Source organism: Aristolochia californica, unplaced genomic scaffold (assembly GCF_029961685.1).
Source record: "Aristolochia californica isolate CCGP_79_NKW_82.1479 unplaced genomic scaffold, dmAriCali1.0.hap1 SCAF_6, whole genome shotgun sequence".
Classification (NCBI taxonomy): domain Eukaryota; kingdom Viridiplantae; phylum Streptophyta; class Magnoliopsida; order Piperales; family Aristolochiaceae; genus Aristolochia; species Aristolochia californica.
The window spans coordinates 11,117,816-11,189,904 of NW_027182257.1; the positions used below are offsets into that span (position 1 = coordinate 11,117,816).

Here is a 72,089-nt window from a genome sequence, read left to right on the forward strand (position 1 = left end):
GAAGCGAGAAGCCAACGCCATGATCTAAAGTTATGTTTTCCTACTGTTTAACAAGGACTCAAAGAGAGAGAACCAATTCTCTGAAAACAGCACCAAAATCCTATTGGTGCTACATGAAGAGAGATGATGTGGTGCTTGTCTTAACAAAGCAGGTGACTGAGGATGGACTCGTCAAAAATTTGGCCGTCACGTAAGATGTCGGAGTCTCGCCCTTCTCTCTCCATTGCTTGCTGGTATCTTCATATTGGCATTCTGGTTTGTGACCCCTTTGGATTCTTCGTCAAGCTGAGGACTGGAATGTTGCTGTTGTTGGAGAAGAAGGCACAGAAAAATCTACTTCAGTGTTGGATTTTACCTGCTCCCTCGTTATATGCTACCAAAAATCTCATTTGGAAAATAATTCAAGATTGCATTGCAGTCTTCACTGGAACCATTCCTATTCTTGGAAATGTTCTTGATCTCACTCACTTCAGCAAGTCAGCCAGCATGATTGCCAAAATTCATGTTCCAGTAGTGAGACGAGTTGTTTCTCTTTTTGGAGGTCAGAGACAACAAAATCTTGCCAAAGACATTGGCTGATTGATCCCACCAGCTTGGTTGCTATTTCTGGTTGAAGATATTGCGATCCCACTCTATTCGGAAGTGCGGGGAAGAAGATGGTGAAATATTTCTTCCTAGTTGGGAAGTGGTCGATTAAATCTGGGCTGCGCCTATTCTGCCTAACCCAAATTGGGTCGAGTTAACTTAGCAAACTTGACGACCCGAGCGTGGCTTCTATTATGCTGAGTTAACTCGGGCCAACTTGGGCTGAGTCAACTCGACTCTGGGTCAACCTGACTCAGCCCACTTGTTTCTGCCTCGGTTCTACGAGTCCGGGTCCCGAGTTCTATGTCGATTCCTCATGCGACTAGGCAATATTCGTCAGATATTTGAGTCAGCTCGACTCGGTCCTCTATTTCTGATTGGATCATTATTTTGAGGAATTGATAGTTTATTACTTGGTCAACATGTTATTTGGTGTACGACATTCTGATGGACCACAACGGATTATTTTATGGGTCATTCAACTTTCATTATTTGGTATGTGTTATTGGGCCTAGGCCCATTTCAACTACTACTATTGTGTCTCTTTGGCTGAAACATATTATTGATAAAGGACTTCTCAGTTACTGATTGTTATCAACATTTGTTATTTTGATGAAAAAGAAATCACATGGTGGCCCCATAATGTTATCATCTGGATAATTACTCGTTACCCCCCTTGATTGGCATTTATTACTACTACCATTTGAGAGTTGGTGTCCTGTAGAGGGACACAGTGATGGAGGAATTTTATTACACTTGTGAGCATTGCATAATTTGACTGGAGTATGGAGCGATATCTTACGACTAGGAGTGATTTTACTCTCACTTATATTATGCCTACTGGGCCTTTTGCAAGAGACCACCAACTTGAGGGGGGGGGGGGGGGGGGGGGGAGGAGCTGGGGTGTTGGAAGATATGGCGAACTACCATTTTATACAGGAAAATCCTATACATTTGTTGTGGTCTCTGACCATGGATCGAGTCACTAGTCTGTGGGAGAAGTCGACTTGCGTTTCTGGTGCAAAACCTGGTCGCCGAGACCTCTCTGGTCTCCCTATGATGTCGATTCGGTGATAATGATGGGTGAAAAAGGATTATGGAAGGGAAAAGATGAGAAAGGGTTGTTGGAAAGGGGGATTTAGACTTGTCGACAGGAGTCTACACCGTGGGTTCCAGGGGAACTCTGACCCTGGTTCCTTAGGGAGAACATAGATCCCAAATTCCTTTCCTGCCTTTCCATTTCATTCGATAGCCCTCAAGCTAAATCCGAAAATAGAATTATTACAAGAATGCCATTAAAGCTTCCTACTTACATGAATCAAAAAATTAAAAGACCTGTACGCATAAGCCCTTTTTAACTCATAATTCCACTCTATCACTACGCCTGAGTCAACTCACCGCGTCGCCTCTGTATGACTCGTCCTGCTATTTAGTCCACAACATCACTCCCCCCCTTAAAAACGAGGATGTCTGCAATCTCGAACGTGGGGTAGGCTTGCTGGAAAACGTCAATGTCTTCCCAAGTAGCATTGCTGGTGTCTAAGTGTGCCCATTGAACTAAAACCTCTCTGCGGTGTGGATTCTGTTGGGCATCTAAAATCTGGGTGGGCATGAAAGATAACCTACCTTCTTCCATGGGTGGTAGAGATGACGGGATGGGAGGGTAGCTGCCTTTGAATTGCTTGAGGAAGGACACATGGAAGACATCGTGGATCCTGGCGTCGGAAGGCAGGTGGAGTTTGTAGGCTACTTCACCCACCCGCTGAGAGATGACGAATGGCCCAAAGTATTTGGGCGATAACTTATGCCTGCTGCCTGCCATGGAAGATTGCCGGTAATGTTGGAGGCACAACCAAACCAAGTCACCAATGTTGTATTGAACTTCTCTGTGTCCTTGATCATAATACTCCTTCATTTTGGCTTGGGCCTACCACAGACGGAGGTGTGTAACTGCTAGCAATTTATCCCTCTCAATAAGAGTAGTGTCAACTGCGTCCACCTGGTGGACTCTGGCACATATGAATGGTGTTAGGGGGGGATTTTTGCCATATACAATTTGGAACGGTGTCTCTTATAAGGCTGTGTGGAAGGAGGTCTTGTAAGCGTACTTTGCCCAAGGAATACAGTCCACCCACTGCTTTGGATGATCTCCAACCAAACACCGTAGATACATTTCAATGGTGCGGTTGAGTACTTCTGTCTGGCCATCTGATTGAGGGTGATAGGCTGATGAATAGTTTAATTTGGTGCCGCATAGGTGGAACAGATCACGCCAAAACTGGCTAGTGAATACAACGTCCCTATCACTGACAATGGACTCTGAAATGCCGTGGAGTCGAACAATGTGAGTAAAAAATATTTTTTTCTAATGAGGCAGTTGTGTATGGATGTTCCAAGGGAATGAAATGTCCATACTTAGAGAATCTGTCCACTACCACTAGAAGAACATATTTGCCGGAGGATTTCGGTAGACCTTCAATAAAATCCATTGAGATATCAGACCAAACCTGAGTGGGAAGTTGGAGTGGCTGGAGTACCCTTGCTGGGCTTAAATGCTTGGCCTTGTTGTGCAGACATACAGTGCATGCAGAGACATATGAAGTAATCGAGGATTTCATACCTTCCCAATAAAAATCCTTTTTGAGCCGAAAGATAGTTTTCTGGATGCCTTCATGATAACTGTTATGATACGCTGAGAGCACTGCATCAATGAGATGAGACGCTGGAGGCAAATAAATGTGACGCTTGTAAAGAATAATGCCGTCATGAATTCTCCAAGAAGAGGCCATATGTCCCGCTGTAATTTTCTGGTGTAAGTCTTGCAACTCGGGAATAGAACTGTGCTCTGTCTTTATAGATTCCAGCAATGTAGGCGTGGGGTGACTGATGGCATTCAATTGGCCCAAAGACTCAGACCAGCGGGAGAGAGCATCAACAACTGTATTCAATTGGCCCGCTCTATGTTCCACGGTGAAGTCAAACCCCAGTAATTTATTGATCCACAGCTGTTGCGGGGATGTAGAAATGCGTTGATCCAAAAGATATTTCAAATTATAATGGTCAGTGCGGATGATCAAATATCTACCCCATAAATACGGATGCCAGTTGCGTACGGCTTTCGCTAGACCAATAAGTTCTCGTTCATATGTTGGCAGTTTATGTTGGTGTAGTGGAAGTTGTCGGCTGAAATAGGTGATAGGATGGTTGGCTTGTAGCAGAACCGCCCCTATACCACTGTCGGAGGCATCACATTCAACCACGAAGCTTTTCCCAAAATCTGGTAATCATAAGACCGGGGCAGTTGATGTGAAATTTAATTACATCGGCTTTTATACCTTGCAAGCGTATGAATCGTTCATGTAACCTAGCCGGAAGCGAGGGTCATATCCATAGGGAGGACTGAATTTTGTATATTCTTCAGTCAACTAGCCTGACCAAATATGATGAATTAATCTGAACTAAACACTGAATATATCCTAAATTATCAAACAATGATCTAATTAACTACTTGCACAATAGGAAACGTCAACTCTGGATTTTATTGTGATTCGTTCCTCTCTCGAGTGCCCGTAACCACTAATCCGGATTCTCAATCCTTGTGTCTAGCCCCTCTCGGGTTCCTACAGTTAAGGATAAAGATCGGATTATAATACCAGAATCCAACCTAAATTATAATCCTGCCCTAACTAGCTAATTACTCAAAAAATTCAGAGAACAAATATTCAATAAACATCAATTCTCGAATCAAATTTAATAAGCATTCAAACCTAAGTTCAAACTATAGAAAACTAATTAAATTAAAAAATTACGGATTAATCCCCTTCTTCCTCCTCTCACTCAGACATCAATTCTGTTCTCACGGTTGCTGTGATTTCAAGAAATTAGGGTTTCAGGTTGCAGGAGCTAGTGGCCGGAATTGGAGGCGACACCGGCGAAGAGGAATAGAAATCGGCACCGAAAGAGGTGGTGCGGCGAAAGACGAGATGGAACCGAAATCCTTTGACCGGCTCTCTCGAGTCTCGGTTGGAGTCGGACTAGGCTCGGGAAGTGGTCGAAAATGTGTAATCGACACCGGAGGATGGTCAAAATGTGGAATTGGTGCCGAAGGAGCCCTCTCGGTTTACCTCTCAACTTGGCGAGTAGAAAATGGCTTACCGCGATGCAGACTCTCTTGAGCTCTCCTCGGGTTTGTTCTCAGTTGCCGGACGGCGGTGGATGACGGTGGCGCGTGGCAAACGACGGCTGGAAGAGAAATCCTCTCAGGTCTCCCTTCTTTTGGTCGGTGGCTGCTTCTTTTATCTCAACCCCCCCACCCCCCGCTGAACTCTCTCCTCTCAAAACAATTTTGCCCTAAAAATATCTCTCCCTTTCACTAATGGCATTTTTGAAAATTTCTCCTTCTCCACCAAAATTATCTTGAAATTCCATAATTGAATCCATAAAAATCATTTCATGAAGAAATAAACCCTAAAAGCAATGAAATATAATTTAGGAGAGAAAAATATGCAATATAAGCAGTGATTAATGTCAAATTCAATAAATGCAAGTTTCATTTGAAAACCGATAAATCACCACCTATAACACAATTATAAGGGCTATTCTATTATAATTAACCTAGTTCTCATGTCAGAATCAGGCATCTATCACACCCCCAAACCTAAATCTTTGCTAGTCCCTAGCAAAACAACAACAAAACCAAAATTAAGCCTAGGAAAACAAAATGCCACTTTTATAGGGAACACGATTGCATATAGCGTATGCAACAAGCCGTTAAACCCCAACTTTATGGTAGTGGACGAGTTGTGTCTCGTGAGGGTTTGTATGGAATTTACCCACAAAATTCATCTAAATCAACAATATAAAAAGAAAACTTAAGAAAATCTACTCCTCATTAGCATATGACTAACACTTAGTATCATAAAATGTCTAAAAATCATTTGAAACCCTGCTCAATTTGAAAACCTATGTAAAATATAACACATTATCAATCCAAATACACTCACTAGTACTCCACCTGAACCAATTTGTCCCACAAACAATTACTTCAACAGAACAAAGAGGCAACAAATAAAAATAAAATCCTGGTCACATCACAATTAAGAGAAAATAGTAGAGTAAGCCTGTTGTCTAACAATCTCACAAAAGAAGTATACATATTTCAATCTTGACCTGCAACTTCTTTCAAGTTACAATTCATCATCAAAGTTAAGGAAACTCATTGTTTCCAGATTTAAACCCATTTTTTGCTATTACCAGCATAATAATTTTTTTTTCACTGAATACTTTTGGTATTACCACCATTTTGTATTCGTCCTCATTGCACATGCACTTATTTTTTAAGTAACCGACTATTCTAGTGCATGTCCCTAGGTTTGCCCAGGCTATTTCTGAGGTTATCTGTCTTTTGCAAGCAAGAGCATTTTTGTTTGCATTCATACATTACAACAAAGAATTTCACTGAGATATAAAAAAGAATAAGATCAAATTGGCATACAAGACTATTCAGACTAACATAGATCAACACTAGATTTACATGTTCTCTTTTGCAATTATGTTCCAAGTCTAATGCAATAGTAAGTTATCCCACTGAATTCTCATGGATCACAACCAATGATATCAGATTTCTAATATGCATATTCTACACATTTTTCCACATACTAAGAAACACATTTGAACAACTTATTTTAACTCTACTAAAGTTAACCACATACTAAGAGGATTAATTTGAAAACCACAAACAAGAAAATCATTGCTACAACTCGAAAGAGTTGTTTCCCCCCCTCCCCGAACTTAAATCTGACATTGTCCTCAATGAGGAAAAGTTAAAACAAACCAACCAACTAACAATCACTAAAATATCTGATTATACTCCATTTGACTCACAGCTTAGCAGGTTATACTCCAACAGAGTAAGGGTTAAGCTCCCTCAGGGCTCCTAAATCCATAGGTGGGACCATATGTGTTTGGTCATCAACAATAATACCAAAGAGTCAATAAAGACCCCCAGGAATGATACATAGTCTCCCTCAGAAGGTTTACTTGTATCAGTCGTACCCGTTGGTAATCATCCGTAGATGAAACCTCTATCCCATATCACACTTTGAAGAAATCTCCGTGTGACTGGCCACTGAAGGCAGCAGGAATCACGCGCTAAACACAAGTCCTTGAGTTACTCACCATATGGTTTTCATTCAATACTTCAAGTTCGAACTGGTCAATCCTAGAACGGGTGTTTAAGTATAGACCTCTCAAACAAGGGACCAAAAGTCTGGTCATCGACTACCGGAACCATTTACACTCTCAGCCGGTAAGAGAGTACCCCGAGTCCATGACAAGGACGGTATCGCCGGGGGACCTCCAATCAATCAAGACCAGTGTACACCAAAGGTTATCCCAATAAGAATGAATAAACCAAAAATAAAAACTATAATGTACAAAGGGATAGACACGTGGGGATTGCCCACAATGTACTAAGTTTATAGTTGTAAGTAAGACTTTGATGCAGTCAAGACAAATGGACAGGTTCCTCCAAGAAAATCACCATCACCTCCTTCGGTGTCGGGACACTCTCAAGATACGGTTTGAGCCTCTGACCGTTAACTTTGAAGACCGACCCGTCTCTGTAATTGCGGATATCAACAACACCATGAGGAAACACCTGTGTAACCTCAAATGGACCTGACCACCTGGATCTCAGCTTCCCTGGAAACAAATGCAATCATGAGTTATAAACTAAAACATTCTGCCCAATAGTAAAAGACTTGAGAAAAATAGATTTATCATGTAAAAGCTTTGTTCGCTCCTTATACAGTTTGGCATTCTCATAAGCATCATGACGTATCTCCTCCAACTCATTCAATTGCAATTTCCTCTCCTCACCCGCTTGAGCCAAATCAAAATTCAAAGCCTTAATTGCCAAATAAGCTCTATGCTCAAGCTCAAAAGGTAGATGACATACTTTGCCGAACACTAGGCGAAATGGAGACATCCCAATAGGAGTCTTATAAGCAGTTCGATAGGCCCATAAAACATCGTCCAATCGAGTGGACCAATCTTTCCTATCAAAGCGAACCGACTTCTCCAAAATCCGTTTGATCTCCCTATTAGAGACTTCCACTTGACCACAAGTTTGCGGGTGGTATGGAGTGGACAACAGATGAGTGATGGTGTATTTCTTCAACAAGGTCTCAAATGCTCTGCTACAAAAATGAGATCCCCCTTCACTGATGATTGCTCTCGGGGTACCAAACCGATTAAAGATGTTTTCTTTTAAAAACTTTACCACCACTTTGTGATCATTTGTCTTACATGCAATAGCTTCAATCCATCTAGAGACATATTCAATAGTAACAAGGATGTATTGATAGCCGAATGAGATAGGAAAAGGACCCATGAAGTTAATACCCCACACATCAAACAATTCAACAATAAGAATGGGGTTAAGAGGCATCATGTTCTTCCTAGACAAACAACTAGTCCATTGGCATCTATCACACACATGAAAAAACTCATGGGCATCTCTAAATAATGAAGGCCAATAGAAACCATATTGCAAGACTTTAGCCACGGTCTTTCTAGCACCAAAATGTCCACCACGTGCATGAGAATGACAAAATTCAAGGATGTTGGCAAAGTCTTGCTCAGGTACACAACGCCTAATGACTTGGTCTGGACACACCTTGAACAAATAAGGGTCATCCCAAAAAAAATGTTTGACTTGGGAGAAGAATTTCAACCGATCTTGTTTACTCCAATAATCAGGAATCTTACGAGTTACAAGATAGTTGACTATGTCAGCAAACGAAGGCAATTGGGATACTTGGAGTAGTTGTTCATTAGGGAAGGAATCATTTAAAGGAAGGGATCCTTCCTGAGGTGCTACATAGATCCTAGATAGATGATCAACAACAAAATTCTCACAACCCTTCTTATCTCGAATCTCAAGGTCAAATTCTTGCAATTGCAAGATCCATCTAATCAAGCGAGGTTTAGTTTCCTTGATGGATAATAAGTACTTTAAAGCAGAATGATCAGTGAACACTATAACCTTTGATTCTAACAGATATGATCTGATTTTCTTCAAGGCAAACACAATAGCTAGCAACTCCTTCTCAGTTGTAGTGTAATTCAATTGATCATCATGAAGAGTGCGGCTAGCATACTGAATGACACATGGAATTTTATCCGCCTTTTGCCCCAAAACAACCCCCAATGCATAATCAGAGGCATCACACATCAAATCAAAAGGCAAAGACCAAGTAGGGGGTTGGACAATGGGTGAAGCGGACAAACATTTCTTTAAAGTCTCAAAAGCATGAATACAGGCATCATCAAAGGAAAAAGCAACATCTTGAGCAAGCAATTCGTCAAAGGATGAGAAATTTTTCTAAAGTCCTTAATGAAGCGCTTATAGAACCCAACATGGCCAAGGAAAGAATGCACCCCCTTCACAGAAGTAGGTGGTGGCAGATTGGCAATTAGGTCAACCTTGGATTTGTCCACTTTTATACCCTGCTCAGACACTACATGTCCTAAAACAATTCCTTCTTTTACCATGAAGTGGCCTTTCTCCTAATTCAAGACTAAATTGGACTTAATGCAATGGGACAGTATGAGTGAAAGATTGTGAAGATATGTCTCAAAGCTAGAGCCAAACAGAGAAAAGTCATCCATAAAGACCTCTAAAAAGTCATCAATCATGTGAGAAACGATACTCATCATGCACCGTCGGAAAGTGGCGGGGACATTGCATAAACCAAAAGGCATGCGTCTATAAGCAAAGGTGCCAAACGGACACGTGAATGTGGTCTTTTCTTGGTCTTCTGGAGCAATGGGAATTTGATTGTAGCCGGAGTATTCATCTAAGAAGCAATAAAAATTGTGGCCGGCCAATCGCTCTAGCATCTGATCAATGAAAGGTAGTAGGAAGTGATCCTTCCTAGTGGCGGAATTAAGTTTTCTATAGTCAATGTAGACACGCCACTTGGTGGTAGTTTTTGTGGGAATCAATTCACCACTCTCATTTTTCATTATCGTTATCCCCCCTTTCTTAGGGACAACTTGAATTGGATTCACCCAGGTGCTATCAGAAATAGGGTAAATGATGTCTGACGCAAGCAACTTGATGACTTCTTCCTCACAACCTCCTGCATATAGGGATTTAACCTACGTTGCATCTCACGTAAGGCTTTAGTCCCCTCCTCCAAATGAATACGATGCATGGATATGGAGGGGCTAATCCCTTTTAATGCATCAAGAGTCCACCCCAATGCATCTTTGTGTGCTTGTAAAACTTCAGTCAATTGTTCCTCCTACTCAGTACTCAAATCAGAGGCAATAATGATTGGCAATGAGTTCGTGGGCCCCAAGAACGCATATTTCAACGTGGGAGGAAGTAGCTTAAGATCTAGCTTGAAATTTTCAAGAGGTTTGTCCAAGTCAAGATGAAGATTCTGTGGATGATTGGTTGTGACAACCTCATAAGCTTCCTCCAACAGAGGTACAAAACTGAGTAAAGAGTCAACCTCTCGGAAATATGTTTCCTCATAAAAATAGTCCATGTCTAAAGATATTATGTAAGACTCAAAAGATTCAAGAGTGGATTCGTCATCAAGCATAATAGTCTCTATCTTAAATGCAGGACTCAGATCATCAGACTCAAGGGAATGGTGCCCGACATTAAAATCATTCAATGAGACCTTAAAATTTCCAAAAGACAACTCCAACTCACCACTTTTACAATGAATGATAGCATTAGACGTGGCTAAGAAGGGACATCCTAGGATGACAGGAATTTGGTTGGTCACATTGACTACTGCTTCAGTATCAAGAATAATGAAATCAACCGAGAACAGAAATTTGTCCACTTTGAGCAAAACATCTTCAACTATTCCTCATGGTATCTTGACAGAACGGTCAGATAGTTGAAGTGAGATGGGGGTAGGCTTCAATTCCCCCAAACCTAATTGTTTGTACACAAAGAAAGGAAGCAAATTCACACTTGCCCCTAAGTAAAGAAGATTTCTCTTGATGAACCTTACTAAATAGTTCCAACGTTTCATGCATGCTATTTCCTTTCCTAGGTGGGCGGCCCGATAACCTTTGCGGATAAGGAGCTGGTGGGACTTGGTTAGGGATCTGCCTGGTTGTTGGTGGAGAACTTGGAGGTTCTTCACTCAATGATGTGTCCACATTGTCATCCTTTGACTCCTTAGAATTAGTGGTCCCTACCCCATTGTTCAACTCACGACCACTCCTAAGGGTGGTTATGGCTTTGGCTTGCTTGTGGTGGGGATTGGAACTCGACCCACTCTCATGTGTGATTTTGTTTTGCACCTAGCCAATACTACCCAAAAGACCGGTCTGTTAGGAGCGGAAGACATAGGTACATAGCCCAAGACCATAACATCACGCCCACGCTTGTGAGATCCGACGTCCATGGCGGCCCACTTGCGATGGCCTACTCTAGCGACGGCCCATGGTGCGGGAACACACTCAAATCGCCCCTTCTGCATATTGCGGTGGCCCATTGGTGCAGGAAGCACACTCTGGTCACCCCTTCTGCTAGGTTGCCCCCTCCGCAGTCACCCCCTCCGGGATTCGAACTCACGACGTAGTGCTAGCTGTAATACCAAATTTTGTTACGGTCCCGGGTCATGGATCGAGTAACACGGCGTGGGATTTGTGAATCCAACACTGGTACTGAGTTATTGGACTCGGTAAGGAGGGTTAAAGATCCCTCTTTGGCTAATCTTCCACCACTGATCAGTCTCCCTTTTTATGAACCCACTCTAGTGCTAAATTTATCGCTAGAATGGAAATAATTCAGGTGGAGAGATAATGGAAGAAATACCTTTTCTTGCTCACGTAAATCATGGTTTCAACCCTGATTTGGTTGCTGCTCGTGCTAGGATTGAAGCCCTAGCTTATGTGTAGCCCTTGGCTCACCTTGGTAGACATTGAGGCTAGGTTTCAGTGATGCTTCCAAGCTAAGTTGTTACGGTCCCGGGTCATGGATCGAGTTACACGGCGTGGGATTTGTGAATCCAGCATTGGTACTGAGTTGCTAGACTCGGTAAGGAGGGTTAAAGATCCCTTGTTTGGTTAATCTTCCACTAGTGATCAGTCTCCATTTTTATGAACCCACTCTAGTACTAAAGTTATGGCTAGAATGGAAATAATTCAGGTGGAGAGATAATGGAAGAAATACCTTTTCTTGCTCACGTAAATCAGGGTTTCAACCCTGATTTGGTTGCTGCTCGTGCTAGGATTGAAGCCCTAGCTTATGTGTAGCCCTTGGCTCACCTTGGTAGATGTTGAGGCTAGTTTTCAGTGATGCTTCCAAGCTAGGAAGGGATGCACCAGCTCTTCACTTGGAGAACCAGAAAATCCTTCCTTTTTCAGCTCGTCAAGAAGGTTAGAACCCTTGCTGATTGATGACACTGAGAAGGAGGGAGGGCCCTCTTTTTGGGCTCGAAAAGGGGCAGGAAGCTCCTCTTCTTAGTATGGATGATGAAGGATGAAGATGGATGAATTTGGATGAGGATGGAGGGTGAAGGATAGGTTGGATTTTTGGAGTAAACCCTAAACTCGAGATCAAGAGGTGATCTCAACCTGTTTACACTAGGTTATTCTTAAATCTCAAAGCTTACCTATTTCATTCATTCTTTCCTTTAAATAGATCACGTCATGGAGTTTTAGGGTTAGGGTTACAATAATTCTCCATAATGCCCCTACATATAAAATTAATTAGAAATAACTCCTACTTAAAACAATATAAGAAATAAATCCTACTCAAAGTAATGTAAGAAATAAATCCTATTGAGTGAGTTGTTGTTGCCTCCTTTGTTATGTGACTCGGCGTGCTATTGAGTCCACAACATCTGCCTCCCCTTTGAGAAAGAGCTTGTCCTCAAGCTCAAAAGCAGGGTAGACTCGTTTGAAAATGTCCACACGTTCCCATGTTGCAGAGTCGGTGTCAGTGTCTGTCCACTGAACGGGAATCTCCTAATGGTCATTGGTCAGCCGAGTGCGTAACATCGCAGCTGGGTTAAGAATAACCTTGCCATTATCAACCCATGGTAGGAATGGAGTGGATGTAGGCTGCGCCCCGGAATGTGGCTTCAGAAGAGAGACATGAAAGACATCCTGAATTTTGGCCGTGTCCGGTAATTTGAGCTGATAGGCGATTGGTCCCACGGGTCGAAGAATGGGCAACGGCCTGAAAAATCTGGGAGAAAGCTTATGACGTGGAGGTCCCGCAAGAGACTGCTGATAGTAGGGCTGGAGCCGTAGCCACACATACTTCCCAACCTCAAAAGACACCTCACGATGGCCTTTGTCGTAGCAGTCTTCATCTGAGCTTGGGCGCGTCGTAGCCGTTCTATGATATTCTGTAGTAGTTGATCCTGGTCCATGAGTGCCTGATCAATTGCGTCCACGTGGGTGGACCCTAGGTTGTATGAGAGAAGGCAAGGTGGATCCCGATGTTAAGCACCTAGCCAATACTACCCAAAAGACCGGCCTGTTAGGAGCGGAAGACATAGGTACTTAACCCCAGGACCATAACAGTACCTTGCCCTTCCCTGAGCCGACAACCGCAGAGGCTACCACAACAGAGCAAATGGAGCCGGGTCAAACCCGGGTCAGTCCAGGCGCGTGACCACCCGCATCCATTTTGGGTGCGCCAGGATTCGAAGTCGGGACGCAGCGCTAGCTCTGATACCAAATGTTAAGTACCTAGCCAATACTACCTAAAAGACCGGTCATAGCATGAAGGGAAATTTCTGGACCTTCTTGGTCAGCTTCCACAATGTCCTCCTCTGGTGGTATTTCTTCTCCATCCTCCCATAGACATATACTGAATAATCGTTTGCAGTGGTGTCCAATGACATACTGTTCATCACAGTTAAAACAGAGGCCCTTGGCCTTTCTCTGGTCCATTTCCTGTCTAGTAAGTTTTTTGAAGTAAGGAGCAGGTGGAGCCGAATTAGAGATGTCTGGGCGTGGGGCTGCACTGTCTCTAAATCTTGGAGGTCCAGAGGATGGGTTTGGCATTGAGGCATTGTGCCTCCCTGACCAAGCTGGTTTTCTGACCAGTGACTCCTTTAGAACACGCTGCTTGTGGTCAATTGCCCTGGCTAAATTCATAGCGTGATCTAAATCTGTAGGAGCATGTAATTCAACTTCTAAAAGCAGAGCTTCTGTCAAACCAGCAGTAAAAATATGAACATACTGTGTGTGGCTAACAAACTGGTTTGCTCGGGCTAACCATTCCTGGAAGGTCTTTTGGTACACCTCTAGTGTTCCAGTTTGTTTGTAATTGATTAATTCTCCCAATGGATTGCTACTAGCTGGGGGACCAAATCTCATCATGCAAGACTGTCTAAAATTTGCCCAATCCTGAACCACTTGGTCATTTCGAAATTGGTGGTACCATAGAAGCTCTTCATCGAGCATGTGGTAGGAGGCCAAATACACTTTCTCATCTGCATATGTTTTTTGATGATAAAAGAATTGATCACACTTGGCTAACCAAATCAAAGGGTCCCTAGACCCATCATACATAGGAAAGTCAAGTTTTAAATACCTGGGCACAGTGTTTGGTCCTTGAACGGCAGGCCCCAGATGGGGATGGTGTTGACGCATTGGTGGTTGTGGGGGAGGTGGTGGGTGGAATTGATGGTGGTCGGCCGGTGGAGAGTAGGCAGCTGGTGGTTGGGCGCGTGTATCATGGTCCTCTTGTCGCTGGAGGAGAGCTTGGATGGCAGCATCCATTGATTTTATTGCCTCACGCAAATCAGAGGTTGTTTGACACACCTCTTCCAGGGCATGAGCTTGGTTATCTGTCCTCTGCCTAGTATCTTCCACTAACTGTCTCAAATCATCAGGGGAAGAGGAATCCCCAAGGGTGGACCTGTCTGATACCAAGATGTTAGGTTCTTCCCTTGCCATGGATCGAGTCACCCTTCTTTCCTCTCTTCCCTCCATGGATGATCTTGACGTTGGAAGAGAATTCTTGTTTCTTGAATGAGTAATGGTGGAACTCAATTAAAACGAAGGAGCTTTGGAGGAAGCTCAACCTTGGACCTCAAAGGGAGAAATCCGACCTAGACCTTTGAGGGAGAATCTGACCTATAAAATATAATTTTCTCAATACTTGCCTCTCTTTTCCTTCACGTCCCCCTAAATAGGGTTGAGGACGAAAATACAAAGATGACCCATAGGTCAAGTGGTTCACGCCACATTACACTAAACCAACCCAAAGTAAACCAAACCAAATAAAGTAAACCAAACTGAATTAAAATTACATGAAAATTAAATTGACATAATTTAATTCCTATGCCTATGGATAACTCGTGATGCTATGGAGTTCATAACATCACCCCCCCCCGGAGAAAGAACTTGTCTTCAAGCTCAAAGTATGGGTAGAGGGTGTGAAACGCCGCTAATGGCTCCCATGTCGTGTCACTGGGGTCAGCATCTGCCCATTGCACTAAGATCTCCCAATCACCCTGAATACGGCGAGTTTGTAATACCTGTGCCGGGGTAGAAAGTACACGTCCCTCATGGAGTGGGGGCAAGGAGGTGTGCAGCAAAGGCGAATCACCTTGGAAGGCCTTTAATTGTGAGACATGAAAGACGTTGTGAATTCTGGCCTCTGGCAGATGCTGCATTCTGTAGGCCACTGTCCCAATGCGGTCCATCACCTAAAAGGGACCATAGTATTTTGGAGAGAGCTTGTGATGTTTGGAGGTTGTCAACGACAGCTGCGTGTAGTGTTGGAGATGCAACCAAACATAATCGCCAGGAGAAAAGAAGACTTCCCGGTGCTTCTTGTCATAATATTTTTTCATAGAATTTTGTGCCTCCTATAGATGAGTGTGCACCTCAGTGATGAATGCGTCTCTTTCAGCTAATGCTTGGTCCAAAGTGGCGACTTTAGAGGCCTCTGGTTCATAGGCTAAAAGACGGGGAGGTTCTCTACCATATACCACCTTGAATGGGGTTGTGCCGAGTGCGTTGTGGTAGGAGGTGTTGTAATAGAACTCAGCCCAGGCGAGCCACTTAACCCACCTCTTAGGTGAGTCCCCCACGAAATAGCGGAGATACATTTCAATAGTTCTGTTGACGACCTCTGTCTGACATCAGTTTGCGGATGGTAGGCTGCAGAAAAGGCTAACATTGTGCCCTGTAACTTGAAGAGTTCTTTCCAGAAGGTACTTGTAAAGATTGCATCCCTATCACTGGTAATCGAATTAGGCATCCCATGTAAGGGGACAATGTTATCCATAAAAAGTTGAGCAACCTGAGTTGCAGTGTAAGGATGCGCTAGAGGAATGAAATGCCCATATTTAGAGAAACGATCCACCACTACAAAGATAACAGATTTACCCGACAAAGAGGGAAGTCCATCTATGAAGTCCATAGAAATATTAGACCAGACCTGTGACGGAAGCTGAAGTTGTTGTAGCAACCCCGCTGGACTTAATGTTTCAGCTTTATTCCGTTGACAAGTCTGACAAGCCGCCACATAATCAGCTATACTGCGCTTCATGCCCCTCCAATAAAATTCCCTACTGATCCGGAAATATGTTTTTTGTCTGCCCTCATGTGTACTTTCATGGAAGGAGGCTAAAATACTGTTAATCAGAGGGGTTGTGTGGTGTAGAAAAATTCTATTTTTGTAGAGGACGAGATTGTCCTGAACCCTTCAATGTGGTGCCGCTGTCCTCTGCTGGATGTCCTAGCATAAGGAGATAATATTTGGGTACTGTTGGGCCTCTTCCTGTATAGAATCCAACAAGAGAGATCTGGGCTGACTGATAGCATTTAATTGCGGCTCTGGAACGTTCCAACGAGATAAGGCATCAGTCCCTACATTCAAACTTCCCAGTTTATACTCGACAGAAAAGTCAAACCCCATAAGCTTACTTAACCAATGCTGTTGTGGTGAAGTAGTGAGACGCTGCTCAAGAAGATACTTGAGGCTGCAATGATCAGTGCGAATAAAAAAAAAACTTCCCCATAGATAAGGGCGCCAATGCTGTATAGGTTTCACCAATCCGATCAATTCCCTCTCATAAGCTGCCAACTTGTGGTGGTGTTGGCCCAGTGACGGCTAAAATAATCAATCGGGTAGCCCTGTTGGTGCAACACTAAGCCAATACCACCCCCGAAGCATCACATTCCACTACAAAGGACTCCTCAAAGTCGGGGAGCTGCAAAACTGGGGCAGATGATAAGGTGTCTTTCAATTGCTGAAAGGAATGAGCTACTGCCTCTGACTGGGTAAAAGCATTTTTCTTGAAGAGATTGTTGAGCAGAGCTGCAAGCTGGCCATAACTACGAATAAATTTTCTATAATATCCAGCTAGGCCCAAAAATCCTCTTAAGGCTGTAATAGATATAGGAATAGGCCAATCTGTGACCGCCTGTATCTTACTCTGGTCTACCTTCACCCCCGATGCTGAAATAACGTGGCCCAAATATGCCACTTCTGATGTGCCCATAGAACATTTTGACCGATTTAAAACCAAATGATGTGAACGTATAAGAGAAAATACCTGGTGAAGGTGCTGAAGATGTTCTTCCCAGCTGTTGCTATAGACCAAAATATTGTCGAAAAATACCAATACATATTTTCTCAAGAGAGAGGAAAATACCTCATTCATGAGGGCCTGGAAGGTGGAAGGCGCATTCGACAGACAAAATGGCATTACAAGGAATTCAAAATGGTCGTGATGAGTGTGGAACGCTGTTTTCTCCACATCTGATGGATGAACTCAGATTTGATGATAGCCAGATTTCAAATTGAGTTTAGTAAAAATAGTAGCTCCATGTAGCTCGTCTAACAGCTCGTCCACCACTGGAATAGGAAATTTATCTTTAATCGTGTGGGCATTGAGTTGTCGGTAATCCACACAGAACCTTCATGACTTATCATGCTTGCGGACCAGTAATACCGGTGAAGAAAAAGGAGACCTGCTGGGCTAAATAATACCCTGTGCTAACATCTGCTGGCACTGCCTTTCAATCTCATCCTTCTGTAAGTGAGGGTAATGATACAGACGCACCACTACCGGCTCGGTACCCGTTTTCAAACGGATACGGTGATCACAGTGCCTAAGTGGCGGTAAGGCAGTAGGGTCCTGAAAGATATCTTCAAATTCTATAAGTGAGATAACTTACATGTGTTTGTGGACTGGACCTGGGCAACCTGTAGTGCGCAGGTGAGTGGTGCTTGTGTGCCATGCAATATAATCTGATGTTGGTCCTCTATAAAAGACATGGTTAGAGCTTGGAAATCCCATAGTATTGGTCCCAATAATTGTAGCCATTTAATTCCTAGCACCAAATCGAATCCTGATAGTGGAATCACCAGAAAATCTGCAACAAATGCATATCCCTCAATATCAAAGTGTGAGGCTGGTGATATGCCTACACTTGTAATTTTAGCCCCATTGGCTATGGATACAGAAAGACCAGTCGTTGCTGTACTACTAACTCAAGTTGTTCTGCCGCCTGCTGACTGATAAAATTATGTGTACAACCCGAGTCAACTAAAGCCAGTAACTGTAAATGATGTAATTGGGCTTTAACCTGCATTGTGCGTCATAGCTGTTCTATGATATTCTGTAGCAGCTGATCCCGGCCCATGAGTGCCTGATCAATTGCGTCCACACGGGTGGACCCTGGGTTGTATGAGAGAAGGCAAGGTGGATCCCGACTATATATAACCCGAAAAGAAGTGGATTGCAAGGCAGAGTGGAACGAAGTGTTATAACAGTATTCGGCCCACGGAAGCCATTGAACCCATTGCCGCGGACGATCACCTACCAAGCACCGTAGATACATCTCGATGGTGCAGTTCACCAACTTTGTCTGCCCATCTGTTTGTGGATGATAGGCGGAGGAGAACTTCAATTTAGTCCCGCTCAAGCGAAAAAGTTTCCGCCAAAAGGTGCTCGTGAAAACTGCATCTCTATCACTCACAATGGATTCTGGAATGCAATGTAAGCGGACTATATGCTCCAGGAAAGTTTGAGCAACCCGTGTTGCTGTATAAGGATGAGCCAGCTGTATAAAATGTCCGTACTTGGAGAATCTATCAACCACCATGAAAAGTATGAATTTAACGGAGGATAGGGGTAGACCTTTCACAAAATCCATTGAAATGTTGGCCCAAATCTGCGTAGGAAGGGCCAGAGGCTGGAGAAGACCGGCTGGACTCAAGTGCTCTGCTTTGTTGCACTGGAAGACCTGGCAGTTGCCCACATAAGTCACAAAAGAGGGTTTCATGGCTGGCCAGTAAAACTTAGCTCGAATTCTGTGCAAGGTCTTCTGTATCCCCTTGTGTGTACTGTCATGGTAGGCCGAGAGAATATCTGGAATCAACTCGGAATCAGGTGGAAGGAAAAGCTACTGCTTGTAATAAATAAGTGAATCCTGGATGGACCACTTCGAATTCATTGTCCCTTCTGAAATCTTCTGATGCAGTTCCTGCAGTGTAGGGTTAGTGGCATGTGCATTTCTTAGCAAGTCCAGGATGAGAAATCTCGGCTGGCTGATCGAATAGACACATTACTGATCCTCAAAACACCGTGACAAGGCGTCTACCACCTTATTTAATCTCCCCACACGATATTCCACCGAGAAGTCAAAACCCAACAACTTACTGATCCAGTGTTGCTTTGGCGATGTCGTCAAATGCTGTTCTAGTAGGAATTTAAGGTTGTAATGATCCGTGCGTATGAGAAAAGCCCGATCCTAGAGATAAGGCCTCCAATGTTGGACCGCCTTGGCCAACCCAATCAGAACTATGGGCCAGTCTACTCAAGAAAAAATCCTTTATTTGGAATGAGGGGTCCACCACGTCGTTTGTGGCACTCAAAGCTGCCCTCGCATCCACGCCAGTATTACAACTTCCCAAATTTGACAAATTGTTCGTGGTAGAATGCGATGCTTCGGGCGTGGGAATTGGGGCTATTTTACAATAGACGGGCCATCCTATTGTGTAGTTTAGCAGACAGTTGGTAGTCCTCATCACAAGCTGGCAGCCTATGAGCGCGAATTGATTGGGTTGGCCAAAGCGGTCCAACATTGGTGGCCTTATCTCTAGGGCCGGGCTTTTCTCATACGCAAGGATCAGTACAACCTTAAATTCCTACTAGAACAACGTTTGACGACATCGCCACTGCAGTACTGGATCAGTAACTTGTTGGGGTTTGACTTCCCGGTGGAGTTTTATGCGGGGAGATTAAATAAGGCGGCAGATGCCTTGTCACGGTGTTTTGAGGATCAGCAGTCAGTCTATTCGATCAGCCAGCCGAGATTTCTCATTTTGGACTTGGTGAGAGACACACATGCCACTAACCTTGCACTGCAGGAACTGCATTAGAAGATTTCAGAAGGGACAATGAATTCGAAGTGGTCCATCCAGGATTCACTTATTTGTTACAAGCAGCGGAGTTTCCTTCCACCTGAGTCAGAGTTAATTTTAGCTATTCTCTCGGCCTACCATGACAGTACACACGAGGGGATACAGAAGACCTTCCACAGAATTCAAGCTGAATTTTAGTGGCAAACCATGAAACCCTCTATTGCGACTTATGTGGGCGACTGTTAGGTACGCCAGCACAACAAAGCCGAGCACTTGAGTCCAGCCGGTCTTCTTCAGCTTCTGGCCCTTCCTACACAGGTTTGGGCCAACATTTCAATGGATTTTGTGGAAGGCCTACCCCTGTCCTCCTGAAAATTCGTACTTTTTGTGGTGGTTTATAGATTCTCCAAGTATGGAGATTTTATACCACTAGCTCATCCATATACAGCAACACGGGTTGCTTAGACTTTCCTAGAGCATATAGTCCGCTTACATGGCATTCCAGAATCCATTGTGAGTGATAGAGATACAGCTTTCATGAGCACCTTTTGGTGGGAATTGTTTCACTTGAGTAAGACGAAATTGAAGTTCTCCTCCGCCTACCATCCACAGATAGATGGGCAGACTGAGGTGGTGAACCGCACCATCGAGATGTATCTACGGTGCTTGGTGGGGGATCGTTCGCGGCAATGGGTTCAATGGCTTCCGTGGCTGAATACTGTTACAACACTTTGTTCCACTCTGCCTTGAAATCCACTTTTCTTCGGGTTATATATGGCCGGGATCCACCTCACCTTCTCTCGTACAACCCAGGGTCCACCCGTGTGGACGCGATTGATCATGCACTTATAGACCGGGAACTACTGCTATAGAATATCACAGAACGGCTACGTCGCGCCCAAGCTCGAATGAAGGATGTCTACGACAAAGGCCACCATGAGGTCTCTTTTGAGGTTGGGGAGTATGTGTGGCTACAACTCCAGCCCTACCATTAGCAGTCTCTTGCGGGACCTCCACGTCATAAGCTCTCACCCAGATTTTTTGGGCCGTTTCCCATTCTTCAACGCGTGGGACCAGTCGCGTATTAGCTCAAACTATCGGACACGACCAAAATCCATGATGTGTTTCATGTCTCTCTTTTGAAGCCGCATTCCGGAGCATAGCCTACATCCACTCCATTCCTACCACCGGTTGATAAAGGCGAGGTTATTCTTAACCCAGCTGCGATGTTACGCGCATGGCTGACCAATGACCATTGGGAGATTCTTGTTCAGTGGACGGACACTGACCTCGACGCTGCAACATGGGAATGTGTGGACATCTTCAAACAAGTCTACCCAGCTTTTGAGCTTGAGGACAAGCTCTTTCTCCATGGGGAGGCAAATGTTGTGGACTCAATAGCACACCGAGTCACACAATGAAGGAGGCAACAATAACTCACTCAATATGATTTATTTCTTATATTACTTTGAGTAGGATTTATTTCTTATATTATTTTAAGTAGGAGTTATTTCTAATTACTTTATATATAAGGGCATTATGGGGAATTATTGTAATCCTAAAACTCCATGATGTGACCTATTTAAGGGAAAGGAATGAATTAAATAGTTAAGCTTTGAGATTTTAGAATAACCTAGTGTAAACAGGCTGAGATCACCTCTTGATCCCGAGTTTAGGGTTTACTCCAAAAATCCAACCTATCCTTCACCCTCCATTGCCATCCATCTTCACCCAACTTCATCCACCATCATCCCTAGTTGGAAGAGGAGCTTCCTGCCCCTTTTCTGAGCCCAAAGAGAGGGTCTTCCCTCCTCATCAGTGTCAACCACAAGTAGGTTTCAATTCCCTCTTGACGAGCAGCAAAAAGGGAAGAGTTCTGGTTCTTCCACAAGAACGATTAGAGCAACTCCCCTTGTTGGGAAATCATCACGGAAATAGAGCATGGACAGCCTTCAACGTGAGCCAAGGCTGCCCCCTAAGTTAGGCAATCCTAGCACGAGCTGCATCAAATTAGGGTTGAAACCCTGATTTATGTGAGCAAGAACATGTATTCTTCCATTATCTCTCCACCTGTATTAATTCCATTCTAGCTGTAACTTAATCACTAGAATGAGTTCATAAAAAGGGAGACTGATTACTGGTGGAAGATTAGCCAAAGAAGGGATCTTTAACCCTCCTTACCGAGTCCAACAACTCAGTACTGGTGCTGAATTCACAAATCCCATGCCGTGTTACTCGATCCATTACTCGGGACCGTAACAGACATGAGCTCGGATTTGTATTGTATTAGGCGATTTCTGCCCAGTAATATCATGCAAGGATATCTCCGGTAGTTCCTCCTCGATAATATCCTCTGGCTCCTCTGGATCGTCTGAATCCTCCACCTCAAACCAAAAAAATCGTTTACATTGGTGTCCTACCCGATACTGCTCATCGCAGTTATAACATAAATATTTGGACCGCCTTTCTGCCATCTCCGCACTCATTAATTTTTTTATAAAGTTCAGTAGGGGATTACCAGGGTGGGGATTGGCTACTTGAGTTGTAGTCGGAGTGTGTCTGGATGGGGCTGCTGGAGATGCTCCCTGAGATGAAGTATAGCGGCATCCTTGCCATGTGGAGGAAGTGTTCCTCTCACCCGACCAACCCGGCTTACGTTGCTGCAACTGTTGTCGTTGTTCCATTGCTCAGGCCATATTCATTGCATGAGCTAAATCCATAGGCATAAGGAGTTCTACCTCTAGCCGTAAATACTCATTGAGACCCACTGTGAATAGGGATATCTGTTGGTCAACCAATACCCTCTCACTAGCATGAGCCAACTTTTCCTGGAACAGTTTTTGATATTGTTCCACCGAACCAGTTTGTCACAATAGGACTAACTCCCCCAGGGGGTTGCTGTTGGCGGGAGGGCCAAATATAACTGTGCTTAGATTTTTAAATTCTCTCCAAGTCATCCCTGGTCTCCCTTTCTCTACTTGAGTAACCCATAACATGGCTTCATCTGTCATGTGGAAAGAGGCTAGTTGCACCTTATCCCATTCAGTAGTCCCTTGGTTCAAATTTTTTTTTTTTCACATCTATGCAACCAAATTAAGGGATCAACTGAACTATTGAAAGAGGGAAACTCTAACTTGGTGTACCTTGGAACTGTGCCTCCATGCTGGGGTCCTTGGATAGCAGTGCGCCCAGGCCACTGCTCCCCTTTTCTGTGATATGGTTGAGCAACCTCTCTCAACTCTAGACTCTGATGTCTCTCTGCCCTCAACTTTGTTTGCATGCTGATGACTCGGCTCATCGCTTCTTTCAAACCACAAACCTTCCCCTACACTGGTTGTGTTGTTTCAAGGCTATCTTCTATCTTTTGTATCCTGATTTGGATTTCTTCATTGTTGAGAGTATCCCCCATGTTACCCTGCTCTGATACCAAGTGTTATGCACCTAGCCAAGTGTTATGTACCAAGTGTTACCCTGCTCTGATACTACCCAAAAGACCCGCCAGTTAGGAGCGGAAGACATAGGTACATAACCCAGAACCATAACAGATTTTGGGGTTAGGAATGGTTTGACTCGGGAGTCTATTTTGTGCCTGTTCACTCATGTGGCTGGCCAACTGACTCACTTGCATTTCAAGTTTAGCAATGGAGGACTATGTATTCTACATGAATAATTGAAGTGTATCCTCAAGTGAAGGTTTTTGTGGAATTAATAGCAGTTGAGTGAAGTGTGGGCACGGAGCTTGGGGTTGAGTAAACCCTGGAGGACCCCCAACCCGTGGGCCCTTGGACCATGAGAAATTTGGGTGCCTAGCCCAACCCAGATTATATGTTTCCGAAAAAGGATAATTCTGGCTCGGTCTATGAAAATTTTGGACTGCATTCAAGTCCTCAATGAGCTCCGGGTTGGATGAACTAGATGGACACATTTCTATGGGATGAGATGAACTAGAGCATATGACACAGACAGTATATGGGTTTGGAGTAGGTGAACTCTTGGACACCAGAAGGGCATCAATTTTTCTAGTCAACCCCTCAATCTTGGCCATGAGCATGGGTGTTTCCCTAACCTCGAGAGGCCCCCTCTTTTGGCTTCATGGGATGTCCTATCAACATTAAATGATGATCCCCATTGCTGAGATTGATCACTCAACATTTCAAAGAAGTCCCACGCCTCACTAGCACTCTTACCCATCAAACTCCCACCACTCGTTGCATCTACCATGGATCTAACCTGGGGTGTAAGACCTTGATAAAAGTATTGCACTAAATGTCATTTCTCAAACCCATGATGCGGACACCTACGTATCAAATCCTTCCATTGCTCCCAAGCCTCATAAAAGTGTTCACCCTCCTACTACATAAAGTTAAAGATTTCTCTCCTGAGGGCTATAGTTCTCTGATTGGGAAAGTACTTGGACAAAAATTTCATGACTAATGTGTCCCATGAAGTAATGTTGCCCACCTCTAATGAATTAAGCTAGGACTTGGCCTTATCCTTAAGTGAAAATGGAAAAAGTCTTAACCGGATAAAGTCATCTGAGAAATTCTGGAATTTGAAAGTCGCACAGATATCTAAGAATTCCTTGATGTGGTAATAAGGGTCCTCCTTCTCCAACCCATAGAATGTAGGGAGGAGTTGGATCACACACGATTTCAACTCATAACTGGCAGCAGTAGTGGGTGGCAATATAATGCAAGAAGGTGAAGTGAAGTTGGATGGGATAGAATAATCCCTTAGGGCTCTATGGTCACCTGTTGGAGGAAGCTGTAATGGTTCACCCTGATTGGCCATGGTAGCTCCTAACTTGACTTCTGGTGTTTTCCTTAAAATATGTTCTACCTCTTCAACAAAGGGAGTTAATGGTTCACCTAGGGAGCGGCGCACGTGCATAAAAACACAAAAAGAAACAAAACTAACTATCAAATTATGACAACAAACTAACTATTGAAAATACGAACTAACTAGAAGAAATAAAAATAACTCCACAAAAAATCATCAAGATAAAACAGAAACATAAAATTATGAAAGCAAAAAAATAAATCTAACCTAAGACCATGGAGAACAAAGAAATACACTTAATACGTGCCTCCCCAGCAATGGCGCCAAAAACTTGATATGAAATTTAATTATTGAATCCATAAAAACCATTTCAGGAAGAAATAAACCCTAAAAGCAATGAAATATAATTCAGGAGAGAAAAATATGCAATATAAGCAATGATCAATGCCAAATTCAATAAATGCATGTTTCATTTGAAAACCAATAAATAACCACCTATAACACAATTATAATGGCTATTCTATTATAATTAACCTAGTTCTCAAGTCAGAATCTGGCATCTACCACAAGTGCTGTCTTTAGAGTCTGAAAGGCTGTGGTGGTCTCATCACTCCACTGGAAGGAATTTTGTCGCAGAAGATTTGTTAAAGGTGCTGCTAAGGCCGCATAGTTCTGAATGAATTTGCGGTAATAGCCGGTTAAGCCCAGAAAACCCCTCAAAGCGGAAATGGTGCTCGGTACTGGCCACTATGTAATAGTTGCAAATTTTTCTGGGTCCATTGTAACCCGGATGTGTTATGCACACAATAAAATTATTATTTTAGTTGTTTTCTTTAATTTACTGTATTTATTTCAGTTTTAGGCCACATGTGGTATTTTTGGAATATTTTATTTATAGGGGTTTTTTTGTAATATTTTATCTTAAACCCTAACAGGGCAAACCCTATTTAAGGGTTATGAGTAATGAGAAAAGGAAGCATTGAAGTATTAATAATTAGGTTAAATCTAGCGTAAAGAGGCTTGAGATCACCTTCTTGATCTCGAGGTTATGGTTTTCCTAAAAAACCCACATATTCTCCTATCCTCCATTGATCTTCGTCTTCCCCATGTCTTCCTACTATCCCTATGGTAATGCCTGGAAAACCCGTAACCCATGGTAGATCCCAGATCCTCCCAAAGAATCCTTGTGGCAGATTCGGGACCGTAACAACTAGTATCAGCGCAGGAACACAATGGGTTATTCTATATCCCAAGAAAGATGGATTGCTATGGGTAAGGAATTGGAAGAAATACGAGCACGATTAGATGCTTCCATTGAACGTTATGCAAGGGAGGAACTCGTTGCTTTAGCAAAATAGGTCACACGACCTCAAATCTCTTACCACATAGGCGCACAAGAGGCAGCAAAAGCTATCTCGGACGGGGCAACAGGCCAAGGGCCAGAAAAATCAAAATTTTCGTCCCGTTTACCGGCCAAAGCACCTGCGGAAGGTTTTGGGGTGACCCCAAACCCCTTATCACGAGAAACCAGAATTCCATTGGTGATGACAATAAAATCGGCCAGCGGAGAAGCCCCTAAGGGGTGCTGTTCACCGTCGGGGAAAGTTCTGCGGGCACCCAACCGCCACACCTTTCCGTCGGGGTCCGTCGATCTGGCAGTCGGCATGGCGCGGAGCACATTGGGGGAAAAAGGGGCGCCAAAATGCCTCTCGAACCAGGCAACGGAAAATCCTCTAGTAGGGACACCTCGACGTCCTCTTGTGGGCCATCAGAGGAAGAGGAGGCTTCGTCAGCCCCGTAGGCGAAATTTATGTAAGGGTCTCTGTTTCGGGGGGCTGAGAAACAGAGATTCACATGTCCGAGAGCCGTCTATCTCAGCAACTCTTCTAGCAGCGAAGCCCCAACGGGCTGCTATTCACCACCAACTGATGTTCACCACCGAGAAGCAGGAGATTCCATCAGTGATATTTCTGCCGAAGACCCGTCGGCGACATTCCAACAGAAGAACCGTCGGCGACATTCTAGTAGAAGATCGTCGGTGACATTTTCGCAGAAGATCATCAGCGACATTCCAGTAGAAGTCCCATCGGTGAAATTCCATTAGAACTATTGACGACATTGCAGTAGATGACCAATCAGCGACGCTTCCGCAATTACCGCCTCCCGTCCTGTTCGGCAACAATCCAACAGAAGAACTGTCGGCGACATTCCAGCATAAGATCATCGACGACATTCCACAGAAGACGCGTCAGCGACATTCCAGCAGAAGACCCATCGGCAACATTCTATCAGAACCGTCGGCGACATTCCAGCAGACAACCAATCAGCGACGCTTCTGCAATTACCGCCTCCCTCCCTATTTGGGATCTGCTGTAGGAGGAAGAAGGGGTCCGATTAAATTTTCCTAACTTAGGAAAATTTAATCGGCGAGGTCCGCTGAGTCTCGCACGGGATCGGGCTGATTGCACTGAGTTAACTCAGGCCAACTCGGTCTGAGCCAACTAAAAAAAAAAAACTCCTAATTTGGGCATCCAGAGGGGGGGTTATAGCTATCGCGGATGCTACTTTGGCACCGGTGGAGACGTCGGCATACAAACACTACTTCCGAGCTTGAGGACAAGTTCATCTTCCAAGGGGGTTTAATGTTATGCACATAATAACATTATTATTTTAGTTTTTTTATTTAATTTATTTTATTTATTTTAGTTTTAGGCCACAGGGGTATTTTTGGAATATTTTTTATAGGGGTATTTTTTTAATATTTTATTTTAAACCCTAACAGGGTGAACCCTATTTAAGGGTTATGAGTAATGAAAAAAGGAAGCATTGAAGTATTAAGAATTAGGTTAAATCTAGCGTAAAGAGGCTTGAGATCACCTTCTTGATCTCGAGGTTAGGGTTTTCCTCAAAAACCCACGTATTCTCCTATCTTCCATTGATCTTTGTCTTTCCCATGTCTTCCTACTATCCCTACGGTAATTCCTAGAAGACCTATAACCTGTGGCAGATCCTAGATCCTCCCAAAGAATCCTTGTGGCAGATCCGGGACCAAAACAAGATGTTGTGATGATGTGTCCCAAATAAGTAACATGTTGGCTCCCAAATGTACACTTTGTCCTTTTTAAATAAAGCCGGTGAGCTAGGATAAGTTGAAAAACCCTTTGGAGATGTAGTAAATGTTTAGGCCACGACTTGCTGAATATGAGGATGTCATCAAAGAATACAAGAACAATTTTTCTGAGATAATCAGTAAATACCTCGTTCATAAGCGCCTGAAATGTGGAAGGGGCGTTAGAGAGACCAAATGGCATGACGAGAAACTCAAAGTGTCCGTGATGAGTACGGAAGGCTATTTTTTGAATGTCGGGAGGATGCATATAGACTTGATGATATCCCGAATGCAAATTCAACTTCGTGAAAAATTGGGCCCCATGTAGTTCATCCAACAATTCATCAATCACCGGAATAGAAATTTGTCCTTGACAGTCTTGGAATTTAGTTCTCTGTAATCCACGCAAAATCTCCAAGTTAGGTCATGCTTCTTAACAAGTAGGATGGGGGACGAGAAGGGAGATGTACTCCTCCTGATGAGTCCCTGCTCGAGCATCAGTTTACATTCTCTCAATTTCATCTTTCTGTAAATGAGGATAGCAATAGGGGTGCACCACCACCACCTCAGAGCGAGCCTTCAAACAAATTTTTTGGTTTCAACTTCTGAAGGGGGGAAAGTGTTATGGTCCTGGGTTAAGTACTTATGTCTTCCGCTCCTAACAGGCCGGTCCTTCGGGTAGTATTGGCTAGGTGCTTAACATTTGGTATCAGAGCTTGCTCCCTCGTCATGCGTTCGAATCCTGGAGGGGGCGAATACGAAGGGGGCGACCTATGCGGAGGGGGCAACCTTGATGGAGTAGGCCACTGCACGTATGGAGGGGATGACCTTGGCTGAGTGGGCTGTTGCTAGAGTGGGCCATCGCAAGTGGGCTGTCGTGGACGTCGGCCCGTGAAAGAGGGTTGTGATGTTATGGTCCTGGGTTAAGTACCTTTGTCTTCCGCTCCTAACAGGCCAGTCTTTTGGGTAGTATTGGCTAGGTACTTAACAGAAGGCCTGTAGGTTCCTGAAAAATATCATAATAGTCCCCCAATAAATCTTCTAATGACGTTGCCAAAGGAGGCTGTTGTTGGAGTAGGTGAAACTATGGCTGAATGTCAACGTTGCGCCTTTGGAACTTTAACTGCTATCTTGCCAGCTCAAACATCATAGTTAATGCAGTGAAGTCCCACAAAATGGTTCCCAACATTTGCAACCATTTAACTCTGAGAACCATATTGAATCCAACTAAAGGGATAATCAAAAATTCTGCTTCAAAATGAGAGCCTTCAACAGAAAATAACATGACCTTGCTGATCCCATAACTAGGAAGTTTTTCTCCATTGGCCACAGACACTGAAGCCACTGGGTGAGGCTGCACTTGCAGTTGTAATTGCTGGGCTGCGTTGCTGCTAATGAAGTTATGAGTACTCGCTGAATCAACCAAACTGAGGAGAGGTTGGTCATTGACTATGGCACAAAGCTGCATAGTTTTGGTAGATTGTAGGCCCATGATTGCTTGGAGAGAGATTTCAGGTTCTGGTGCTTCTTCTACCTACTATGCGTGTATGGGCTCTTCCTCATTATCTTCCACTTCTAGCCAAAATAACTTTTGACATTGATGACCAAAGGTATACTTCTCATCACAGTTATAACACAACCCTCTGGATCTTCTGTCTTCCATTTCAGCTCTGGACAACTTTTTGATAAATGCTGGTGGAGGTTGACTAAACTTAGGTGCTGTGGAAGGGTTTGCAGGGGCACTGGAGCGCCATGTGCTGCTAGTAGCAGATCAGTTGTTTTTCCAAGGCCTACGATTCTGATTTTTTTGTTTGGCCTCAAGAGTGCGGGCTAAGTTCATTGCTTGGGTCAAATTAGAGGGAGCGACGAGGTCAATCTCTAACTGTAGGGACTCTGATAATCCCGTAGTAAATAACCCCATCTGTTGATCCACCCGGACTATCTTACTGGCTCTGGCTAATTTCTCCTGAAATGCCTTTTGGTACTATTCTACTGTCCCAGTTTGACGCAACAAGACTAGGTCCCCTAATGGATTGCTCTGAGCAGGCGGTCCAAATCGAATTGTGTATAAATCCTTAAATTCTTCCCATTCTATGTTCAAAATTTCCATTTCGAGTTGGTGGCCCCATAGTTGCACTCCATCAAGCATATGGAAGGCGGCCAACTGTACTTTGTCATTTTCAGCTGTTCATCGATGGGAAAAAAATTTCTTGCACCGATATAACCAAATTAACGGGTCCTCGGATCCCTTAAATAGTGGAAAATTCAACTTTGTGTATCTCGGGATGGTCCCACCACCAGAACCCGAGCTCACACCATTTTCATTCTGTTATGTTTGACCCACAAAATGGTCTCCCAGCATAGCCACATGGCTCCTCCTTCCTTCACGAGGAGTGGGGTTTCTTACCCCCATTAATTTGTCAAGTTTAGCAGAAATAATTTGGATTTGGACATTTACCTGAGACTCTCTGCTTTCCATCAAAATCGCCAGACATCCTTCGGTTTCTTCCTGGCTGGATTGTATCATTCCCTTGACGGTAGATACACAATCTTCGTTGTTTGATGGATCTCCCATTTCGGCTTGCTTTGATACCAAGATGTTGTGGTCTCTGACCATGGATCGAGTCACTCATTTGCGGGAGAAGTCGACTTGCATTTCTGGGGCAAAGTCTGGTCGATGACACCTCTTTGGTCTCCCTATGGTGTCGATTTGGTGATAACGATGGGTGAAATAGGATTATGGAAGGGAGAAGATGAGAAAGGGTTACCGGAAAGGGGGATTTAGACTCGTCGACGGGAGTCTACATCGTGGGTTCCAGGGGAACTCCGATACTGGTTCCTTAGGGAGAACGCAGATCCCAAATTCCTTTCTTGCCTTCCCATTCCATTCGATAGCCCTTAAGCTAAATCCAAAAATAGAATTATTACAAGAATGCCATTAAGGCTTCCTACTTACATGAATAAAAAAATTAAAAGACCTGTATGCATAAGCCCTTTTCAATTCATAATTTCACTGCGTCACTACGCCTGAGTCAACTCACCGCGTTGACTTTGTATGACTCGTCCTGCTATAGAGTCCACAACAACACCATTTACAGTAAGTTGGGCATTCATGATGTTCTCTCACTCCCAGATTGAGGGGGAGTGTTGGAAGATATGGAGGACTACCATTTTATACAGGAAGATCCTATACACCATTTTTAGCAAGCTAGGTATTCATGATGTTCTCTCACCCCCAACTTGAGGGGGAGTGTTGGAAGATAGGCCCAAGCCCACACGATCAAGGAAGACACACAAATCCAAGTGTGTTAGAAGATGGGTTCAAGCCCATAAGACCAAGGAAGGCCTACACATCCAAGAGATGTAGAAGGTGGGCTCAAGGCCCACAGATCAAGGAGAAGACTCCAGGCCCACACAATGATGGCAGGATAGTAAATAAAGAGTCATCTCATAGAGATGGCATGGATGTAATTAGGTTAAATTCTACGGGCATTATTGTAATATTTTAGGATTATTAATCTATAAATTGAGCTTCAGGGGAAGGGTTAGGAAATAAGTTCATAACCTCTTGTTCCTCCAATTTTCTCCCAATGGGTGTCTCTCTCTTTGAGGAGAACTCTAAGCCTGTTTAACCTAAAATTAACCTAAAATCAATGCTTGTCTTTCTCATTCCTCTTACCCCTTAAATAGGGTTCACTTTGTTAGTGTTTAAGATAAAATATTACAAAAATACCCCTATAAATAAAATATTAAAAAAATACCCCTGTGGCCTCAAACTGAAATAAATAAAGTAAATTAAAGAAAAATAATAAAATAATAATGTTATTGTGTTCGTAACATTACATTCTCCTAGAAGAACGAGCTTGTCATCAAACTCGAAGGTAGGTCTACTTGCCCGTGCTGATAGCTCATCGTGTGTGATCGGTTCATCCTCCTTGTCTTCTTCGCTGTTAAAATCAGGGTTATCAATCATAGGTGCTTTCCATTTGCCCTTGTAGTTCGGGTTCTTTATTTTCTTTGGCTTCCATGCTCCCTTATGCTCAGGATTTGGAATAGTAGGTGAAGTCCATTCACCATCTTCCTCATCATCCCAGTCAGTATACAAGCTGCCAGGATGTTTCTCATTGTTATCGATCAGTATACTATATGTAGCATCCGGATGGATGATGAAAGTGTAAAAATGTGTTAGCTGGTCTGTTTCACAGGAAATGTCCTTCTTTATCAAGTGGTTCTTCCCATCACGGGTCAAGATTGCAAGAACCTTCCTAGTGCTATAGCCACATATGTCAAGTCCAAACATAATGTTGTATCGAGTCTCTCCACCAAAGTTCTTTTGATCCACATCATTGCTTAGCAACTTCATGTACCCACCACCACAATCAAGCTTCTGCTCATGCTGAACAGAAAATTGAAAGACCAAGGTTGTGTCTTTGTTAGAGATCTCAAGAGACTGTGAAGAGATAGCAAAAAATCACTAGTCTGGAGAAGTTTGGATGCCTTATCATTGGGATCACCACTCCATTTTCCAGAAGTGTGCACCCAATCACCTGCCATGCCTTCATCTTTTTTCCAATCTGATTTCACCCAACAGATTTGTTGGAGTCGCTCTCCTACAATTAGTTCCATTGATCTGGGGTAGTGACCAAAACTGTTTGGTTCCAGAAACCAGCCGAGATGAAAAGCTCTTGCCCTTTGAGCTGCTACCGTATCTTCAATTCTCTCACTTGAAGGTTCATACCACAAGAAATCTAACACGATTCCAATGCTGATTGGAATAACAGCAGATGCAACAGTAGTTTCAACACGAATAGCAGAACCATACAGCATGAATGCATCCTTATCATTAGATACAGGTTCCCTTCTCTCAGCCGATGATATTTTCTCCACCAATATGCCACTTGGAGCCTGCCTAATCTTGCATGGAGTAATTAGACCCAATGCAGAAAACACTTCAATCAACTTCTCATCAGCTATAGCTTCTGTGACCAATTCCAGAAAGCCCAATAGAATTTCTATTAACACACACCCTCTATGATAATGAAACCCTTTCTCAAACAGAAAAGGAACAACTTCGTTGATCCCAATGACAATGGCATTCAGCTCCCTCCAACACACTCTAGAAATTCCAATAGAATTTCCAGCAGGCAATTGAGTCATGGACAACAATTGAAAAGGAGAGTTAAAAGATGATTCCAATTGCTGTGTTCTCACTTGTAGTGAATAATGATAACCATTCGTGCAAACAAAACTAATAGCATCAATAGACAACCATCCCAACATCGTCACTACACCCAAAAAATTTGTAGCTCCATTTTGAACCACGAAGGCTCTCTTCCCATATGCTGCACTCCCACTGAAATGAAACTTATCCACTAACAGTGCCCGAGCAGCAAATAAAGCTGGAATGCCTCTTTCAAGTGCAAATTGAACTTGAGCATCATGTTCATCCTTGGGAGCAAAGGACATAGTAATAACATCTCTATCAAAGAGATAGCCTCCAAAGCTGGCAACCCCACAGCCAACGTCCAATACAACATGACTTCATTTCCCCCAAACAATGTCAGGAAGTGTGTCTTGAACGAAATCAACATAATGCAGAGTACCATGCTTAAGCTGTGTTCCACCACCAGGGAACATAAGGTACTCGTCAGTAAAGTTCACCCAATTCTGGTGTCCTTTTACCACTGTAAGCTTGGTGTACGGAACATTGTGGTACCAAATTTTGATCCTGCTGTCAGGCCAAGAGATGGGCTGCTTGTATCCTTCAGGAAGAGGGAAAAGACAAGTAGGGCCTTCCTCAGGGCAGTGTCTCTCCCTATACTCATAATGCTCGGTACTCCGCAGCATAAGGATGGCTTCCTCATTGTCCAAACAAGGGATGTAATCAGTTCCTGCAGGAACATTGTAGAGCCTCCAACTGTAACCAAATGAGGCTTGTTCATCCTTGGATTTTGAATCTTCTTGAATCTCTTTTGCATTCTTTGACTCTGTAACTTGAGTTGAAAAAGACCCATTATGGGTATTAGATTCATTTAGAATCTCAGACTGTGCTGCATCAGGAAACACCTCTTTTTGACCTTCATCCTTTGTCAAATTCTCTGGGTTGCCTCCACCAGAATTGTTCTTTGTTTCAGTTGCTTGAGTCTGGGTAACTTCAATTTGACAACTCACATAGGCACAGGTATTGTGCTCATCAACAGAAAAACAAAGTCCCCCCAAAACAATTTTCTGAGACACGCCGAGGTTCACGACAACAAAAAATAAAACAGCCTCCATTCAATTTCTATTTATCTTCTCGGAATCCCCAAAAAAAATTTCTCTTGCATTATAGAGACTTCATCACACATTTACATGAATTTTTTCATCTTATCGCAAGATTGAATGGAAAAATGAGGTTGGCAAAACTTACCCCACCCAATTTGGAAATTGGGTTCCCTTTGTTCTGCCAAGAGGTGGATTGCGAGAGGGCGGTGGTGGCCGGAAGTCCAATCCCACCGGAGTTGTTTCTGACGGTGCCGACAGAGCCTCCTCTTCCTCTGGTGGTGCACAGAAGGACGTCGAGGTGTCCCCACTAGAGGATGATTCATTGCCTTGTTCAAGAGGCGTTCTGGCACCCCTTTTTCCTGTCGGCTTTTCTCCCATTTGTTCCCTGCCATGCCAGTTTCCAGATTGACGGACCCCGATAGAAAGGTGTTGTGGTTGGGTGCCCGCTGAACTTTCTCCGACGGTGAACAACACTCCTTAGGGTCTTCTTTGCTGGGCGATTTTATTTGTGTTGCTTGTGGAAGACTTCTGGTTCCCTATAATAAGGGGTTTTGGGTCTCCGATTTCCAAAAATCGGGGTCCCCACCGTCTGATTGCAGAAGGTCTGAGTCTGAAATCGGATTTGTGTCCTTCTCAAAGATTTCCATGGTTCCCGGTGTCGGATTTGAGGTCACCCCCAAATCTTCCGTAGGGACATCGGCCTGTAAAGAAGACGAAATTTTGAGACTTCATGCTTGGAGATCTGAGGGCGTATGCCCTTCATTTTTGCGGCGGCATTGAGGTCCTCTCCTCTTTGTTCCGGAATTGTGTTCCTTCCGGTTGGAAGACGAGTTATCATGCTATCCATCCTCCCATTCAAGGTTTCCATACCAAGATCAATTTTAGAGAACCTCTACTCCAATCCAGTAAATTTTCTATCATTCTCTGCCTGGCCTTTGAGGATCACTTCATGCAATTCATTGGTGCTGATCTCTGTCGTGCTACCCTACTCTGATATTAATGTGTTCCGGCTCTTATACTAGTTGTTATGATCTCGGATCTGACACATAGATTCGTAGGGAGACATGGAGAACGAAGATCAAGCCAAAGGGAAGCTTGAAAACCCTAGAGCTCGTTGAGGAGAACTCTAAGCCTATTTAACCTAAAATTAACCTAAAACCAATGCTTGTCTTTCTCGTTTCTCTTATCCCTTAAATAGGGTTTACCATGTTAGGGTTTAAGATAAAACATTACAAAAATACCCCTATAAGTAAAATATTAAAAAAATACCCCTGTGGCCTAAAATTGAAATAAATAAAGTAAATTAAAGAAAAACAATAAAATAATAATGTTATTGTGTTCATAATAGAAGTCTTCTTATTTACCAAGATGCCACTTATTGGACGTGTGGACTTTCTTTCTTTGACAAGTGGTCTTGATCTCATCTTCTAACACCCCCTAAAACTAGAGGAAAGAAAACATCATAAACACCCAACTTGCCACATATAAAAGATAGGATCTTAGAAATAACTGGTTGTATAAGAATATCTACTACTTTCTCTTGTGGTGAAACATGTTTGAGGGAGATTATACTCGCTTGAAATTTCTCCCGCATAAAGTGGCAGTCCACCTCAATGTTTTTGGTCCTTTCACGGGAGACCAAATTTGAAATGATATGAATAGCTGCTTGGTTATCACAATATAGACCCATAGAACCTCCTTTATGGAATCCCCATTATGTCATAAGGGACCTGATACATACGAGTTCACTGACCGTGTGAGCCATAACTATGTATTATGCTTCTACACTAGATCTCGCAACCACATTCTGCTTCGTACTTCTTCATGTAACCAGGTTCCCTCCAACAAGAGTGCAATACCCAAAAGTTGACTTCCTGCAATCAGGTGATCCAGCCCAATCTGCATCTAAGAAACTTTCTATGTTGAAGTGGTAATTTTTCTTATAAAGTAATTGTGTTCCTAAAGCTCCTTTTAAATATCGTAATATCCTCTCAAAGGCTTGTCAATGGGTAAGTTGTGGTTTATGCATGTACTGCCACACTTATGGCATATGATATGTCTGGTCTAGTTACTATGAGGTAGATAAGTTTCCCGACAAGTATTTATATTTTCCAATATCAATATCTTTTCTAGAACTTTCACATAATTTAATATTAGAATCCATAGGTGTGTCAATTGGGTGACACCCTGTTAAGCACCTAGCCAATATTGCCCAAAAGACCGGCCTGTAAGAAGTGGAAGACATAGGTACTTAACCCCAAGACCATAATAGTATCCCGCCCTTCCCCGAGCCGACGACTGCAGAGGCTACCACAATAGAGTAACCGGAGCCGGGTCGAACCTGGGTCAGTCCAGGCGCGTGACCACCCGCATCCGCCTTGGGAGCGCCGGGATTCGAAGTTGGGATGTAGCGCTAGCTCTGATACCAAATGTTAAGCACCTAGCCAATACTACCCAAAAGACCGGCCTGTAAGGAGTGGAAGACATAGGTACTTAACCCCAAGACCATAATAGTACCCCACCCTTCCTCGAGCCGACGACCACGGAGGCTACCACAACAGAGCAACCAGAGCAGGGTCGAACCGGGGTCAGTCCAGGCACGTGACCACCCGCATCCATTTTGGGGGCGCTGGGATTCGAAGTCAAGACGCAGCGCTAGCTCTGATACCAAATGTTAAGCACCTAGCCAATACTACCCAAAAGACATACTTCTTCTGAGATAATATTATCATACTTAGACTAAAGAACTTCAATGGCCATAAAATAATTAATAAGTCCAAGATCTTTGGTTTTTAATTCATGACATATCATGTTTTTTACTTCATTTATACAATTCACATCATTATTGGTTAAGACAATATCATCAACATACAACCAATAATACCTTTCCTTTCTAGGTATCTTTAATAAATACTGAATTTTCTATGGAGCATCGATGAAATCCAAATCGTAGTAGTGTTTGGCTAAATTTATCACGAGGAGATTGTTTAAGCCATATAAGGATTTTTTTAAGTGGCATACAGACTCCCCCTCAACCACATAACCAGGTGGTTGAATCATATAAATTTCCTCGCATATATCACCATTTAAGAAAGCATTTTTTACATCAAATTGATAGACAGGCCACAAAGAGTTACTGCAAGTGATAACAAGATACATACCGAATTTAACTTGGCAACAAAAGAGAAGGTCTTCTCATAATCCACTCCATAACATTGAGTGTACCCTTTAACAACAAGGGAGACCTTAAGGTGAGCAATAAACCCATCCGGATTATGTTTGATGGTTAAAACCCATTTAAAATCCACTGGTTTCTTACTTGTCGAAAGCAGTGCTAAGGTCCATGTTTGATTTTCATATAAGGTTTGCATTTGGGAGAGTGAGGGGGGGGGGGGGGGGGGTGTTTGCAGAGTGACATTGGCATTAAAAGACACAAATGGATGGGGAGTGGCCGGAGGGAATGAAAGACCCTGAGGAGCATCATTCGAGGATGGTGTCTTAAAAAAAGGCCACATCATAGACTGAGGAATGAGTTTACTTTTATGAGGTGATGGAAAAAACAAGTACACCCAAAGACCTTCATGGGAAGAGAAAATGGGTCTTCTCTAGGAAATAATATGGAATATGGAGTCTTATGACCAAGTATAAATGAAGGTAACCTATTGATAAGAAAGCAGATCATAAGTATGGCATGGGGCCAATAAAAGTAGGGTACCTTCATGGAGTAGAGGAGGCCTCGGGCAACCTCAAGAAGATTGTAGTTCTTTCTTTTTGCAACACCATTCTTTTGAGGTGTATAGGCACATGATGTTTAATGGATAAGGCCATTATCTTAATAGAAGTACTGAAATTCACTAGAGAACTACTCTTTAGTATTATTAGACCTAAGTACTTGAATTTTCTTGCCAAATTGGGTTAATACCATGGCATGAAAGGCCTTAAATATAGAAAATTTTTTAGATCATTCTTTAAAAAATATAACCAAGTAACCCGAGTAAAATCATCAACAAAGATAAAAAAAAAATTAACTTAAGAAATGTTTGAGTACGTTAGAGTGTCTAAAGAAAAGGGAGCAACACTTTTATTGGTTGGGTGAGGAGAATATGTACTCCTATGGTGTTTGCTTAATTGACAAACTTCACAATTTGAAGTAGATAAAGACTTTAAATAAGGAAATAAATTCCGAAGAGAAGATGTAGAAGGATGGCCAAGCAAGTTGGGCAATAATTGGGCCTCGGATGGAGAGGATGAACGTGCAACAAATGGAGGCAAGTTCAAGTAATACAAATCCCCTATTTCATGGCCTCCACCAATCACCCGCTTCATTATTTGATCATGAAATACACAAGAAAAAGGTGAGAAGGTGACAAAGAATTTTAGATGTTTTGTGAGCTGACATACCAAGAGTAAGTTTAAACGGAATTAAGGAAAAATAGGTCATCTCGAAGTGGAATAGAAGGTGTAATGGAAGGTGATCCCTTGCCAAATACTTTGGTTTGGGAACCATTAGCTACAGTAACAAACTTATCAGGAATACATGGAGATAAAGAATTTAACATGTGTGTGTTACCCAAGAGATGTTCGGAGGTCCCTAAGTCTATTATCCGAGATGATGAGGAGGAGGTGGAAGAAAGCATACCTGAATCAATAGTGGTAGCAACTCTAGGGAGAGGATGTAAGGGACGACCCCATCAATGACTTCATTTTCTGAAACGTATCATAGAGAGTCATCTTCCCACTTGGTGGTTCAGCCTTTTCTTCCCTTTTATCATTATTAATGGAGGTTGGAGTAGCAATGGCCCATTCTGGTTTGCAATGAAGCTTCCAACAAGTTTCCACAAGGTGGTTTTGACAACCACAATAAATGCATACATGAGGTTTTGTCCGAGAGGAACTAGAACTTGTTCTACTACTTCTTGTTTGGCCTCCTATAGAATTCCTGCCACGACCTCAGTTGGAGGATGAAGTACCTCTATTACCTAAATAAATAGCAGATTAAACAACACTATTTGAGTTAGGAGACGGATCAGGAATTCGCAGCAATCTAACACTTATATCATCAAAGGAAGGAAGTGCGGAGAAGCTAAGCAGTTGAGTCTTAGCAACTTCAAGGTATCATAAACAAATCGTTGTTGCTAAAACTTCCCTTTGCCTTTCTTGAACCAAAATATCGGTGTTATATGACTGAGTGATCTTCCACTCTTGAAGTAAACCTCGAAATCGAGCCAAATATTCATGAAGATTGTCTCTTTTCTTAGTATTGAGCATGTTTAGCAATACATCAAATAACATTTGTAAAGTCACCTTACTAGAATATAACTTAGTACAAGTGTCCCAAATATTTAGCGTTGAACTAGTGGAATTTCCCAAACTTTGATGTCAAAACTTTTTCGTTCACTGGTGGTGTGTGAAAAAATTTCTTTACTGACATTTATTGTTGTTTTAATTTTTTTTGCATACATAAACTCTAAAATTTTCATTTTGTTGTGATTTATTTGCCTTTTTTTCTTTTTGTTTACGAGATAATGGGAAAAGTGAAAACTCAAGTTTTGATTTAAGAAAAAGTATACATCTAAAATGGAAATGCACAAATTTAGAGAGTGATCATTCCAAAAAGTGTCTGTAATTTTCAGGGTTTGCCAACTCTTTCTAGTTTTTATATATTAGGTTTCACAATCATCGAGAAAAAGGGGAGGTAGAAGATTTTTAACTGAGTATTGACTCTCGATCCATAAGTCATTTCTTACAAAAATATAGCCCATTACTCATGATTGACCGATAAATCACTTTAAAATCATCTATGATTGTTTGGTAAATTTTTTTGTCATTGGACAAAATAATGGCTTCTATGACTCGGGTAGATATCTCACCGCACGTTTACTTGAGAATTTAATGAGGTTTGGATCCCATAGGTCATTTGCATCTTTAACATGTTTCAAGCTTGCATATCCATATTTAAAACTTGTATAGGATCAAATAGAAATCTCTTTCTTATAAAATTACACACAATTAGGGTTGTAGTAGTGGAATTTACCAAATTTAGATATCAAAACTTTTGTGTTCATTTGTGGTGTGTGAATAAATTTTCTTTACTTACATTTGTAGTTGTTTTATATGTTTTGGCATACATAAAGTCTAAAATTTTCTTTTTTTTGTGATCTATTTACCTTTTTATCTATTTGTTTACGAGATAAATGGAAAAGTGAAAACTCAAGATTTGATTTAAGAAAAAAGTATACATTTAAAAAGGAAATGCACAAATGTAGAGAGAGATAATTCCAAAATGTGTCCATAATTTTTAGCGATTGCAAACTCTTTCTTGCTTTTATATATTAGGTTTCGCAATCGTCGGGAAAAGGGGGAGACGGGGGATTTTTAACTAAGTGTTAACTCCCAATCCTTAAGTCATTTCTTACAAAAATATAGCCCGTTATGAATGATTGATCAATAAATCACTTTAAAATCATCTATGATTGTTAGGTTAGCTTTTTTTTAAATGGGAATAATAATGGATTGTTTGACACGAGTAACTATCCCACCGCATGTTCACTTGAGAATTTAATGAGGTTTGGATCCCACAGGTCATATTCATCTTTAAGATGTTTCAAGCATGCATATCCATATTTAAAACATGTGTAGGATCAATTAGAAATCTCTTTCTTATAAAATGTCAAGCTATTAGGGTTGAACTAGTAGAATTTCCCTAAATTGGATATAAAAACTTTTTTGTTCTTTTGTGGTGTGTGAATAAATTTTATTTACTTATATTTATTGTTGTTTAAAATTTTTTGCGTATATAAACTCTAAAATTCTCATTTTGAAGTGATCTATATGCCTTTTTATCTCTTTATTTACATGATAAAGGGAAAAGTGAAAACTCAAGTTTTGATTTAAGAAAAATGTTTACATCGAAAATGGAAATGCACAAATGTTGAGAGAGATAATTCAAAAAAGTGTCCATAATTATTTGCGATTGAAAACTCTTTCTATTATATATATATATTAGGTTTAGCAATCTTTGGGAAAAGGGGGAGGCAGAGGAGTTTTAACCGAGTTTTGACTCCCAATCCATAAGTCATTTCTTACAAAAATATAGCCCGATATGCATGATTGACCGATAAATCACTTTATAATCATCTATGATTGTTAGGTCATATTTTTTGTAAATGTGCAAAATAATGGCTTGTTTGACTTGGGTAAATATCCCACCGCACGTTCACTTGAGAATTTAATGAGGTTTGGATCCCATAGGTCATTTGCATCTTTAACATTTTTCAAGCTTGCATATCTATATTTAAAACATGTGTAGGGTCAATAAGAAATCTCTTTCTTATAAAGTTCCAAGCTATTAGGGTTGAACTAGTGGAATTTCCCAAACTTGGATTTCAAAACTTTTGTGTTCATTTGTGGTGTGTGAATATATTTTCTCAAGTTAAACTTGTTATTGTTTTAAATTTTTTTGCATGCATAAACTCTAAAATATTCATTTATTTTATCTATTTGCCCTTTTATCTCTTTGTTTACGAGATAAAGGGAAAAGTCAAAGCACAAGTTTTGATTTAAGAAAAAAAGAAACATCTAAAATTGAAATGCACAAATGTAGAGAGATATAATTCCAAAAAGTGTCTGGAAAATAGGGACTCTTTCTAGTTTTTATATATTTGGTTTCACAAACGTCGGGAAAAAGGGGAGGCGGGGGATTTTCAACTGAGTGGTGACTCCCAATCCATAAGTCATTTCTTACAAAAATATATTCCGTTTCGCATGATTGACAGATAAATCATTTTATAATGATTTATGATTGTTAGGTAAGTTTTTTTTGTAAATAGGCAAAATAATGGCTTGTTTGACTTGGGTAAATATCCCACCGCACGTGCACTTGAGAATTTATTGAGGTTTGGATCCCATAGGCCATGCTTCAAAGATGCATATCCATATTTAAAACATGTGTAGGATCATTTAGAAATCTCTTTCTTATAAAATTCCAAGCGATTAGGGTTGAACTAGTGGAATTTCCCAAACTTGGATATCAAAACTTTTGTGTTAATTTGTGGTGTGCAATAAATTTTCTTTGCTTACATTTGTTGTTGTTTTAATTTTTTTTGCATACATAAAGTCTAAAATTATTATTTTGTTGTGATCTATTTTCTTTTTAATCTCTTTGTTTACGAGATAAAGGGAAAAGTGAAAACTCAAGTTTTGATTTAAGAAAAAAGGATACACGTAAAATGGAAATGCACAAATGTATAGAGAGATAATTCCAAAAAGTGTCCATAATTTTTTGGATTGCAAACTCTTTCTAGTTTTTAAATATTTGGTTTCGCTATTGTCGGGAAAAGGGGGAGGCGGGGGATTTTTAACTGAGTGTCAATCCGAATCCATAAGTCATTTCTTACAAAAATATGTCATGTTATGCATGATTGACTGTTAAATCACTTTACAATCTTCTATGATTGTTAGGTCATCTTTTTTGTAAATGGGAAAAATAATGGTTTGTTTGACTCAGGTATATATCCCACTGCACGTTCACTTGAGAATTTAATGAGGTTTGGATCCCATAGGTCGTTTGCATCTTTAACATGTTTCAAACATGCATATCTATATTTAAAACATGTGTACGACCAATTAGAAATCTCTTTCTTATAAAATTCCAAGCGATTAGGGTTGAGCTAGTGGAATTTCCCATACTTGGATATCCAAACTTTTGTGTTCAATTGTGATGTGTGAATAAATTTTCTGTGCTTACATTTGATGTTGTTTTAAATTTTTTTCGCATACATAAATTGTAAAATTTTCATTTTGTTGTGATCTATTTGCCTTTTTTTCTTTTTGTTTACAAGATAAAGGGAAAAGTGAAAACTCAAGTTTTGATTTAAGGAAAAAGTATACATCTAAAATGGAAATGCACAAATGTAGAGAGAGATAATTCCAAAAAGTGTTCGTAATTTTTAGGGATTGCAAAATTTTTCTAGTTTTTATATATTAGGTTCGCAATCGTCAAGAAAAGGGGGAGGCATGGGATTTTTAACTAAGTGTTGACTCCTAATCCATAAGTCATTTCTTACAAAAATATATCCCGTTATGCATGATTGACTGATAAATCACTTTACAATCATCTATAAATTTTTCGTAAATGGGTAAAATAATGGCTTGTTTGACTCGGGTAAATATCGCACCGCACGTTCACTTGAGAATTTAATGAGGTCTGGATCCCATAGGTCATTTGCATCTTAAACCTGTTTCAAGTATCCTTATCCATATTCTAAACACGGGTAGGATAAATTAGAAATCTCTTGCTATTAGGGTTGAACTAGTTGAATTTCCCAAACTTGGATATCAAAACTTTTGTGTTCATTTGTGGTGTATGAATATATTTTCTTTACGTACTTTTGTTGTTGTTTTAAATTTTTTGCATACGTAAACTCTAAATTTTCATTTTGTTATGATCTACTTGCCTTTTTATCTCATTGCTTACGAGATAAAATGAAAAGAAAATATTCAAGTTTGGTTTAAGAAAAAAAGAATACATCTAAAATGGACATACACAAATGTAGAGAGAGATAATTCCAAAAAGTGTCCGAAATTTTTAGAGATTGCAAACTCTTTCAAGATTTTATATATTAAGGTTTCGTAATTGTCAGTAAAAGGCGGAGGTGGGGGATTGTAAACTGAGTGTTGATTCCTAATCCATAATTCATTTCTTAGAAAAACATATAGCCCGTTATGCATGATTGACCTATAACTCACCTTACAATCATCTATGATTGTTAGGTATGTTTTTTGTAACTGGGCAAAATAATGGCTTGTTTGACTCGGTTAAATATCCCACCGCATGTTCACTTGAGAATTTAATCTTGTTTGGATCCCATAGGTCATTTGCATCTTTAACATGTTTCAAGAAGGCATATCAATATTTAAAACATGTGTAAGATCATTTATAAATCTCTTTATTATAAAATTCCATGCTATTAGTGTTAAACTAGTGGAATTTCCCAAACTTGGATAGCAAAACTTTTGTGTTCAATTGTGGTTTGTGAATAAATTTTATTTACTTACATTTGTTGTTGTTTTAAATTATTTTGCATATATAAACTGTAAAATTTTTATTTTGTTGTGATCTATTTGCCTTTTTATCTTTTTTTTATGAGATAAGGGGAAAAGTGAAAACTCATGTTTTGATTTAAGAAAAAAGTATAAATCTCAAATGGAAATGCACAAATGTACAGAGAGATAATTGCAAAAAGTTTCCGTAATTTTTAGGGATTGAAAAATCTTTCTAGTTTTTATATATTAGGTTTTGCAATCGTCGGGAAAAAGGGAGGCAAGGGATTTTTCACTGACTGTTGACTCCCAATCCTTAAGTAATTTCTTACAAAAATATATCCCATTATGAATGATTGACCGATAAATCACTTTACAATCATATATGATTGTTAGGATAGCTTTTTTGTAAATGGGCAAAATAATGGCTTGTTTAATTCGGGTAAATATCCTACCGCACGTTCACTTGATAATTTAATGAGGTTTGGATCTGATAGGTCATTTGCATCTTTAACATATTTCAAGCATGCATATCCATATTTAAAGCATCTGTAGGATCAATTAGAAATCACTTTCTTATAAAATTCCAATCTTTTAGGGTTGAACTAGTGGAATTTCCCAAACGTGGACATCTAAATTTTTGTGTTCTTTTCTGGTGTGTGAATAATTTTCATTCCTTACATTTGTTGTTGTTTTAAATTTTTTGCTTGCACAAATTCAAATTTTTTTTATTTTGTTGTGATCTATTTGCCTTATTATCTCTTTGTTTACGAGATATAGGGAAAAGTGAAAACTCAAGTTTTGATTTAAGGAAAAAGTAAACATCTAAAATGGAAATGCACATATGTAGAGAGAGATAATTCCAAAAAGTGTCCGTAATTTTTAGGAATTGCAAAATCTTTCTTGATTTTACATATTAGGTTTCGCAATCGTCGAAAAAAGGGGCAGGCGGGGGATTTTTAACTGAGTGTTGACTCCCAATCCTTAAGTCATTTCTTACAAAAATATATCCCGTTACGCATGATTGACCGATAAATCACTTTAATTTCATATATGATTTTTAGGTAAGCTTTTTATTAAATAGGTAAAATAATAACTCGTTAGACTCGGGTAAATATCCCACCCCACGTTCACTCTAGAATTTAATGAGGCTTGGATCCCTTATGTTATTTGCCTCTTTAACATGTTTCAAGCATGCATATCCATATTTAAAACAAGTGCAGGATCAATTAGAAATCTCTTTCTTAAAAAATTCCAAACTAATAGGGTTGAACAAGTCGAATATCCCAAACTTGGATATCAAAACTTTTGTTTTCATTTCTGGTGTGTGAATATATTGTCTTTACGTACTTTTCTTGGTGGTTTAAATTTTGTGCATACATAAACTCTAAAATTTTCATATTGTTGTGATCTATTTGCCTTTTTATCTAGTTGTTTATGAGATCAAGGGAAAAGTGAAAATTCGAGTTTGGATTAAGAAAAAAGTATACATCTAAAATGGAAATTTACAAATGTAGAGAGAGATAAATCCAAAACGTGTCCGTAATTTTTAGGGATTGCAAAATCTTTCTTGTTTTTATATATTAGGTTTCGTAATCGTCAGGAAAAGAGCGAGGCGGGGGATTTTTAACTGAGCTTTGATTCCTAATCCATAAGTCATTTCTTACAAACAAAATATAGCCCGTTATGCATGATTGACCGATAAATCACTTTAAATTCAACTATGATTGTTAGGTAAGTTTTTTTGTAAATGGGAAAAATAATGGCTTGTTTGACTCAGGTAAATATCCCACCACACGTTCACTTGAGAATTTATTGTGGTTTGGATCCCATAGGTCATTTGCATCTTTAACATGTTTCAAGAATGCATATCCATATTTAAAACATGTGTAGGATCAATTAGAAATCTCTTTCTTATAAAATTCCAAGCTATTAAGGTTGAACCAGTGGAATATCCAAACTTTTGTATTCAATTGTGGATAATGAATAAATTTTCTTTAGTTACATTTGTTGTGGTTTTAAATTTTTTTTCATACATAAACTGAAAAATTTTCATTTTGTTAAGATCTATTTGCCTTTTTATCTTTTCGTTTACGAGATAAAGGAAAAAGTGAAAACTCTACTTTGATTTAAGAAAAAAGTATACATCTCAAATGGAAATCCACAAATGTAGAGAGAGATAATTCCAAAAAGTGTCCAAATTTTTTGGGGATTGCAAACTCTTTCTACTTTTTATATAATAGGTTTCGCAATCGTCGGGAAAAAGGGGAGGTGGGGGGTTTTTAACTGAGCGTTGACTCCCAATCCATAAGTCATTTCTTAAAAAAATATATCCCGTTACGCATGCTTGACCGATAAATCCCTTTACAATCATATATGATTGTTAGGTCAGCTTTTTTGTAAATGGGTAAAATAATGGCTTGTTTGACTCGGTAAATATCTTACCCCAGGTTCACTTGAGAATTTAATGAGGTTTGGATCCCATAGGTCATTTGCATCTTTAACATGTTTCAAGCACACATATCCATGTTTAAAACATGTGTAGGATCTATTAGAAATCTCTTTCTTATAAAATCTAAGCTATTAGGGTTGAACTAGTGGAATTTCCCAATCTTGGATTTCAAAACTTTTGTGTTCAATTGTGGTATGTGAATAAATTTATTTACTTACATTTGTTGTTGTTATGAATTTTTTGCATTCATAAATTCAAATTTTTTTATTTTGTTGTAATCTATTTGCCTTTTTATCTCTTTGTTTACGAGATAAAGGGAAAAGTGAAATCTCAAGTTTTGATTTAAGAAAAAAGTATACATCTAAAATGGAAATGCGCAAATGTAGAGAGAGATAATTCCAAAAAGTGTCCATAATTTTTTGGGATTGCAAACTCTTTCTAGTTTGTATATATTAGGTTTCACAATCGTCGGGAAAAGAGGGAGGCAAGGGAATTTTTATTGACGGTTGAGTCTCATTCCATAAGTCATTTCTTACAAAAGTATAGCCCGTTACGCATGATTGACCAATAAATCACTTTATAATCAGCTTTTTTTAAATAGGAAAAATAACTAGTCTTTTGACCCGGGTAAATATCCCACCGCATGTTCACTTGAGAATTTAATGAGGTTTGGATCCCATAGGTCATTTGCATCTTAAACATGTTTCAAGCATCCATATCCATATTCTAAACACGGGTGGGATCAATTAGAAATCTCTTTCTTATAAAATACCAAGCTATTAGGATTGAGCTAGTGGAATTTCCCAAACTTGGATATCAAAAATTTTGTGTTCATTTGTGGTGTATGAATAAATTTTCTTTACGTAATTTAGTTGTTGTTTAAAATTTTTTGCGTACATAAACTCTAAAATTTTCCATTTGTTGTGATCTATTTGCCTTTTTATCTCGTTGTTTATAAGAAAGGGAAAAGTGAAAACTCAAGTTTGGTTTAAGAAAAAAGTATACATCTAAAATGGAAATGCACAAATTTAGAGAGAGATAATTCCAAAAAGTGTCCATAATTTTTAGGGATTGCAATCTCTTTCTAGTTTTTATATATTAGGTTTCACAATAGTCGGGAAAAGGGGGACGCCGGGATTTTTAAGTGAGTGTTGATTCCCAATCCATAAGTCATTTCTTTGAAAACAATATAGCCTGTTACACATGATTGACCGATAAATCACTTTACAATCATCTATGATTATTAGGTAAGTTTTTTTGTAAATGGGAAAAATAATGGCTTGTTTGACTCGGGAAAATATCCCACCACACGTTCACTTGAGAATTTAATGTGGTTTGGATCCCATAGGTCTTTTGCATCTTTAACATATTTAAACCATGCATATACATATTTAAAACGTGTGTAGGATCAATTAGAAATCTCTTTCTTATAAAATTCTAAGCAATTAGGTTTGAATTAGTGGAATTTCCTAAACTGGGATATCCAAAATTTTGTGTTGAATTGTGGTGTGTGAATAAATTTTCTTTACTTACATTTGTTGTATTTAAATTTTTTTTGCATACATAAACTGTAAGATTTTCATTTTGTTATGATTTATTTGCCTTTTTATTTTTTTGTTTACGAGATAAAGGGAAAAGTGAAAACTCATGTTTTGATTTGAGAAAAAAGTATACATCTCAAATGGAAATGCACAAATGTAGAGAGAGATAATTCCAAAAAGTGTCTGTAATTTTTAGGGATTGCAAACTCTTTCTAGTTTTTATATATTTGGTTTCACAATCATCGAGAAAAGGGGAGGGGGTGTGGGTTTAACTAAGTGTGGACTCCCAATCCATAAGTCATTTCTTAAAAAAATATATCCCATTACGCATGATTGACCGATAAATCACATTACAATCATATATGATTGTTAGGTCAACTTCTTTGTAAATGGGCAAAATAATGGTCCCATAGGTCATTTTACATCTTTAACATGTTTCAAGCATCCATTTCGATATTTAAATAATGTGTAAGATCAATTAGAAATCTCTTTTTTTATAAAATTCCAAGCTATTAGGGTTGTACTAGTGGAATCTCCCAAACTTGGATATCAAAACTTTTGTATTCATTTGTGGTGTGTGAATCAATTTTCTTTTCTTACATTTTCATTTGTTTTCAATTGTTTGCATTCATAAATTAAAAAAAAATTATTTTGTTGTGATCTATTTGCCTTTTTACTTCTTTGTTTACGAGATAAAGGGAAAAGTGAAAACTCAAGTTTTGATTTAAGAAAAAAGTATACATAAAATGGAAATGCACAAATTTAGAGAGAGATAATTCATAAAAGTGTCTGTAATTTTTAGGGATAGCAAACTCTTTCTAGTTTTTATATATTAGGTTTCACAATCATCAGGGAAAGGGGGAGGCAAAGGACTTTTAACTGAGTGTTTACTCAAAATCCATTAGAAATTTCTTCCAAAACTATAGGCGGTTACACATGATTGACCGATAAATCACTTTACAATCATCTACGAATTTTAGGTTCGCTTTTTTGTGAATGGGAAAAATATTGTCTTGTTTGACTCGGGTAAATATCAAACCCCACGTTCACTTGAGAATTTAATGAGGTTTGGATCCCACTGGCCATTTGCATCTTTAACATGTTTCAAGCTTGCATATCCATATTTAAAACATGTGTAGGATCAATTAGAAATCTCTTTCCTATAAAATTCCACGCTATTAGGGTTGAACTAGTGGAATTTCCCAAACTTGGATATAAAAAATTTTGTGTTCATTTGGGGTGTGTGAATAAATTTTTCTAGCTTACATTTGTTGTTGTGTTTAATTTTTTGCATACAAAAGCTATAAATTTTTTATTTTGTTGTGATTTATTTGCCTTTTTATCTCTTTGATGATGAGATAAAGGGAAAAGTGAAAACTCAAGTTTTGATTTAGGAAAAAATTATATATCTAAAGTGGAAATCAAGAAATGTAGAGAGAGAAAATTCCAAAAAGAGTTCGTAATCGTTAGGAATTGTAAAATTTTTCTAGTTTTTATATATTAGGTTTCAAAATCGTTGAGAAAAGGGGGAGGCAGGGGATTTTAACTGAGTGTTCACTCAAAATCCATAAGTAATTTATCCCCAAACTATAGCCCATTTCGCATGACAGACCGATAAATTACTTTAAAATCATGTATGATTGTTAGGTAAACTATTTTGTAGATTGTTATGGTCTCTAGCCATGGATCTAGTAACTCGGCGAGATACAGATGAATCCAGCACGTTACAAGGTTTTTGAACACTGTAAGGAACCAATAATCTCGTCTCCAACCACTGTTTACGCAGGTAAGTTGAAACAGAATCCCTTTTGTCTAACATATGGATTTAACCACTAATCACACAGGTAAATTAAAACAGAATTCTAACCTGCTGTACTTAAGAAAATAGAATCTTGAGTTACCTCTTTGAATGAATTCAGAACTCCTCAGCTCAGATTCAGAACTCCTCTTCAGCCCAAAATTCGGAACTCCTCTGTCCAGAATTCGGAACTCCTCCTCAGCACAAAATTCGGAACTCCTCTGCCCAGAATTCGGAACTCCTCCTCAGCTTAGATTCGGAACTCCTCTTAAGCCCAAAATTCGGAACTCCTCTGCCCAGAATTCGGAACTCCTCCTCAGCTTAGATTCGGAACTCCTCTTAAGCCCAAAATTCGGAACTCCTCTGCCCAGAATTCGGAACTCCCAACCAGCAACAAGAACCCGTCCTCCTTCCTAGGTAGACTCGCGTCAAGACCGCTCCTTTTCTGGAATTTTCGTGAAAGAGATGATCTTCTCTTGCAGCTCAAAAGAGAAAGGTAATTCCTCTTCCTTTTCCTTCCAAGATCTTCTCAAAGACTCCCCAATGGATGCAGCAAACCCCCAAGAGAGTTCAAGCCAATAACCCTAGAATAGAGAGCCCAGAAAGAACCTAAATTACCCTAGTTTATGCTAATTCCGAACTTGCTTTATTTCTCCATCCTTACCCCTTAAATAGGGTAATTAACATCAAAATAGGTTAGGGTTATAAAACACAATTCTACCCCTACCTTTAAGTCTTATTACAAATCAATAAAATTCAAAATTAAAAGCAACATAAATAATAAAAGTAAAGTAGATGACTCAGTCTTATTGAGTCCATAACATCTGCCCCCCCCCCCCCCCCCCCCTTGGAGATCGAGCTTGACCTCAAGCTTGAAAGCTGGGTAGACCTGGTGAAAGTTTTCGAGCCGCTCCCATTTTGCGTAGTTGTGGCCGATTGCTGCCCAGTAATGGCATGCAGGGAGATGTCCGGTGGTTCTTCCTCAATCATATCCTCTGTCACCTCGATATCCTCATCTTCAACCTTATCGATCAAAAACAATCTTTTGCACTGATGCCCAACCCGATATGGTTCATCACAGTTGTAACATAGATTCTTAGCCCGCCGTTCTGCCATCTCAGCACTTGTCAATTTTTTTTTTAAGGAGTTGTAGGATGACTAGATCTCAGATCCCCTGTCAAAGTAATACCTGGGTTGTTTCTCAGAGGAATGCGCTCCCCTGACCCTGGAGGTCGTCTGTGCTATGCCTGCTGTCGCAATTCTAAAGCACGAGCTATATTCATAGCACTGGATAAGTCAACAGGTGCATAGAGCTCCACCTCAAGCTTTAAGGCCTCCGTCAGTCCTGCTGTAAATAGCGCAACTTGCTGATCTACTTGTACCATACTGCTGGCTCGTGCTAATTTTTCCTGGAATAATTTTTGATATTGCTCCACGGCCCCAGTTTGGCATAGTAAAGCCAAATCTCCCAAAGGGTTACTGTAAGCCGGAGGACCAAAATTGAGAGAACACAGTCGCTTAAATTCATCCCAATCTACCACCTTGCTATCAACCTCAACTAGCTGGAACCAAAGTTGTGCTTCCCCTAGTAAGTGGAAAACAACTACGTTGACTCGGTCATAGGTTGGGACTCGCTGATGGCTAAATTTTTTTTCTCATCGATACAACCATATCAAAGGGTCTTCTGACCCATTATAAGTAGGGAATTCCATTTTAGTATACCTCGGAACAGTGCCTCCCCCTTGGTAGAAGTGTCCCCCCGGAATGAGGGGTGCTTGCTGTCCCCAAAAACTCGTGCGCCTCGGAAATTCATCTTCCCCTCTGTTATACGAATGGTCCCCTCCTCTCTGATCTGGAATGAGGGATACAGTCCCTCCCCCCTGGTTGAGGTGTCCCCCCGGAATGAAGGGTCCTTGCTGACCCGAGCAACTCATGTGTCTAGTAAACTCATCTCCCCCTCTGATCTGCGAATGGTCTCCCGGAATTGGGTTTTTGCCAGTGCTCAGACCAGTCTCCATGTTATCCATCCTTCCTTTCAAGGTTTCCAAACTGAGAGTGAACTTTTCCTCCAATGCAGCAAATTTCTTGCCAGTAGTTAGACCATTCTCCATGCTATCCATCCTTCCCTTCAAGGTCTCCATATCGATATCAATTTTTGAGAACCTCTCTAGGACAGTATCTAATTTTCTTTCAAGCAATTCAAAGTATTCATTGGTGCTTCTCTCTGCCGGGTTACCCTGCTCTGACACCAAGTTGTTATGGTCCCTAGCCATGGATCTAGTAACTCGGCGAGATACAAATGAATCCAGCACGTTACAAGGTTTTTGAACACTGTAAGGAACCAAGAATCTCGTCTCCAACCACTGTTCACGCAGGTAAGTTGAAACAGAATCTCTTTTGTCTAACGTATGGATTTAACCACTAATCACACAGGTAAATTAAAACAGAATTCTAACCTACTGTACTTAAGAAAATAGAATCTCGAGTTACCTCTTTGAATGAATTCGGAACTCCTCAGCTCAGATTCGAAAATCCTCTTCAGCCCAAAATTCGGAACTCCTCTGTCCAGAATTCGGAACTCCTCCTCAGCACAAAATTCGGAACTCCTCTGCCCAGAATTCGAAACTCCTCCTCAGCTCAGATTCGGAACTCCTCTTAAGCCCAAAATTCGGAACTCCTCTGCCCAGAATTCGGAACTCCCAACCAGCAACAAGAACCCATCCTCCTTCCTGGGTCAACTCACGTCAAGACCTCTCCTTTTCTGGAATTTTCGTGAAAGAGATGCTCTTCTCTTGCAGCTCAGAAGAGAAAGGTAATTCCTCTTCCCTTTCCTTCCAAGATCTCCTCAAAGACTCCCCAGTGGATGCAGCAAACCCCCAAGAGAGTTCAAGCCAAGAACCGTAGAATAGAAAGCCTAGAAAGAATCTAAATTACCCTAGTTTATGCTAATTCCGAACTTGTTTTATTTCTCCATCCTTACCCCTTAAATAGGGTAATTAACATCAACATAGGTTAGGGTTATAAAACACAATTCTACCCCTACCTTTAAGTCTTATTACAAATCAATAAAATTCGAAATTAAAAGCAATATAAATAATAAAAGTAAAGTAGATGACTCAGTCTTATTGAGTCCATAACATAGATGGGGAAAATAATGGCATGTTCGACTCAGGAAAATATCCCACCCCACATTCACTTGAGAATTTAATGAGGTTTGGATACCACAGGCCATATGCATCTTTAACATGTTTCAAGCATGCATGTCCATATTTAAAACATATGTAGCATCAATTAGAAATCTCTTTCTTATAAAATTCCAAGCTATTAGGGTAGAATAAATTTTTTGGTTTGTGAATAAATTTTCTTTGCTTACATTTGTTGTTGTTTTAAAATTTTTTGCATGCATAAACTCTAAAATTTTCATTTTGTTGTGATCTATTTACCTTTTTACATCATTTTTTACGAGATAAAGGTAAAAGTGAAAAGTCAAGTTTTGATTTAAGAAAAGCGTATACATCTAAAATGGGTAGGCACAAATGTAGAGCGATAATTCCAAAAAGTGTCCGTAATTTTTAGGGATTACAAAGCCTTTCTAGTTTTTAATATTAGATTTTGCAATCGTCGGGAAAAGGGGGAGGCGAGGGATTTTTAACTGAGTATTGACTCCCAATTCAAAGTCATTTCTTACAAAAATATAGCCCATTATCTAAGATTGACCGATAAATCACTTTACAATCATCTATGATTGTTAAGTAAGCTTTTTTTTAAGTGGGAAAAATAGTGGCTTGTTTGACTCGGGTTAATATCCCACAATACGTTCACTTGAAAATTTTATGAGGTTTGGATCCCATAGGTCATTTGCATCTTTAACATGTTTTAACCATGCATATCCCTATTTAAAATATGTGTAGGATCAATTAGAAATCTCTTTCTTATAAAATTTGAAGCTATTACGGTTGAACTAGTGGAATTTCCTAAACTTGTATATAAAAAATTTTGTGTTCCTTTGTGGTGTGAAAAAGTTTTCTTTACTTACATTTGTTGTTGTTTTAAATTTTTTGCATACTTAAACTCTAAAATTTTCATTTTGTTATCTATTTACCTTTTTATCTCTTTGTTTATGAGATAAATGGAAACTCAAGTTTTGACTTAAGAAAAAAAGTATGCCTCTAAAATGGAAATGCACAAATTAAGAGAGATAATTTCAAAAAAAAAAGTCCGTAATTTTTATGGATTACTAACTCTTTCTAGTTTTTATATATTAGATTTCGCAATCATCGGGAAAAGGGGGAGGCATGGGATTTTTAACTGAGTGTTGACTCCCAATTCAAAGTCATTTCTTACAAAAATATAGCCAGTTACTTATGATTGACCGATAAATCACTTTACAATCATCTATGTTTGTCAGGTAGCTTTTTTTGTAAATGGGCAAAATAATGGGTTGTTTGACTCGACGTTCACTTGAGAATTTTATAAGGTTTGGATACCTTTGTTCATTTGCATCTTTAACATGTTTCAAGCATGCAGATCCATATTTAAAACATGTGTAGGATCAATAAGAAATCTCTTTCTTTTAAAATTTGAAGCTATTAGGGTTGAACTAGTGAAATTTCCGGAACTTGTATAACAAAACTTTTGTGTTCATTGGTGGTGTGCTAATAAATTTTCTTTACTTACATTTGTTGTTGTTTTAAATTTTTTTGCATACTTAAACTCTAAAATTTTCATTTTTTTGTGATCAATTGGCCTTTTTATCTCTTTTTTTACGAGATAAAGGAAAAATTGAAAACCCAAGTTTTGATTTAAGAAAAAAGTATGCATCAAAAATGGAAATGCACAAATGTAAAGATAATTCCAAAAAGTGTCCGTAATTTTAGGGATTGCAAAATCTTTCTTATTTTTATATTTTATTTTTCGTAATCGTTGGAAAAAGGGGGAGGCGGGGGAATTTTAACTGAGTGTTGACTCCCAATCCATAAGTCATTTCTTACAAAAATATAGCCCGTTACGCATGATTGACTGATAAATCAATTTTCAATCATCTATGGTTGTTAGGCCAGCTTTTTTTTGTAAATGGACAAAATAATGGCTTGTTTGACTCAAGTAAATATCTCAAGGCACGTTCACTTGAGAATTTAATGAGGTTTGGTGCCCATTGGTCATTTTCGTCTTTAACATGTTTAAAGCATGCATATCCACATTTAAAACACGTGTAGGATCAATTAGAAATGTCTTTCTATTAAAATTCCAAGCTATTAGGGTAGAACTAGTGGAATTTCCAAAACTTGGATATCAAAACTTTTGAGTTCATTTTTGGTTTGTGAATAAATTTTATTTACTTAAATTTGTTGTTGTTTTAAATTTTTTTGCATACATAAACTCTAAAATTTTCATCTTGTTGTGATCTACTTGCCTTTTTATATCTTTGTTTACGAGATAAAGGATAAAGTAAAAAGTCAAGTTTTGATTTAAGAAAAGCGTATAGATCTAAAATGGGTATGCACAAATGTAGAGCGATAATTCCAAAAAGTGTCCATAAATTTTAGGGATTTCAAAGTCTTTCTAGTTTTTATATATTAGGTTTCGCATTCGTCGGGAAAAGGGGGATACGGGGGATTTTTAATTGAGTGTTGACTCCCAATTCAAAGTCATTTCTTACAAAAATATAGCCCATTACGTATGATTGACCGTTAAATCACTTTACAATCATCTATTTTTGTTAGGTATGCTTTTTTGTAAATGGAAAAAATAATGGGTTGTTTGACTCAGGTAAATATCCCTTCGCACGTTCTCTTGAGAATTTAACGGGGTTTGGATCCCATAGGTTATTATCATCTTTAACATGTTTTAAGCATGCATATCCATATTTAATAGATGTGTAGGATCAATTAGAAATCTCTTTCTTATAAATTCCAAGCTATAAGGGTTGAACTAGTGGAATTTCCAAAACTTCTATATCAAAAATTTTGTGTTCATTTGTTGTGTGTGAATAAATTTTCTTTACTTACATTTTTGTTGTTTTAAATTTTTTTTGCATACATAAACTCTAAAATTTTCATTTTGTTGTGATCTATTTACCTTTTTATCTCTTTGTCTACGAGATAAAGGAAAAATTGAAACTCAAGTTTTGATTTAAGAAAAAAGTATGCATCTAAAATGGAAATGCACAAATGTAGAGAGAGATAATTCCAAAAAGTTGTCGTAATTTTTAGAAATTGCAAACGCTTTCTATTTTTTATATACTATGTTTCGCAATCGTCGAGAAAAGGGGGAGGCAGTGGATTTTAACTGAGTGTCGACTCCCAATCCATAAGTCATTTCTTACAAAAATATAGCCCATTATGCATGATTGTCAAATAAATCACTTTACAATCATTTATGATTGTTAGGTAAGTTTTTTTGTAAATGGGAAAAATAATGGCTTGTTTGACTCATGTAAATATATCATCACACGTTCACATTGAGAATTTAATGAGGTTTGAATCCCATAGGTCATTTGCATCTTTAATATGGTTCAATTAGAATTCTCTTTCTTATTAAATTCCAAGCAATTAGGGTTGAACTAGTGGAATTTCCCTAACTTGGATATCAAAACTTTTTTGTTCATTCTTGGAGTGTGAATATTTTTTCTTTACTTACATTTGTAGTTGTTTTATATTTTTTTGCATACATAAACTCTAAAATTTTCTTTTTGTTGTGATCTATTATCCTTTTTATAACTTTGTTTACGAGATAAAGGGTAAAGAGAAAACTCAATTTTATATTTAAGAAAAAAGTATACTTCTAAAATTGGTATGCACAAAGGTAGAGAGAGATAATTCCATAAAGGGTCCGTAAATTTTTAGGGATTGCAAACTCTCTATAGTTTTGATATATTAGGTTTCGTAATTGTGAGGAAAAGGGGGAGGCGGGGGATTTTTAACTCAGTGTTGACACCCAATCCATAAGACATTTCTAACAAAAATATAGCCCGTTACGCATGATTGACTGATAAATTACTATACAATCTTCTATGATTGTTAGGTCAGATTTTTTGTAAATGGGAAAAATAATAGCTTGTTTGACTTGGGTAGATATCAAACCGCACGTTCACTTGAGAATTTAATGAGGTTCGGATCCTATAGGTTATTTGCAGCTTTAACATGTTTCAAACATGCATATCCATATTTAAAACATGTGTAGGATCAATTAGAAATCTCTTTCTTATAAAATTCCAATCTATTAGGGTTGAACTAGTGCAATTTCCAACACTTGGATATGAAATCTTTTATGTTCATTTTTGGTGTGTGAATAAATTTTCTTTACTTACCTTTGTTGTGGTTTTAAAACTTTTATTTTGTTGTGATCTATTCGCCTTTTTATATCTTTGTTTACAAGAAAAAGGGAAAAGTGAAAACTAAAGTTTTGATTTATCAAAGAAGTATACATATTAAATGGAAGTTCACAAATGTAGAGATATATAATTCCAAAAAATGTCCGTAATTTTTAGGGATTGCAATCTCTTTCTTGTATTTATATAATAGGTTTCGCAATCGTCGGGAAAAGGAGGTGGTAGGGGATTTTTAACTAAGTGTTGACTCCCAATCCATAAGTCATTTCTCACAAAAATATTGCCCGTTACGCATGATTGACCGATAAATCAGTTTAAATTCATCTATGATTGTTTGGTCAGCTTTTTTTTAAAAGGGCAAAATAATGGCTTGTTTGACTCGGGTAAATATTCCACCGCATGTTCACTTGAGAATTTCATGAGGTTTGGATCCCATCGGTCATTTGCATCTTTACATGTTTCAAGCAAGCATATCCTTATTTAAAACATGTGTAGGATCAATTTGAATTTGCTTTCTTATAAAATTCCTATCTATTTGGGTTGAACTAGTAGAATTTCCCAAACTTGGATATCAAAACTTTTGTGTTCATTTACTATGTGTGAATAAATTTTCTTTACTCACATTTGTTGTTTTTTAAAATTATTTTGCATACACAAACTCTAAAATTTTCATTTTGTTGTGATCTATTTACCTTTTTATCTCTTTGTTTACGAGATTAAGGGAAAAATAAAAAATCAAGTTTTGATTTAAGAAAAAAGTATACATCTAAAATGGAATTGCACAATGTAGAGAGAAATAATTCCAAAAAGTGTCCATAATTTTTAGGGATTGCAAAATCTTTCTAGTTTTTATATATTAGGTTTCACAATCGTGGGAAAAAAGGGGAGGCGGGGGATTTTTAACTGAGTGTTGACTCCCTGTCCATAAGTCATTTCATACAAAAATATAGCCCATTACGTATGATTGACAGATAAATCACTTTACAATCATTTATGATTGTTAGGTCAACTTTTTGTATATGGGCAAAATAATGGCTCGTTTGACTCGTGTAAATATCCCACCAAATATTTACTTGAGAATTTAATGAGGTTTGGATCGCATAGGTCATTTTCATCATTAACATGTTTCAAGCATGCAAATCCATATTTAAAACATGTGTAGTATCAATTAGAAATCTTTTTCTAATAAAATTCCAAGCAACAGGAGTTGAACTAGTGGAATTTTCCAAACATGGCTATCAAAACTTTTGTGTCATTTGTGGTGGGTGAATTAATTTTCTTTACTTGCATTTGTTGTTGTTTTAAATTTTTTTGCATACATAAACTCTAAAATTTTCATTTTGTTGTGATCTATTTTCCTTTTTATATATTTGTTTACGAGATAAAGGGAAAAGTGAAAACTCAACTTTTGATTTAAGAAAAAAGTATACATTTAAAATGCAAATGAACAAATGTAGAGTGAGATAATTCCAAAAAGGGTCCATAATTTTTAGGGATTGAAAACTCTTTCTAGTTTTTAAATATTAGGTTTTGCCATCGTTGAGAAAAGGGGGAGTTAGAAGAATTTTAACTAAGTGTGAACTCCCAATCTATAAGTCATTTCTTACAAAAATATAGCCCATTACGCATGATTGATAGATAAATCACTCCACATTCATTTATGATTGTTAGGTCAACTTTTTGTATATGGGCAAAATAATGGCTTGTTTGACTCGTGTAAATATCCCACCCCACCTTCACTTGAGAATTTAATGAGGTTTCGATCCCATAGGCCATTTGCATCTTTAACATATTTCAAGCACGCATATCCATATTTAAAACATGTGTAGGATCAATTAGAAATCTATTTCTTATAAAATTCCAGGCTATTAGGGTTGAACTTGTGGAATTTCCCAAACTTGGATATCAAAACTTTTGAGTTCGTTTGTTGTGTGTGAATAGATTTTCTTTACTTACATTTGTTGTTGTTTTAAATTTTTTTGCTTACTTAAACTCTAAAATTTTTATTTTTTTTGTGATCTATTTACCTTTTTATATCTTTTTTTACGAGAAAAGGGAAAAGTTAAAACTCAAGTTTTGATTTACAAAAAAATTTATACATCTAAAATGGGTACGTACAAATGTAGAAAGAGATAATTCCAAAAAGTGTCTATAATATTTAGGGATTGCAAACTCTCTCTATTTTTTGTATATTAGGTTTCAAAATCGTTGGGAAAAGGGGGAGGCGGAGGATTTTTACTTGAGAGTTGACTCCCAATCCTTAAGTTATTTCTTACAAAATTGTAGCCCATTATGCATGATTGATCGATAAATCACTTTACAATCATCTATGATTGTTAGGGAAGCTTTTTTTGTAAATAGGCAAAGTAATGGCTTGTTTCACTCAGTTAAATATCCCACCGCATGTTCACTTAAGAATTTAATGAGGTTTGGATCCCATCGGTCATTTGCATCTTTAACATGTTTCGAGCATGCATATCCATATTGAAAACATGTGTCAGATCAATTAGAAACCTCTTTCGTATTAAATTCCAAGCTAGTAGGGTTGAACTAGTGGAATTTCCCAAACATGGATATCAAAAATTTTGTGTTCATTTGTGGTGTGTAACTAAATTTTCTTTACTTACATTTTTTTGTTGTTTTAAATTTGTTTGTATACATAAACTCTAAAATTTTCATTTTGTTGTGATATGTTTGCCTTTTTACCTTTGTTTACAAGATAAAAGGAAAAGTGAAAACTCAAGTTTTGATTGAAGAAAAAAATATACATCTAAATTGGAAATGCAAAAATGTAGAGAGAAATAACTCTAAAAAGTGTTTGTATTTTGTTTGGGATTGCATACTCTTTCTAGTTTTTATATATTAGGTTTCACAATCGTTGGGAAAAGGGGGAGGTATGGGATTTTTAACTGAGTGTTGACTCCCAATCCATAAGACATTTCTTACAAACATATAGCCCGTTATGCATGATTGACAGATCAACTTTTTGTCAATGGGAAAAATAATGGCTTGTTTGATTTGTGTAAATATCTAACCGCACGTTCACTTGAGAATTTAATGAGGTTTGGATCCCATAGGTCATTTCAATCTTTAGCATGTTTCAAGCATGCATATCCATATTTAACACAAGTGTAGGATCAAATAGAACTCTCTTTCTTATAAAATTTGAAGCTATCGGGGTTGAACTAATGGAATTATCCAAACTTGGATATCAAAACTTTTGTGTTCATTTGTGGTGTGTGAATAAATTTTCTTTACTTACATTTGCTGTTGTTTTAATTTTTTTTTGCATACATAAAATCTAAAATTTTCATTTAGTTGTGATCTATTTGTTTTTATTAAAGAAAAAAGTATATATCTAAAATGAAAATGAACAAATGTAGAGAGAGATAATTCCAAAAAGAGTCAATAATTTTTAGGGATTAGAAATTCTTTCTTGTTTTTATACATTAGGTTTCGCCATCATTGGGAAAAGGTGGAGGCGGGGGATTTTTAACTGAGTGTTGACTCCGAATCATTAAGTAATTTGTAAAAAAACTGTAACCCGTTACACATGATTGACCAATAAATCACTTTACAATCATCTATGATTGTTAGGTCAGCTTCTTTGTAAATGACCAAAATAATGGCTTGTTTGACTCGGGTAAATATCCCACCCCACGTTCACTTGAGAATTTAATGAGGTTAGAATCCCATAGGCCATTTGCATCTTTAACATGTTTCAAGTATGCATATCCATATTAAAACATGTGTAGGATCAATTAGAAATCTCTTTCTTATAAAATTCCAGGCTATTAGTGTTGAACTATGGAATTTCCCAAACTTGGATATGAAAACTTTTGTGTTCATTTGTAGTTTGTCATTAAATTTTCTTTTCTTACATTTGTTGTTGTTTTAAATTTTTTGATACTTAGACTCTAAAATTTTTATTTCGTTGTGATCTATTTGAATTTTTATCTGTTTGTTTACGAGAAAAAGGGAAAAGTGAAAACTCAAGTTTTGATTTTAGAAAAAAGTATACATCTAAAATAGAAATCCAAAAATGTAGAGAGAGATAATTCCCGAAAGTGTCCATAATTTTTATGGATTGCAAAATCTTTCTAGTTTTGATATATTAGGTTTCGCTAACGTCGAAAAAAGGGGGAGGCGGGGGATTTTTAAATGAGTGTTTACTCAAAATCCATAAGTCATTCCTTACAAAACTAACACCCGTTATGCATGATTGACCGATAAATCACATTACAATCATCTATGATTGTTAGGTCAATTTTTTTGTTAGTGGGCAAAATAATGGTTTGTTTAATCGGGTAAATATCCCACCCTACATTCACTTGAGAATTTAATGAGGTTGGGATCCCATAGGCCATTTGCATCTTTAATATATTTCAAGAATGCATATCCATATTTAAAACACGTGTAGGATGAATTAGAAATCTCTTTCTTTTAAAATTTAAACTAGTGGAATTTTCCAAACTTGGATATCAAAACTTTTGTGTTCTTTTGTGGTGTGTTAATAATTTCTTTTTACTTACATTCGTTGTTGCATTAATTTTTTTGCATACTTAAACTCTAAAATTTTTATTTTGTTGTGATCCATTTGCCTTTTTATCTCTTAGTTTACAAGAAAAATGGAAAAGTGAAAACTCATGTTTTGATTTAAGAAAAAAGTATACATCTAAAAAGGAAATGCACCAATGTAGAGACATATAATTCCTAAAAGATTATGTAATTTTTATAAATTTCAAACTCTTTCTAGTTTTTAAATATTATGTTTCGCAATCGTTGGGAAAAGGGGGAGGCGGGGGATTTTTAACAGAGTGTTGACTCCCAATTCATAAGTCATTTCTTATAAAAATATAGCCCGTTACGCGTTATTGACCGATAAATCACGTTACAATCATCTATGATTGTTAGGTTAGCTTTTTTATAATTTGGCAAAATAATGGCTTGTTTTACTCAGGTAAATATCCCACCCCACGTTCACTTTAGAATTTAATGAGGTTTGGATCCCATAGGCCATTTGCATCTTTAACATGTTTCAAGCATTCATTTCCATATTTAAAACATGTGTAGGATTAATTAGAAATCTCTTTCTTATAAAATTCCAAGCTATTAGGGTTGAACTAGTGGAATTTCCCAAAATTTGATATCAAAACTTTTGTGTTCATTTGTGCTGTGTGAATAAATTTTCTTTACTTACATTTGTCTATATTCTAAATTTTTTGCATACTTAATCTCTAAAATTTTCATGTCGTTGTCATCTATTTTCCTTTTTATTGCTTTGCTTACGAGATAAAGGGAAAAGTGAAAATCAAGTTTTGATTTAAGAAAAAAGTATACATCCAAAATAGAAATGCACAAATGTAGAGAGAGATAATTCCTAAAAGTGTCCATAGTTTTTAAGGATTTCAAACTCTTTCTAGTTTTTATATGTTAGATTTCGCCATCGTCAGAAAAAGGGTGAGGCGGGGGATTTTTAACTAAGTGTTTACTCAAAATCCAAAAGTCATTTTTTACAAAACTATAGCTGTTACGCATGATTGACCGATAAATCACTTTACAATCATTTATGATTGTTAGGTCAGCTATTTTGTAAATGGGCAAAATAATGGCTTGTTTAACTCGGGTAAATATCCCACCCCTCACTCGAGAATTTAATGAGGTTTGTATCGCATAGGCCATTTGCATCTTTAACACATTTCACGAATGCATATCCATATTTAAAACATGTGTAGGATCAATTAGAAATCTATTTCTTATAAAATTCCAAGCTATTTGGGTTGAACTTGCAGAATTTTCCAAACTTGGATATCAAAACTTTTGTGTTCAATTGTGGTGTGTGAATAAATTTTGTTTACTTACAATTGTTGTTGTTTTAAATTGTTTTGCATATATAAACTCTAAAATTTTCATTTTCTTGTGATCAATTTGCCTTTTTATATCTTTGTTTATGAGATAAAGGGAAAAGTGAAAACTCAAGTTTTGATTTACGAAAAAAGTATACATCTAAAAAGAAAATGCACAAATGTAGAGAGAGATAATTCCAAAAAGTGTCCATAATTTTTAGGGATTATAAACTCTTTCTAGCTTTTATATAATAGGTTTTGCCATCGTTGGGAAAAGGGGGAGCAGGGGATTTTTAACTGTGTTAACTCCCAATCCATAAGTCATTTTTTACAAAACTATAGCCCGTCACACATGATTGACCAATAAATCACTTTACAATCCTCTAAGATTGTTGGGTCTGCTTTTTCTTAAATGAGCAAAATAATGGCTTGTTGGCTCGGGTAAATATCCCACCCCACTTTCACGTGAGAATTTAATGAGGTTTGGATCCCACTATCCATATTTAAAACATGTGTTGGATCAACTAGAAATCTCTTTCTTATAAAATTCTGAGATACTAAGGTTGAACTAGTCGAATTTCATAAACATGGATATCAAAATTTTTGTGTTCATTTGTGGTGTGTGAATAAATTTTCTTTTCTTACAGTTATTGTTGTTTTAAATTATTTGCATAATTAAACTCTAAAATTTTCACTTTGTTGTGATTTATTTGCCTTTTTATCTCTTTGTTTACAAGATATAGGGTAAAGTGAAAACTCAAGTTTTGATTTAAGAAAAAAGTATGTATCTTAAATAGAAAGGCACAAATGTAGAGAGAGATAATTCTAAAAAGTTTCCGTAATTTTTAGGAATTTCAAACTCTTTCTAGTTTTTATTTATTAGGTTTCGCAATCATTGGGAAAAAGGGGGAGGCGGGGGATTTTTAACAGAGTGTTGACACCCAATCCATAAGTCATTTCTTACAAAAATATAGCTCGTTAATCATGATTAACCGATAAATCACTTTACAATTTTCTATGATTGTTAGGTCAACTTTTTTGTAAATGGGCAAAATAATGGCTTGTTTGACTCAGGTAAATATCCCACCGCAATTTCATTAGTGAATTGTATGAGGTTTGGATCCCTTAGGTCATTTGCATCTTTCATGTTGGAAGATGGGCTCAAGCCCAGGAGGTCAAGACAAGAAGCCCACACGTCAAAGGAGTGGCATATGTGTAAAATATGGTACTTTCCATAAAGATGGCATAGAAGTGTAAATATGTGTTCCTTTTATGTCTTTTGTTTTATCAAGTTGTAGCCCTAAGGGCATTGTAAAACTATAAATAAAGGCATTGGCTAAGAGGTAGGGCATTGAAGCACTCTCCTCTCTTTCCACAAATTCGTCTAGCCCTCATTTTTCTTTTTGACGCAACCCTTTTCTCCCTTAATCCAAACTCTCTCCTTCCACGTTCTTCTTCTTCTCTTCTCCTTTTCTCTTCTTCTTCTTCTTCTTCTTTCTCATTGATCTAAAGTTCATTTCATGAGATCCAAAATTCTACATGGTATCAGAGCAAGGAGTTTAGGATCTCTCTTCATGGAGTTATTATGAAATCTGTTCAAGAAGTTGTAAAAGGAGTTCAATCATGAAGAGATCAGTTCATGCTCTTCTTATTTATGTGTTTTTTTTGTTTCCTTTTCTTATTTACATACTCCTTTTTGCTGTTTTTCTTTAATTCTTGAATTTTGAGTCACATCAAGTCAAAATAAATCTTTATATGTTGTAAAGATTTATTTCTATGACTAAATTGATGTTATAATCTTGACTCCTTGTAAATCAATTACAAAAGTGATCAAGATCATTTGTTGTTTGTATCTTATTAAGATTGATGGGTGAAATTTAATTACCTTTATGTAATTTGGATCCATCTCATTTGAGGTAGAATTCCAGCACATGTTGCTGTATCTTCTCCTACTTAAGGTTGCTCATGGGTTTGTGTTATGTTGTTGGATGCCCATTATATATTTGATGAAATTCCAGCAGTCATTTACCCTTTGTAGTTCCATTTTTTTTTAACTTCAACAATTGATTTTTTTTTTTTACATTGAAGTCTCCCAAGATAAATCTCAACCAAGTGCCTTGGTTTGCCATTAAATCTTCTCTAAATTTTTGTCTATTGCTCGTTTGTGTTGGAGTTTGGATTAAGGCCTAATCGGTTGCATCCACTTTCTTCTCTTTGTTCTTATGAATACAACAGAAGTTGAGTGATGGCTAGATGTTATTATCACTTTCTAAAGGCACAAATGTTTTGATAATTTGGTGCTTGCCCTCGTGAAAGAAATTGGTTCTTGTTCTCTTTCGTTGGTGACTGATTTGGTCTACGGGTCTTCAAATTACATTGAATAATTGTTCTTTGAAGAAGGCCTTTTCCCTTGACCTCCATATTTTACTTGCCTCATCATGGAGATTGGATACAATAGTAATAAGAGTGATATACTCCGTATTACTAAAATTCCACTTAGAGGTCTCTCCAATTACATGAGCTGGTCACAATCAGTTTGGAGGGTTCTTATTACTCGTAACCTCTTGAGCCATGTTGTTAACTTTCCTCCTCCGATTGATGAAGAAGATGCATCCTACCACAAGTGGGTTAAGGATGATAACATGGTGATAAGTTGGCTCATTAATAGCATGGAAGAGCAGGTGGCCAACAATGTGGTCCACTTGGGAACCGCCAAGAACATATGGGACACTTGTGCCAAGCTTTACTCAAGCACTGCTTTATTACAAAAAATATATGATGTCTTACAAAACATGTTGCATACGAAACATGGAGATAATATTCACGAATTTTTGGCACGGTTTTGAGGTCTTCTTCAAGAATGGAAAATAGCTCAGCCATATTCCAATGATATTGTCGTTCAAGAGCGACAAAGAGAAGCTTTGGCAGCAGCCATTTGCTTATTGAATATTAAACCATACCTTGAGGTGGCCAAAACTCAGCTTCTAAGTTCTTCTACTCTTCCATCTTTCGATGATATTAGTGCTACATTACTTCGGATACCGGATCCATCCCCTCCTTCTCCTATTGATGCTCCACCGACGATGTTCTCTGGCAATCGGGGAACATCTTCCTCATCCCGAGGACGGGGCAGAAATTTGAGAGGGGGTCGAACTATGAGAGGGGCTGAAAATAGAGGTGGTAGAACGGGTCAGAATTCTTTCCGTACTGAGCCTTAACTTTGCACTTATTGTGGTCGTCAGAACCACCTTGTGGCATCATGCTAGAAACTTCATGGCAAGCCTGATTGGGCCACAGCTAACCCAGTCTCGGTTAATGTTGAGAAAAATGAAGATAAGATTGAATCATCATCCAAAAATGTGACTCTTACGACTGAGGACTATGCTGCATTTCAGAAAATGAAGTCATTCATGGAATCATCTATCCCCTCATCATCTACTGCTTCCACTACTATTGCCTCAGGTATGCTTTCTTGGTCTTCTTCCTCTTCCTCTTGGATCATCAACTCCGGGGCCTCCGAACATCTATCAGGTAACAAACACTTGTTGCAGTCCTTATCTCCTTGTTATCCTCATAAATTCGTTACTATTGTTGATGGTACCCAAACCAAGGTCCTTGGAAAAGGTTCCTCCTTTCTTACTTCATCTATTCCCCTTCAAGATGTCTTGTTTGTTCCTCAATTTCCTTTAAATTTCTTCTCAGTTAGTCAATTGACCAAACAATTAAATTTCTCTATCACCTTCTCACCATCTTCTTGTGTCTTTCAGGATCTCACTACGAAGCAGGTGATTGGTGGTGGCCATGAAAAGGGGGGTTTGTACTACTTCACTCTTCCACCATTAGTTGCATTATCGTCCACTACATCTGAGGCCCAACTTTGGTACAACCGACTTGGTCATCCATCTACCCCTTCACTTCATTTTTTGGGTCCATCTTTAAAAGGACTTTCTAATTTCAGTTGTGAGATTTGTCAATTAAGTAAACATGTCAGGAGTACATATTCTCCTCGTCTTACAACTACAAGTACTGCTCCGTTTATGGGCAAAATAATAGCTTGTTTGACTCAGGTAAATATCCCACCGCAATTTCATTAGTGAATTGTATGAGGTTTGGATCCCTTAGGTCATTTGCATCTTTCATGTTGGAAGATGGGCTCAAGCCCACGAGCTCAAGACAAGAAGCCCACACGTCAAAGGAGTGGCATATGTGTAAAATATGGTACTTTCCATAAAGATGGCATAGAAGTGTAAATATGTGTTCCTTTTATGTCTTTTGTTTTATCAAGTTGTAGCCCTAAGGGCATTTTAAAACTATAAATAAAGGCATTGGCTAAGAGGTAGGGCATTGAAGCACTCTCCTCTCTTTCCACAAATTCATCCAGCCCTCATTTTTCTTTTTGACACAACCCTCTTCTCCCTTAATCCATACTCTCTCCTTCCTCGTTCTTCTTCTTCTCTTCTCCTTCTCTCTTCTTCTTCTTCTTTCTTGTTGATCTAAAGTTCCTTTCATGAGATCCTAAATTCTACATTTCACATGTTTCAAGCATGCATGTCCATATTTAAAACATGTGTAGGATCAATTAGAAATCTCTTTCTTATAAAATTGCAAGCAATTAGGTTTGAACTAGTGGAATTTCCCAAAATTCGATATCAATACTTTTGTGTTCATTTGCTGTGTGTGAATAAATTTTCTTTACTTTCATTTGTTGTTTTTTTTAATTTTTTGCAAAAATAAAATCTAAAATTTTCTTTTTGTTGTGATCTATTTGCCTTTATCTCCCTATTTACAAGATAAAGGGAAAAGCGAAAACTCAAGTTTTGATTTAAGAAAAAATTATACATCTAAAATTGAAATGCACAAATGTAGAGAGAGACAATTAAAAGAAGTGTCCATATGTTTTAGAGATTTCAAAATATTTATAGTTTTTTTATATTAGGTTTCGTAGTCGTCCGGAAAAGGGGGAGGAGGGGGATTTTTAACTAAGCGTTGACTCCATATCCTTAAGTCATTTCTTACAAAAATATAGCCCGTTACGCATGATTGACCTACAAATCACGTTACAATCATCTATGATTGTTAGGCTTTCTTTTTTATTAATGGGCAAAATAATAGCTTGTTAGACTCAGGTAAATATCCCACTGGACGTTCAATTGAGAATTTAATGAGGTTTGGATCCCATAGGTCATTTGAATCTTTAACATGTTTCAAGCATGCATATCCATATTTAAATCATGTGTAGGGTCAATTAGAAATCTCTTTCTTATAAAGTTCCAAGCCATTAGGGTTGAATTAGTGGAATTTCCAAAACTTGGATATCAAAACTTTTGTGTTCAATTGTGGTGTGTGAATAAATTTTTTTTCTCTAACATTTGTTGTTGTTTTAAATTATTTGCATACTTAAACTCTAAAATTTTCATTTTGTTGTGATCTATTTGCCTTTCTATCTCTTTGTTACGACATCAAGGAAAAAGTGAAAACTCATGTTTTGATTTAAGAAAAAAGTATGCAACAAAATGGAAATGCAAAAATGTACAAAGATAATTCCAATATGTTTTCAAAATTTTTAGGAATTTAAAACTCTTTTTAGTTTTTATATATTAGGTATCACAATCATCGGGAAATGGGGGAGGCATGGGATTATTAACAGTGAGATGACTCCCAATCCATAAGTCATTTCGTTAAAAAAAAAGCCCGTTACACATGATTGACCGATAAATCACTTTACAATCATCTATGATTGTTAGGTCATTTTTTTCTAAATGGGCAAAATAATGGCTTGTTTAACTCGGGTAAATATCCCACCCCACATTCACTCGAGAATTTAATGAAGTTTGGATCCCATATGCCATTTGCATCTTTAACTTGTTTCAAGAATGCATATCCATATTTAAAACATGTATAGGATCAATTAGAAATCTCTTTCTTATAAAATTCAAAGCTATTTGGGTCGAACTAGTGGAATTTTCCAAACTTGGATATCTAAACTTTTGTGTTCATTTTTGGTGTGTTAATAAATTTTCTTTACTTACATTTGTTGTTGTTTTAATTTTTTTTGCATATATAAACTATAAAATTTTCATTTTGTTGTGAGCTATTTGCCTTTTTATATCTTTGTTTACGATATAAAGGGAAAAGTGAAAACTCAAATTTTGATTTAAGAAAAAAGTATACATCTAAAATTTAAATGCACAATTGTAGAGAGAGATACTTCCAAAAAGTGTCCATAATTTTTAGGGATTTCAAACTCTTTCTTGTTTTTATATAATAGGTTTTGCCATCGTTGGGAAATGGGGGAGGCGAGGGATTTTTAACTTTAGTATTGATTCCCAATCCATAAGTCATTTCGTAAAAAACTGTAGCCCGTTATGCATGATTGACCGATAAATCACTTTACACTCATCTATGATTGTTAGGTCATTATTTTTGTAAATGTGCAAAATAATGGCTTGTTTGACTAGGGTAAATATCCCACCCCACGTTCACTTGAGAATTTAATGAGATTTGGAACCCAAAGGCCATTTGCATCTTTAACATGTTACAATCACGCGTATGCATATTTAAAACATGTGTAGAATCTACTAGAAATCTCTTTCTTATAAAACTTCAAGCTATTAGGGTTGAATTAGTGGAATTTCCCAAACTTGGATATCAAAACTTTTGTGTTCAATTGTGGTGTGTGAATAAATTTTATTTTCTTACATTTGTTGTTGTTTTAAATTATTTGCGTACTTAAACTCTAAATTTTCATTTTGTTGTGATATTTTTGCCTTTTTAACTCTTTGTTTACAAGATAAACGGAAAAGTGAAAACTCAAGTTTTGATTTAAGAAAAAAGTGTGCATCTAAAATGGAAATGAACAAATGTTGAGAGAGATAATTCCAAAAAGTTTCCATAATTTTTAGGAATTTCAGACTCTTTCTAGTTTTTATATATTAGGTTTCGCAATCGTCACGAAAAGGGGGAGGCGGAGAATTTTTAACAGAGTGTTGACTCCTAATACATAAGTCATTTCTTACAAAAATATAGCTCATTACGCAAGATTGACCAATAAATCACTTTACAATCATCTATGATTGTTAGGTCATTTTTTTAAATGGTCAAAATAATGGCTTGTTTGACTTGGGTAAATATCCCACCCCACGTTCACTAGAGAATTTTATGAGGTTTGGATCCCATAGGTCATTTGTATCTTTCACATGTTTCAAGCATGCATATCCATATTTAAAACATGTGTAGGATCAATTAGAAATCTCTTTCTTATAAAATTGCAAGCTATTAGGGTTGAACAAGTGGAATTTCCGAAACTTTGATATCAATACTTTTGTGTTCATTTGTGGTGTGTGAATAAATTTTCTATCCCTTCATTTGTTGTTGTTTTAAATTTTTTACATCCATAAACTCTAAAATTTTTCTTTTTGATGTCATCTATTAGCCTTTATCTCTCCATTTACAAGATAAAGGGAAAAGTGAAAACTCAAGTTTTGATTTAAGAAAAAAGTATACATCTAAAATGTAAATGCACAAATGTAAAAAGAGATAATTAAAAGAAGTATTCGTTATTTTTAGAGATTGCAAACTATTTCAAGTTTTTTAATATTAGGTTTCACAATCGTCGTAAAAGGGGGAGGCATGATATTTTTAATTGAGTGTTCAGTCCCAATCCTTCAGTCATTTCTTACAAAAAAATATAGCCCGTTACACATGATTGACCGATAAATCACTTTCCAATTTTCTATGGTTGTTAAATGGGCAAAATAATGGCTCGTTTGACTCAGGTAAATATCCCACCGCACATTCACTTGACAATTTAATGAGGTTTGGATCCCATGGGTCATTTGCATCTTTAACATGTCTCAAGCATGCATATCCATATTTAAAACATGTGTAGGGTCAATTAGAAATCTCTTTCTTATAAAGTTCCAAGCTATTAGGGTTGAACTAGTGGAATTTGCCAAACTTGGATATCAAAACTTTTGTGTTCATTTTTGGCATGTGAATAAAATTTTTTTACTTACATTTGTTGTTGTTTTCAATTTTTTTACATACATAAACTCTAGAATTTTTATTTTCTTGTGATCTATTTGCCTTTTTATCTCTTTGTTTACGAGATAAAGGGAAAAGTGAAAACTCAAGTTTCGATTTAAGAAAAAAGTATACATCTAAAATGGAAATGCACAAATGTAGAGAGAGATAATTCCAAAAAGTGTCCATAATTTTTTGGGATTCCAAAATTTTTCTAGTTTTTATATATTAGGTTTTGCAAACGACTGGAAAAGGGAGGCGGGAGATTTTTAATTGAGTGTTGACTCCTAATCCATAAGTCATTTCTTACAAAAATATAGCCCGTTAAGCATGATTGACAGATAAATCACTTTACAATCATCTATGGTTGTTAGGTCAGTTTTTTTATAAATGGGCAAAATAATGGCTTATTTGACTTGGGTAAATATCCCACCGCACATTCACTTGATAATTTAATGAGGTTTGGATCCTATAGGTCATTTGCATCTTTAACATGTTTCAAGCATGCATCTCCATATTTAAAACATGTGTAGAATCAATTAGTAATCTTTTTCTTATTAAATTCCATGCTATTAGGGTTGAACTAGTGGAATTTCCCAAACTTGGTTATCAAAACTTTTGTGATCATTTGTGGTGTGTAAAAAAAATTTATTTTCTTTAATTTGTTGTTGTTTTAAATTATTTGCATACTTAAACTCTAAAATTTACATTTTTTTGTGATCTATTTGCCTTTTTATCTCTTTGTTTACGAGATAAAGGGAAAAGTGAAAACTGAAGTTTTGATTTAAGAAAAAAGTATACATCTAAAATGAATGTAGAGAGAGATAATTGAAAGAAGTGTCCGTATTTTTTAGAGATTGCAAACTATTTCTAGTTTTCTTATATTAGGTTTTGCAATCGTCCGAAAAAGGTGGAGGCAAGGGATTTTTAACTAAATGTTG

The 72,089-nt window shown here is 38.3% G+C and overlaps 3 protein-coding genes and 1 non-coding gene across 4 annotated transcripts; 1 reads left to right on the forward strand and 3 right to left on the reverse strand.

Moving 5' to 3' along the window:
• Positions 1 to 2,014: 2,014 nt before the first annotated feature.
• LOC137935247 (uncharacterized) lies at positions 2,015 to 2,500 on the reverse strand. The gene has a single exon (XM_068779936.1). It carries the CDS (start codon positions 2,498 to 2,500, stop codon positions 2,015 to 2,017), a length of 486 nt encoding a protein of 161 aa, XP_068636037.1.
• A 4,590-nt stretch (positions 2,501 to 7,090) lies between these two features.
• LOC137935248 (uncharacterized) lies at positions 7,091 to 9,806 on the reverse strand. Its single transcript, XM_068779938.1, has 8 exons — positions 9,661 to 9,806; positions 9,265 to 9,355; positions 8,933 to 9,156; positions 8,335 to 8,474; positions 8,144 to 8,253; positions 7,658 to 7,888; positions 7,465 to 7,585; positions 7,091 to 7,287 (listed from the first exon to the last, which is right to left on the reverse strand). The coding sequence occupies exons 1-8, from the start codon at positions 9,804 to 9,806 to the stop codon at positions 7,091 to 7,093; spliced, it is 1,260 nt and encodes a 419-aa protein (XP_068636039.1).
• Positions 9,807 to 24,245: 14,439 nt separating this feature from the next.
• On the forward strand, positions 24,246 to 24,352 carry LOC137935621 (small nucleolar RNA R71). The gene has a single exon (XR_011109320.1). It is a non-coding gene; the product is annotated as a small nucleolar RNA R71 (small nucleolar RNA).
• Positions 24,353 to 33,395: 9,043 nt separating this feature from the next.
• On the reverse strand, positions 33,396 to 34,130 carry LOC137935249 (probable methyltransferase PMT26). Its single transcript, XM_068779939.1, has one exon. It carries the CDS (start codon positions 34,128 to 34,130, stop codon positions 33,396 to 33,398), a length of 735 nt encoding a protein of 244 aa, XP_068636040.1.
• Between the last annotated feature and the right edge of the window lie 37,959 nt (positions 34,131 to 72,089).

Bases quoted from the DNA above. Each gene is read 5' to 3' on its own strand.
- LOC137935247 (XM_068779936.1), bottom strand. From the start codon at position 2,500: ATGAAGGAGTATTATGATCAAGGACACAGAGAAGTTCAATACAACATT.
- LOC137935248 (XM_068779938.1), bottom strand. From the start codon at position 9,806: ATGCATCGTATTCATTTGGAGGAGGGGACTAAAGCCTTACGTGAGATG. The intron at 9,157-9,264 runs GTCTTTATGGAT...GTCTTGAATTAG, and splicing joins TGATTGATGACTTTTTAGAG to GAGAAAGGCCACTTCATGGT. The intron at 8,475-8,932 runs GTTGCTTTTTCC...TCATCTATCTAG, and splicing joins ACGAATTGCTTGCTCAAGAT to GATCTATGTAGCACCTCAGG.
- LOC137935249 (XM_068779939.1), bottom strand. From the start codon at position 34,130: ATGGAGGCTGTTTTATTTTTTGTTGTCGTGAACCTCGGCGTGTCTCAG.